The sequence below is a fragment of the Lissotriton helveticus genome, chromosome 5_1 (assembly GCF_964261635.1).
Source record: "Lissotriton helveticus chromosome 5_1, aLisHel1.1, whole genome shotgun sequence".
Classification (NCBI taxonomy): Eukaryota; Metazoa; Chordata; class Amphibia; order Caudata; family Salamandridae; genus Lissotriton; species Lissotriton helveticus.
In genome coordinates, this window is record NC_136065.1 from 742,117,440 (window position 1) to 742,189,528 (window position 72,089).

A 72,089-nucleotide genomic window follows, 5' to 3' on the forward strand; every position below is an offset into this window, starting at 1 on the left:
AAAATGTGCCTGGCTGCTCTTCACTGAAAAGCTTGGTTCTGCATACAGTTTTAGCATATGTTTGTCCTGCTGGGTCAGCCGAGCAGCAAATTTCTACTTAACCACCTGCTATCATGAGAGACATCAGGGCTGCATCTTTTGAGCCCAGTACTGAGCCTGAAAAGCGTTTCCAACCCCACTTACAAGTGAAACTTGCTAAAATGTGCCTGGCTGCTCTTCACTGAAAAGCTTGGTTCTGCATACATTTTTAGCATACGTTTGCTCCTGCTGGGTCAGCCGAGCAGCAAATTTCTACTTAACCACCTGCTATCATGAGAGACATCAGGGCTGCATCTCTTGAGACCAGTACTGAGCCTGAAAAGCGTTTCCAACCCCACTTACAAGTGAAACTTGCTAAAATATGCCTGTCTGCTCTTCACTGAAAAGCTTGTTTCTGCATACATTTTTGGCATACGTTTGCTCCTGCTATGTCAGCTGAGCAGCAAATTTCTACTTAACCACCTGCTATCATGAGAGACATCAGGGCTGCATCTTTTGAGCCCAGTACTGAGCCTGAAAAGCGTTTCCAACCCCACTTACAAGTGAAACTTGCTAAAATGTGCCTCTCTGCTCTTCACTGAAAAGCTCATTCTGCGTACATTTTTGGCATGGGTTTGCTCCTGCTGGGTCAGCCGAGCAGCAAATTTCTACTTAACCACCTGCTATCATGAGAGACATCAGGGCTGCATCTTTTGAGGCCAGTGCTGAGCCTGAAAAGCATTTCCAACCCCACTTACAAGTGAAACTTGCTAAAATATGCCTGGCTGCTCTTCACTGAAAAGCTTGGTTCTGCATACATTTTTAGCATACGTTTGCTCCTGCTGGGTCAGCCGAGCAGCAAATTTCTACTTAACCACCTGCTATCATGAGAGACATCAGGGCTGCATCTTTTGAGCCCATTACTGAGCCTGAAAAGCATTTCCAACCCCACTTACAAGTGAAACTTGCTAAACTGTGCCTCTCTGCTCTTCACTGAAAAGCTTGGTTCTGCAAACATTTTTAGCATACGTTTGCTCCTGCTGGGTCAGCCGAGCAGCAAATTTCTACTTAACCACCTGCTATCATGAGAGACATCAGGGCTGCATCTTTTGAGCCCAGTACTGAGCCTGAAAAGCATTTCTAACCCCACTTACAGGTGAAACTTGCTAAAATGTGCCTCTCTGCTCTTCACTGAAAAGCTTGGTTCTGCATACATTTTTAGCATACGTTTGCACCTGCTGGGTCAGCTGAGCAGCGAATTTCTACTTAACCACCTGCTATCATGAGAGACATCAGGGCTGCATCTTTTGAGCCCAGTACTGAGCCTGAAAAGCGTTTCCAACCCCACTTACAAGTGAAACTTGCAAAAATGTGCCTTGCTGCTCTTCACTGAAATGCTTGGTTCTGCATACATTTTTAGCATACGTTTTCCTGCTGGGTCAGCGGAGCAGCAAATTTCTACTTAACCACCTGCTATCATGAGAGACATCAGGGCTGTATCTTTTGAGCCCAGTACTGAGCCTGAAAAGCATTTCTAACCCCACTTACAAGTGAAACTTGCTAAAATGTGCCTGGCTGCTCTTCACTGAAAAGCTTGGTTCTGCATACAGTTTTAGCATATGTTTGTCCTGCTGGGTCAGCCGAGCAGCAAATTTCTACTTAACCACCTGCTATCATGAGAGACATCAGGGCTGCATCTTTTGAGCCCAGTACTGAGCCTGAAAAGCGTTTCCAACCCCACTTACAAGTGAAACTTGCTAAAATGTGCCTGGCTGCTCTTCACTGAAAAGCTTGGTTCTGCATACATTTTTAGCATACGTTTGCTCCTGCTGGGTCAGCCGAGCAGCAAATTTCTACTTAGCCACCTGCTATCATGAGAGACATCAGGGCTGCATCTCTTGAGACCAGTACTGAGCCTGAAAAGCGTTTCCAACCCCACTTACAAGTGAAACTTGCTAAAATGTGCCTCTCTGCTCTTCACTGAAAAGCTCATTCTGCGTACATTTTTGGCATGGGTTTGCTCCTGCTGGGTCAGCCGAGCAGCAAATTTCTACTTAACCACCTGCTATCATGAGAGACATCAGGGCTGCATCTTTTGAGCCCAGTACTGAGCCTGAAAAGCATTTCCAACCCCACTTACAAGTGAAACTTGATCAAATATGCCTGGCTGCTCTTCACTGAAAAGCTTGTTTCTGCATACATTTTTGGCATACGTTTGCTCCTGCTGGGTCAGCCGAGCAGCGAATTTCTACTTAAACACCTGCATCATGAGAGACATCAGGGCTGCATCTTTTGAGCCCAGTACTGAGCCTGAAAAGCATTTCCAACCCCACTTACAAGTGAAACTTGCTAAAATGTGCCTAGCTGCTCTTCACTGAAAAGCTTGTTTCTGCATACATTTTTGGCATACGTTTGCTCCTGCTGGGTCAGCCGAGCAGCAAATTTCTACTTAACCACCTGCTATCATGAGAGACATCAGGGCTGCATCTTTTGAGCCCAGTACTGAGCCTGAAAAGCATTTCTAACCCCACTTACAAGTGAAACTTGCTAAAATGTGCCTGGCTGCTCTTCACTGAAAAGCTTGGTTCTGCATACATTTTTAGCATACGTTTGCTCCTGCTTGGTCAGCAGAGCAGCGAATTTCTACTTAACCACCTGCTATCATGAGAGACATCAGGGCTGCATCTTTTGAGCCCAGTACTGAGTCTGAAAAGCGTTTCCAACCCCACTTACAAGTGAAACTTGCTAAAATGTGCCTCTCTGCTCTTCACTGAAAAGCTCATTCTGCGTACATTTTTGGCATGGGTTTGCTCCTGCTGGGTCAGCCGAGCAGCAAATTTCTACTTAACCACCTGCTATCATGAGAGACATCAGGGCTGCATCTTTTGAGCCCGGTACTGAGCCTGAAAAGCATTTCCAACCCCACTTACAAGTGAAACTTGATCAAATATGCCTGGCTGCTCTTCACTGAAAAGCTTGTTTCTGCATACATTTTTGGCATACGTTTGCTCCTGCTGGGTCAGCCGAGCAGCGAATTTCTACTTAAACACCTGCATCATGAGAGACATCAGGGCTGCATCTTTTGAGCCCAGTACTGAGCCTGAAAAGCATTTCCAACCCCACTTACAAGTGAAACTTGCTAAAATGTGCCTAGCTGCTCTTCACTGAAAAGCTTGTTTCTGCATACATTTTTGGCATACGTTTGCTCCTGCTGGGTCAGCCGAGCAGCAAATTTCTACTTAACCACCTGCTATCATGAGAGACATCAGGGCTGCATCTTTTGAGCCCAGTACTGAGTCTGAAAAGCGTTTCCAACCCCACTTACAAGTGAAACTTGCTAAAATGTGCCTCTCTGCTCTTCACTGAAAAGCTCATTCTGCGTACATGTTTGGCATGGGTTTGCTCCTGCTGGGTCAGCCGAGCAGCCAATTTCTACTTAACCACTCATGAGAGACATCAGGGCTGCATCTTTTGAGGCCAGTACTAAGCCTGAAAAGCATTTCCAACCCCACTTACAAGTGAAACTTGCTAAAATGTGCCTAGCTGCTCTTCACTGAAAAGCTTGTTTCTGCATACATTTTTGGCATACGTTTTGCTCCTGCTGGGTCAGCCGAGCAGCCAATTTCTACTTAACCACCTGCTATCATGAGAGACATCAGGGCTGCATCTTTAGAGCCCAGTACTGAGCCTGAAAAGCATTTCCAACCCCACTTACAAGTGAAACTTGCTAAAATATGCCTGGCTGCTCTTCACTGAAAAGCTTGGTTCTGCATACATTTTTAGCATACGTTTGCTCCTGCTGGGTCAGCCGAGCAGCAAATTTCTACTTAACCACCTGCTATCATGAGAGACATCAGAGCTGCATCTTTTGAGCCCATTACTGACCCTGAAAAGCATTTCCAACCCCACTTACAAGTGAAACTTGCTAAAATGTGCCTCTCTGCTCTTCACTGCAAAGCTTGGTTCTACATACATTTTTAGCATATGTTTGCTCCTGCTGGCTCACCCGAGCAGCGAATTTCTACTTAACCACCTGCTATCATGAGAGACATCAGGGCTGAATCTTTTGAGCCCAGTACTGAACCTGAAAAGCGTTTCCAACCCCACTTACAAGTGAAACTTGCTAAACTGTGCCTCTTTGCTCTTCACTGAAAAGCTTGGTTCTGCATACATTTTTAGCATACGTTCTCCTGCTGGGTCAGCCGAGCAGCACATTTCTACTTAACCACCTGCTATCATGAGAGACATCAGGGCTGCATCTTTTGAGCCCAGTACTGAGCCTGAAAAGCATTTCCAACCCCATTTACAAGTGAAACTTGCTAAAATATGCCTGTCTGCTCTTCACTGAAAAGCTGATTCTGCGTAAATTTTTGGCATAGGTTTGCTCCTGCTGGGTCAGCCGAGCAGCGAATTTCTACTTAACCACCTGCTATCATGAGAGACATCAGGGCTGCATCTTTTGAGCCCAGTACTGAGCCTGAAAAGCGTTTCCAACCCCATTTACAAGTGAAACTTGCTAAAATGTGCCTCTCTGCTCTTCACTGAAAAGCTGATTCTGCGTACATTTTTGGCATAGGTTTGCTCCTGCTGGGTCAGCCGAGCAGCGAATTTCTACTTAACCACCTGCTATCATGAGAGACATCAGGGCTGCATCTTTTGAGCCCAGTACTGAGCCTGAAAAGCGTTTCCAACCCCACTTACAAGTGAAACTTGCTAAACTGTGCCTCTCTGCTCTTCACTGAAAAGCTTGGTTCTGCATACATTTTTAGCATACGTTCTCCTGCTGGGTCAGCCGAGCAGTACATTTCTACTTAACCACCTGCTATCATGAGAGACATCAGGGCTGCATCTTTTGAGCCCAGTACTGAGCCTGAAAAGCATTTCCAACCCCACTTACAAGTGAAACTTGATCAAATATGCCTGGCTGCTCTTCACTGAAAAGCTTGTTTCTGCATACATTTTTGGCATACGTTTGCTCCTGCTGGGTCAGCCGAGCAGCGAATTTCTACTTAAACACCTGCATCATGAGAGACATCAGGGCTGCATCTTTTGAGCCCAGTACTGAGCCTGAAAAGCATTTCCAACCCCACTTACAAGTGAAACTTGCTAAAATGTGCCTAGCTGCTCTTCACTGAAAAGCTTGTTTCTGCATACATTTTTGGCATACGTTTGCTCCTGCTGGGTCAGCCGAGCAGCAAATTTCTACTTAACCACCTGCTATCATGAGAGACATCAGGGCTGCATCTTTTGAGCCCAGTACTGAGCCTGAAAAGCATTTCTAACCCCACTTACAAGTGAAACTTGCTAAAATGTGCCTGGCTGCTCTTCACTGAAAAGCTTGGTTCTGCATACATTTTTAGCATACGTTTGCTCCTGCTTGGTCAGCAGAGCAGCGAATTTCTACTTAACCACCTGCTATCATGAGAGACATCAGGGCTGCATCTTTTGAGCCCAGTACTGAGTCTGAAAAGCGTTTCCAACCCCACTTACAAGTGAAACTTGCTAAAATGTGCCTCTCTGCTCTTCACTGAAAAGCTCATTCTGCGTACATGTTTGGCATGGGTTTGCTCCTGCTGGGTCAGCCGAGCAGCCAATTTCTACTTAACCACTCATGAGAGACATCAGGGCTGCATCTTTTGAGGCCAGTACTACGCCTGAAAAGCATTTCCAACCCCACTTACAAGTGAAACTTGCTAAAATGTGCCTAGCTGCTCTTCACTGAAAAGCTTGTTTCTGCATACATTTTTGGCATACGTTTTGCTCCTGCTGGGTCAGCCGAGCAGCCAATTTCTACTTAACCACCTGCTATCATGAGAGACATCAGGGCTGCATCTTTAGAGCCCAGTACTGAGCCTGAAAAGCATTTCCAACCCCACTTACAAGTGAAACTTGCTAAAATATGCCTGGCTGCTCTTCACTGAAAAGCTTGGTTCTGCATACATTTTTAGCATACGTTTGCTCCTGCTGGGTCAGCCGAGCAGCAAATTTCTACTTAACCACCTGCTATCATGAGAGACATCAGAGCTGCATCTTTTGAGCCCATTACTGACCCTGAAAAGCATTTCCAACCCCACTTACAAGTGAAACTTGCTAAAATGTGCCTCTCTGCTCTTCACTGCAAAGCTTGGTTCTACATACATTTTTAGCATATGTTTGCTCCTGCTGGGTCAGCCGAGCAGCGAATTTCTACTTAACCACCTGCTATCATGAGAGACATCAGGGCTGCATCTTTTGAGCCCAGTACTGAACCTGAAAAGCGTTTCCAACCCCACTTACAAGTGAAACTTGCTAAACTGTGCCTCTTTGCTCTTCACTGAAAAGCTTGGTTCTGCATACATTTTTAGCATACGTTCTCCTGCTGGGTCAGCCGAGCAGCACATTTCTACTTGACCACCTGCTATCATGAGAGACATCAGGGCTGCATCTTTTGAGCCCAGTACTGAGCCTGAAAAGCATTTCCAACCCCATTTACAAGTGAAACTTGCTAAAATATGCCTGTCTGCTCTTCACTGAAAAGCTTGTTTCTGCATACATTTTTGGCATACGTTTGCTCCTGCTATGTCAGCTGAGCAGCAAATTTCTACTTAACCACCTGCTATCATGAGAGACATCAGGGCTGCATCTTTTGAGCCCAGTACTGAGCCTGAAAAGCGTTTCCAACCCCACTTACAAGTGAAACTTGCTAAAATGTGCCTCTCTGCTCTTCACTGAAAAGCTCATTCTGCGTACATTTTTGGCATGGGTTTGCTCCTGCTGGGTCAGCCGAGCAGCACATTTCTACTTAACCACCTGCTATCATGAGAGACATCAGGGCTGGATCTTTTGAGGCCAGTGCTGAGCCTGAAAAGCATTTCCAACCCCACTTACAAGTGAAACTTGCTAAAATATGCCTGGCTGCTCTTCACTGAAAAGCTTGGTTCTGCATACATTTTTAGCATACGTTTGCTCCTGCTGGGTCAGCCGAGCAGCAAATTTCTACTTAACCACCTGCTATCATGAGAGACATCAGGGCTGCATCTTTTGAGCCCATTACTGAGCCTGAAAAGCATTTCCAACCCCACTTACAAGTGAAACTTGCTAAACTGTGCCTCTCTGCTCTTCACTGAAAAGCTTGGTTCTGCAAACATTTTTAGCATACGTTTGCTCCTGCTGGGTCAGCCGAGCAGCAAATTTCTACTTAACCACCTGCTATCATGAGAGACATCAGGGCTGCATCTTTTGAGCCCAGTACTGAGCCTGAAAAGCATTTCTAACCCCACTTACAGGTGAAACTTGCTAAAATGTGCCTCTCTGCTCTTCACTGAAAAGCTTGGTTCTGCATACATTTTTAGCATACGTTTGCACCTGCTGGGTCAGCTGAGCAGCGAATTTCTACTTAACCACCTGCTATCATGAGAGACATCAGGGCTGCATCTTTTGAGCCCAGTACTGAGCCTGAAAAGCGTTTCCAACCCCACTTACAAGTGAAACTTGCAAAAATGTGCCTTGCTGCTCTTCACTGAAATGCTTGGTTCTGCATACATTTTTAGCATACGTTTTCCTGCTGGGTCAGCGGAGCAGCAAATTTCTACTTAACCACCTGCTATCATGAGAGACATCAGGGCTGTATCTTTTGAGCCCAGTACTGAGCCTGAAAAGCATTTCTAACCCCACTTACAAGTGAAACTTGCTAAAATGTGCCTGGCTGCTCTTCACTGAAAAGCTTGGTTCTGCATACAGTTTTAGCATATGTTTGTCCTGCTGGGTCAGCCGAGCAGCAAATTTCTACTTAACCACCTGCTATCATGAGAGACATCAGGGCTGCATCTTTTGAGCCCAGTACTGAGCCTGAAAAGCGTTTCCAACCCCACTTACAAGTGAAACTTGCTAAAATGTGCCTGGCTGCTCTTCACTGAAAAGCTTGGTTCTGCATACATTTTTAGCATACGTTTGCTCCTGCTGGGTCAGCCGAGCAGCAAATTTCTACTTAACCACCTGCTATCATGAGAGACATCAGGGCTGCATCTCTTGAGACCAGTACTGAGCCTGAAAAGCGTTTCCAACCCCACTTACAAGTGAAACTTGCTAAAATATGCCTGTCTGCTCTTCACTGAAAAGCTTGTTTCTGCATACATTTTTGGCATACGTTTGCTCCTGCTATGTCAGCTGAGCAGCAAATTTCTACTTAACCACCTGCTATCATGAGAGACATCAGGGCTGCATCTTTTGAGCCCAGTACTGAGCCTGAAAAGCGTTTCCAACCCCACTTACAAGTGAAACTTGCTAAAATGTGCCTCTCTGCTCTTCACTGAAAAGCTCATTCTGCGTACATTTTTGGCATGGGTTTGCTCCTGCTGGGTCAGCCGAGCAGCAAATTTCTACTTAACCACCTGCTATCATGAGAGACATCAGGGCTGCATCTTTTGAGGCCAGTGCTGAGCCTGAAAAGCATTTCCAACCCCACTTACAAGTGAAACTTGCTAAAATATGCCTGGCTGCTCTTCACTGAAAAGCTTGGTTCTGCATACATTTTTAGCATACGTTTGCTCCTGCTGGGTCAGCCGAGCAGCACATTTCTACTTAACCACCTGCTATCATGAGAGACATCAGGGCTGCATCTTTTGAGCCCATTACTGAGCCTGAAAAGCATTTCCAACCCTACTTACAAGTGAAACTTGCTAAACTGTGCCTCTCTGCTCTTCACTGAAAAGCTTGGTTCTGCAAACATTTTTAGCATACGTTTGCTCCTGCTGGGTCAGCCGAGCAGCAAATTTCTACTTAACCACCTGCTATCATGAGAGACATCAGGGCTGCATCTTTTGAGCCCAGTACTGAGCCTGAAAAGCATTTCTAACCCCACTTACAGGTGAAACTTGCTAAAATGTGCCTCTCTGCTCTTCACTGAAAAGCTTGGTTCTGCATACATTTTTAGCATACGTTTGCACCTGCTGGGTCAGCTGAGCAGCGAATTTCTACTTAACCACCTGCTATCATGAGAGACATCAGGGCTGCATCTTTTGAGCCCAGTACTGAGCCTGAAAAGCGTTTCCAACCCCACTTACAAGTGAAACTTGCAAAAATGTGCCTTGCTGCTCTTCACTGAAATGCTTGGTTCTGCATACATTTTTAGTATACGTTTTCCTGCTGGGTCAGCGGAGCAGCAAATTTCTACTTAACCACCTGCTATCATGAGAGACATCAGGGCTGTATCTTTTGAGCCCAGTACTGAGCCTGAAAAGCATTTCTAACCCCACTTACAAGTGAAACTTGCTAAAATGTGCCTGGCTGCTCTTCACTGAAAAGCTTGGTTCTGCATACAGTTTTAGCATATGTTTGTCCTGCTGGGTCAGCCGAGCAGCAAATTTCTACTTAACCACCTGCTATCATGAGAGACATCAGGGCTGCATCTTTTGAGCCCAGTACTGAGCCTGAAAAGCGTTTCCAACCCCACTTACAAGTGAAACTTGCTAAAATGTGCCTGGCTGCTCTTCACTGAAAAGCTTGGTTCTGCATACATTTTTAGCATACGTTTGCTCCTGCTGGGTCAGCCGAGCAGCAAATTTCTACTTAACCACCTGCTATCATGAGAGACATCAGGGCTGCATCTCTTGAGACCAGTACTGAGCCTGAAAAGCGTTTCCAACCCCACTTACAAGTGAAACTTGCTAAAATGTGCCTCTCTGCTCTTCACTGAAAAGCTCATTCTGCGTACATTTTTGGCATGGGTTTGCTCCTGCTGGGTCAGCCGAGCAGCAAATTTCTACTTAACAACCTGCTATCATGAGAGACATCAGGGCTGCATCTTTTGAGGCCAGTACTGAGCCTGAAAAGCATTTCCAACCCCACTTACAAGTGAAACTTGCTAAAATGTGCCTCTCTGCTCTTCACTGAAAAGCTGATTCTGCGTACATTTTTGGCATAGGTTTGCTCCTGCTGGGTCAGCCGAGCAGCGAATTTCTACTTAACAACCTGCTATCATGAGAGACATCAGGGCTGCATCTTTTGAGCCCAGTACTGAGCCTGAAAAGCGTTTCCAACCCCATTTACAAGTGAAACTTGCTAAAATGTGCCTCTCTGCTCTTCACTGAAAAGCTGATTCTGCGTACATTTTTGGCATAGGTTTGCTCCTGCTGGGTCAGCCGAGCAGCGAATTTCTACTTAACCACCTGCTATCATGAGAGACATCAGGGCTGCATCTTTTGAGCCCAGTACTGGGCCTGAAAAGCGTTTCCAACCCCACTTACAAGTGAAACTTGCTAAAATGTGCCTGGCTGCTCTTCACTGAAAAGCTTGGTTCTGCATACATTTTTAGCATACGTTTGCTCCTGCTGGGTCAGCCGATCAGCGAATTTCTACTTAACCACCTGCTATCATGAGAGACATCAGGGCTGCATCTTTTGAGCCCAGTACTGAGCCTGAAAAGCGTTTCCAACCCCACTTACAAGTGAAACTTGCTAAACTGTGCCTCTCTGCTCTTCACTGAAAAGCTTGGTTCTGCATACATTTTTAGCATACGTTTTCCTGCTGGGTCAGCCGAGCAGTACATTTCTACTTAACCACCTGCTATCATGAGAGACATCAGGGCTGCATCTTTTGAGCCCAGTACTGAGCCTGAAAAGCATTTCCAACCCCACTTACAAGTGAAACTTGATCAAATATGCCTGGCTGCTCTTCACTGAAAAGCTTGTTTCTGCATACATTTTTGGCATACGTTTGCTCCTGCTGGGTCAGCCGAGCAGCGAATTTCTACTTAACCACCTGCATCATGAGAGACATCAGGGCTGCATCTTTTGAGCCCAGTACTGAGCCTGAAAAGCATTTCCAACCCCACTTACAAGTGAAACTTGCTAAAATGTGCCTAGCTGCTCTTCACTGAAAAGCTTGTTTCTGCATACATTTTTGGCATACGTTTGCTCCTGCTGGGTCAGCCGAGCAGCAAATTTCTACGTAACCGCCTGCTATCATGAGAGACATCAGGGCTGCATCTTTTGAGCCCAGTACTGAGCCTGAAAAGCATTTCTAACCCCACTTACAAGTGAAACTTGCTAAAATGTGCCTGGCTGCTCTTCACTGAAAAGCTTGGTTCTGCATACATTTTTAGCATACGTTTGCTCCTGCTGGGTCAGCCGAGCAGCGAATTTCTACTTAACCACCTGCTATCATGAGAGACATCAGGGCTGCATCTTTTGAGCCCAGTACTGAGTCTGAAAAGCGTTTCCAACCCCACTTACAAGTGAAATTTGCTAAAATGTGCCTCTCTGCTCTTCACTGAAAAGCTCATTCTGCGTACATGTTTGGCATGGGTTTGCTCCTGCTGGGTCAGCCGAGCAGCCAATTTCTACTTAACCACTCATGAGAGACATCAGGGCTGCATCGTTTGAGGCCAGTACTAAGCCTGAAAAGCATTTCCAACCCCACTTACAAGTGAAACTTGCTAAAATGTGCCTAGCTGCTCTTCACTGAAAAGCTTGTTTCTGCATACATTTTTGGCATACGTTTTGCTCCTGCTGGGTCAGCCGAGCAGCCAATTTCTACTTAACCACCTGCTATCATGAGAGACATCAGGGCTGCATCTTTAGAGCCCAGTACTGAGCCTGAAAAGCATTTCCAACCCCACTTACAAGTGAAACTTGCTAAAATATGCCTGGCTGCTCTTCACTGAAAAGCTTGGTTCTGCATACATTTTTAGCATACGTTTGCTCCTGCTGGGTCAGCCGAGCAGCAAATTTCTACTTAACCACCTGCTATCATGAGAGACATCAGAGCTGCATCTTTGAGGCCAGTACTGAGCCTGAAAAGCATTTCCAACCCCACTTACAAGTGAAACTTGCTAAAATGTGCCTCTCTGCTCTTCACTGCAAAGCTTGGTTCTGCATACATTTTTAGCATATGTTTGCTCCTGCTGGGTCAGCCGAGCAGCGAATTTCTACTTAACCACCTGCTATCATGAGAGACATCAGGGCTGCATCTTTTGAGCCCAGTACTGAACCTGAAAAGCGTTTCCAACCCCACTTACAAGTGAAACTTACTAAAATGTGCCTCTCTGCTCTTCACTGAAAAGCTGATTCTGCGTACATTTTTGGCATAGGTTTGCTCCTGCTGGGTCAGCCGAGCAGCAAATTTCTACTTAACCACCTGCTATCATGAGAGACATCAGGGCTGCATCTTTTGAGCCCAGTACTGAGCCTGAAAAGCGTTTCCAACCCCACTTACAAGTGAAACTTGCTAAACTGTGCCTCTTTGATCTTCACTGAAAAGCTTGGTTCTGCATACATTTTTAGCATACGTTCTCCTGCTGGGTCAGCCGAGCAGCACATTTCTACTTAACCACCTGCTATCATGAGAGACATCAGGGCTGCATCTTTTGAGCCCAGTACTGAGCCTGAAAAGCATTTCCAACCCTACTTACAAGTGAAACTTGCTAAACTGTGCCTCTCTGCTCTTCACTGAAAAGCTTGGTTCTGCAAACATTTTTAGCATACGTTTGCTCCTGCTGGGTCAGCCGAGCAGCAAATTTCTACTTAACCACCTGCTATCATGAGAGACATCAGGGCTGCATCTTTTGAGCCCAGTACTGAGCCTGAAAAGCATTTCTAACCCCACTTACAGGTGAAACTTGCTAAAATGTGCCTCTCTGCTCTTCACTGAAAAGCTTGGTTCTGCATACATTTTTAGCATACGTTTGCACCTGCTGGGTCAGCTGAGCAGCGAATTTCTACTTAACCACCTGCTATCATGAGAGACATCAGGGCTGCATCTTTTGAGCCCAGTACTGAGCCTGAAAAGCGTTTCCAACCCCACTTACAAGTGAAACTTGCAAAAATGTGCCTTGCTGCTCTTCACTGAAATGCTTGGTTCTGCATACATTTTTAGTATACGTTTTCCTGCTGGGTCAGCGGAGCAGCAAATTTCTACTTAACCACCTGCTATCATGAGAGACATCAGGGCTGTATCTTTTGAGCCCAGTACTGAGCCTGAAAAGCATTTCTAACCCCACTTACAAGTGAAACTTGCTAAAATGTGCCTGGCTGCTCTTCACTGAAAAGCTTGGTTCTGCATACAGTTTTAGCATATGTTTGTCCTGCTGGGTCAGCCGAGCAGCAAATTTCTACTTAACCACCTGCTATCATGAGAGACATCAGGGCTGCATCTTTTGAGCCCAGTACTGAGCCTGAAAAGCGTTTCCAACCCCACTTACAAGTGAAACTTGCTAAAATGTGCCTGGCTGCTCTTCACTGAAAAGCTTGGTTCTGCATACATTTTTAGCATACGTTTGCTCCTGCTGGGTCAGCCGAGCAGCAAATTTCTACTTAACCACCTGCTATCATGAGAGACATCAGGGCTGCATCTCTTGAGACCAGTACTGAGCCTGAAAAGCGTTTCCAACCCCACTTACAAGTGAAACTTGCTAAAATGTGCCTCTCTGCTCTTCACTGAAAAGCTCATTCTGCGTACATTTTTGGCATGGGTTTGCTCCTGCTGGGTCAGCCGAGCAGCAAATTTCTACTTAACAACCTGCTATCATGAGAGACATCAGGGCTGCATCTTTTGAGGCCAGTACTGAGCCTGAAAAGCATTTCCAACCCCACTTACAAGTGAAACTTGCTAAAATGTGCCTCTCTGCTCTTCACTGAAAAGCTGATTCTGCGTACATTTTTGGCATAGGTTTGCTCCTGCTGGGTCAGCCGAGCAGCGAATTTCTACTTAACAACCTGCTATCATGAGAGACATCAGGGCTGCATCTTTTGAGCCCAGTACTGAGCCTGAAAAGCGTTTCCAACCCCATTTACAAGTGAAACTTGCTAAAATGTGCCTCTCTGCTCTTCACTGAAAAGCTGATTCTGCGTACATTTTTGGCATAGGTTTGCTCCTGCTGGGTCAGCCGAGCAGCGAATTTCTACTTAACCACCTGCTATCATGAGAGACATCAGGGCTGCATCTTTTGAGCCCAGTACTGGGCCTGAAAAGCGTTTCCAACCCCACTTACAAGTGAAACTTGCTAAAATGTGCCTGGCTGCTCTTCACTGAAAAGCTTGGTTCTGCATACATTTTTAGCATACGTTTGCTCCTGCTGGGTCAGCCGATCAGCGAATTTCTACTTAACCACCTGCTATCATGAGAGACATCAGGGCTGCATCTTTTGAGCCCAGTACTGAGCCTGAAAAGCGTTTCCAACCCCACTTACAAGTGAAACTTGCTAAACTGTGCCTCTCTGCTCTTCACTGAAAAGCTTGGTTCTGCATACATTTTTAGCATACGTTTTCCTGCTGGGTCAGCCGAGCAGTACATTTCTACTTAACCACCTGCTATCATGAGAGACATCAGGGCTGCATCTTTTGAGCCCAGTACTGAGCCTGAAAAGCATTTCCAACCCCACTTACAAGTGAAACTTGATCAAATATGCCTGGCTGCTCTTCACTGAAAAGCTTGTTTCTGCATACATTTTTGGCATACGTTTGCTCCTGCTGGGTCAGCCGAGCAGCGAATTTCTACTTAACCACCTGCATCATGAGAGACATCAGGGCTGCATCTTTTGAGCCCAGTACTGAGCCTGAAAAGCATTTCCAACCCCACTTACAAGTGAAACTTGCTAAAATGTGCCTAGCTGCTCTTCACTGAAAAGCTTGTTTCTGCATACATTTTTGGCATACGTTTGCTCCTGCTGGGTCAGCCGAGCAGCAAATTTCTACGTAACCGCCTGCTATCATGAGAGACATCAGGGCTGCATCTTTTGAGCCCAGTACTGAGCCTGAAAAACATTTCTAACCCCACTTACAAGTGAAACTTGCTAAAATGTGCCTGGCTGCTCTTCACTGAAAAGCTTGGTTCTGCATACATTTTTAGCATACGTTTGCTCCTGCTGGGTCAGCCGAGCAGCGAATTTCTACTTAACCACCTGCTATCATGAGAGACATCAGGGCTGCATCTTTTGAGCCCAGTACTGAGTCTGAAAAGCGTTTCCAACCCCACTTACAAGTGAAATTTGCTAAAATGTGCCTCTCTGCTCTTCACTGAAAAGCTCATTCTGCGTACATGTTTGGCATGGGTTTGCTCCTGCTGGGTCAGCCGAGCAGCCAATTTCTACTTAACCACTCATGAGAGACATCAGGGCTGCATCGTTTGAGGCCAGTACTAAGCCTGAAAAGCATTTCCAACCCCACTTACAAGTGAAACTTGCTAAAATGTGCCTAGCTGCTCTTCACTGAAAAGCTTGTTTCTGCATACATTTTTGGCATACGTTTTGCTCCTGCTGGGTCAGCCGAGCAGCCAATTTCTACTTAACCACCTGCTATCATGAGAGACATCAGGGCTGCATCTTTAGAGCCCAGTACTGAGCCTGAAAAGCATTTCCAACCCCACTTACAAGTGAAACTTGCTAAAATATGCCTGGCTGCTCTTCACTGAAAAGCTTGGTTCTGCATACATTTTTAGCATACGTTTGCTCCTGCTGGGTCAGCCGAGCAGCAAATTTCTACTTAACCACCTGCTATCATGAGAGACATCAGAGCTGCATCTTTGAGGCCAGTACTGAGCCTGAAAAGCATTTCCAACCCCACTTACAAGTGAAACTTGCTAAAATGTGCCTCTCTGCTCTTCACTGCAAAGCTTGGTTCTGCATACATTTTTAGCATATGTTTGCTCCTGCTGGGTCAGCCGAGCAGCGAATTTCTACTTAACCACCTGCTATCATGAGAGACATCAGGGCTGCATCTTTTGAGCCCAGTACTGAACCTGAAAAGCGTTTCCAACCCCACTTACAAGTGAAACTTACTAAAATGTGCCTCTCTGCTCTTCACTGAAAAGCTGATTCTGCGTACATTTTTGGCATAGGTTTGCTCCTGCTGGGTCAGCCGAGCAGCAAATTTCTACTTAACCACCTGCTATCATGAGAGACATCAGGGCTGCATCTTTTGAGCCCAGTACTGAGCCTGAAAAGCGTTTCCAACCCCACTTACAAGTGAAACTTGCTAAACTGTGCCTCTTTGATCTTCACTGAAAAGCTTGGTTCTGCATACATTTTTAGCATACGTTCTCCTGCTGGGTCAGCCGAGCAGCACATTTCTACTTAACCACCTGCTATCATGAGAGACATCAGGGCTGCATCTTTTGAGCCCAGTACTGAGCCTAAAAAGCATTTCCAACCCCATTTACAAGTGAAACTTGCTAAAATATGCCTGTCTGCTCTTCACTGAAAAGCTTGGTTCTGCATACATTTTTAGCATACGTTTGCTCCTGCTGGGTCAGCCGAGCAGCAAATTTCTACTTAACCACCTGCTATCATGAGAGACATCAGGGCTGCATCTTTTGAGGCCAGTACTAAGCCTGAAAAGCATTTCCAATCCCACTTACAAGTGAAACTTGCTAAAATGTGCCTAGCTGCTCTTCACTGAAAAGCTTGTTTCTGCATACATTTTTGGCATACGTTTGCTCCTGCTATGTCAGCTGAGCAGCAAATTTCTACTTAACCACCTGCTATCATGAGAGACATCAGGGCTGCATCTTTTGAGCCCAGTACTGAGCCTGAAAAGCATTTCTAACCCCACTTACAAGTGAAACTTGCTAAAATATGCCTGGCTGCTCTTCACTGAAAAGCTTGGTTCTGCATACATTTTTAGCATACGTTTGCTCCTGCTGGGTCAGCCGAGCAGCAAATTTCTACTTAACCACCTGCTATCATGAGAGACATCAGGGCTGCATCTTTTGAGGCCAGTACTACGCCTGAAAAGCATTTCCAATCCCACTTACAAGTGAAACTTGCTAAAATGTGCCTAGCTGCTCTTCACTGAAAAGCTTGTTTCTGCATACATTTTTGGCATACGTTTGCTCCTGCTATGTCAGCTGAGCAGCAAATTGCTACTTAATCACCTGCTATCATGAGAGACATCAGGGCTGCATCTTTTGAACCCAGTACTGTGCCTGAAAAGCGTTTCCAACCCCACTTACAAGTGAAACTTGCTAAAATGTGCCTGGCTGCTCTTCACTGAAAAGCTTGGTTCTGCATACATTTTTAGCATACGCTTGCTCCTGCTGGGTCAGCCGAGCAGCAAATTTCTACTTAACCACCTGCTATCATGAGAGACATCAGGGCTGCATCTCTTGAGACCAGTACTGAGCCTGAAAAGCGTTTCCAACCCCACTTACAAGTGAAACTTGCTAAAATGTGCCTCTCTGCTCTTCACTGAAAAGCTCATTCTGCGTACATTTTTGGCATGGGTTTGCTCCTGCTGTGTCAGCCGAGCAGCAAATTTCTACTTAACCACCTGCTATCATGAGAGACATCAGGGCTGCATCTTTTGAGGCCAGTACTGAGCCTGAAAAGCATTTCCAACCCCACTTACAAGTGAAACTTGCTAAAATGTGCCTCTCTGCTCTTCACTGAAAAGCTGATTCTGCGTACATTTGTGGCATAGGTTTGCTCCTGCTGGGTCAGCCGAGCAGCGAATTTCTACTTAACCACCTGCTATCATGAGAGACATCAGGGCTGCATCTTTTGAGCCCAGTACTGGGCCTGAAAAGCGTTTCCAACCCCACTTACAAGTGAAACTTGCTAAAATGTGCCTGGCTGCTCTTCACTGAAAAGCTTGGTTCTGCATACATTTTTAGCATACGTTTGCTCCTGCTGGGTCAGCCGATCAGCGAATTTCTACTTAACCACCTGCTATCATGAGAGACATCAGGGCTGCATCTTTTGAGCCCAGTACTGAGCCTGAAAAGCGTTTCCAACCCCACTTACAAGTGAAAATTACTAAAATGTGCCTCTCTGCTCTTCACTGAAAAGCTTGGTTCTGCATACATTTTTAGAATACGTTTGCTCCTGCTGGGTCAGCCGAGCAGCAAATTTCTACTTTAACCACCTGCTATCATGAGAGACATCAGGGCTGCATCTTTTGAGACCAGTACTGAGCCTGAAAAGCATTTCCAACCCTACTTACAAGTGAAACTTGCTAAAATATGCCTGGCTGCTCTTCACTGAAAAGCTTGGTTCTGCATACATTTTTAGCATACGTTTGCTCCTGCTGGGTCAGCCGAGCAGCAAATTTCTACTTAACCACCTGCTATCATGAGAGACATCAGGGCTGCATCTTTTGAGCCCAGTACTGAGAGCCTGAAAACCGTTTCCAACCCCATTTACAAGTGAAACTTGCTAAAATGTGCCTCTCTGCTCTTCACTGAAAAGCTGATTCTGCGTACATTTTTGGCATAGGTTTGCTCCTGCTGGGTCAGCCGAGCAGCGAATTTCTACTTAACCACTCATGAGAGACATCAGGGCTGCATCTTTTGAGGCCAGTACTAAGCCTGAAAAGCATTTCCAACCCCACTTACAAGTGAAACTTGCTAAAATTTGCCTAGCTGCTCTTCACTGAAAAGCTTGTTTCTGCATACATTTTTGGCATACGTTTGCTCCTGCTGGGTCAGTCGAGCAGCCAATTTCTACTTATCCACCTGCTATCATGAGAGACATCAGGGCTGCATCTTTTGAGCCCAGTACTGAGCCTGAAAAGCATTTCCAACCCCACTTACAAGTGAAACTTGCTAAAATATGCCTGGCTGCTCTTCACTGAAAAGCTTGGTTCAGCATACATTTTTAGCATACGTTTGCTCCTGCTGGGTCAGCCGAGCAGCAAATTTCTACTTAACCACCTGCTATCATGAGAGACATCAGGGCTGCATCTTTTGAGCCCAGTACTGAGCCTGAAAAGCGTTTCCAACCCCACTTACAAGTGAAACTTGCTAAAATGTGCCTCTCTGCTCTTCACTGAAAAGCTGATTCTGCTTACATTTTTGGCATAGGTTTGCTCCTGCTGGGTCAGCCGAGCAGCAAATTTCTACTTAACCACCTGCTATCATGAGAGACATCAGGGCTGCATCTTTTGAGCCCAGTACTGAGCCTGAAAAGCGTTTCCAACCCCACTTACAAGTGAAACTTGCTAAACTGTGCCTCTCTGCTCTTCACTGAAAAGCTTGGTTATGCATACATTTTTAGCATACGTTCTCCTGCTGGGTCAGCCGAGCAGCACATTTCTACTTAACCACCTGCTATCATGAGAGACATCAGGGCTGCATCTTTTGAGCCCAGTACTGAGCCTGAAAAGCATTTCCAACCCCACTTACAAGTGAAACTTGCTAAAATGTGCCTGGCTGCTCTTCACTGAAAAGCTTGGTTCTGCATACATTTTTAGCATACGTTTGCTCCTGCTGGGTCAGCCGAGCAGCACATTTCTACTTAACCACCTGCTATCATGAGAGACATCAGGGCTGCATCTTTTGAGCCCAGTACTGAGCCTGAAAAGCATTTCCAACCCCACTTACAAGTGAAACTTGCTAAAATATGCCTGGCTGCTCTTCACTGAAAAGCTTGGTTCTGCATACATTTTTAGCATACGTTTGCTCCTGCTGGGTCAGCCGAGCAGCAAATTTCTACTTAACCACCTGCTATCATGAGAGACATCAGGGCTGCATCTTTTGAGGCCAGTACTACGCCTGAAAAGCATTTCCAATCCCACTTACAAGTGAAACTTGCTAAAATGTGCCTAGCTGCTCTTCACTGAAAAGCTTGTTTCTGCATACATTTTTGGCATACGTTTGCTCCTGCTATGTCAGCTGAGCAGCAAATTTCTACTTAACCACCTGCTATCATGAGAGACATCAGGGCTGCATCTTTTGAGCCCAGTACTGAGCCTGAAAAGCGTTTCCAACCCCACTTATAAGTGAAACTTGCTAAAATGTGCCTGGCTGCTCTTCACTGAAAAGCTTGGTTCCGCATACATTTTTAGCATACGTTTGCTCCTGCTGGGTCAGCCGAGCAGCAAATTTCTACTTAACCACCTGCTATCATGAGAGACATCAGGGCTGCATCTCTTGAGACCAGTACTGAGCCTGAAAAGCGTTTCCAACCCCACTTACAAGTGAAACTTGCTAAAATGTGCCTCTCTGCTCTTCACTGAAAAGCTCATTCTGCGTACATTTTTGGCATGGGTTTGCTCCTGCTGGGTCAGCCGAGCAGCAAATTTCTACTTAACCACCTGCTATCATGAGAGACATCAGGGCTGCATCTTTTGAGTCCAGTACTGAGCCTGAAAAGCATTTCCAACCCCACTTACAAGTGAAACTTGCTAAAATGTGCCTCTCTGCTCTTCACTGAAAAGCTGATTCTGCGTACATTTTTGGCATAGGTTTGCTCCTGCTGGGTCAGCCGAGCAGCGAATTTCTACTTAACCACCTGCTATCATGAGAGACATCAGGGCTGCATCTTTTGAGCCCAGTACTGAGCCTGAAAAGCGTTTCCAACCCCATTTACAAGTGAAACTTGCTAAAATGTGCCTCTCTGCTCTTCACTGAAAAGCTGATTCTGCGTACATTTTTGGCATAGGTTTGCTCCTGCTGGGTCAGCCGAGCAGCGAATTTCTACTTAACCACCTGCTATCATGAGAGACATCAGGGCTGCATCTTTTGAGCCCAGTACTGGGCCTGAAAAGCGTTTCCAACACCACTTACAAGTGAAACTTGCTAAAATGTGCCTGGCTGCTCTTCACTGAAAAGCTTGGTTCTGCATACATTTTTAGCATACGTTCTCCTGCTGGGTCAGCCGAGCAGTACATTTCTACTTAACCACCTGCTATCATGAGAGACATCAGGGCTGCATCTTTTGAGCCCAGTACTGAGCCTGAAAGTACTGAGCCTGAAAAGCGTTTCCAACCCCATTTACAAGTGAAACTTGCTAAAATGTGCCTCTCTGCTCTTCACTGAAAAGCTGATTCTGCGTACATTTTTGGCATAGGTTTGCTCCTGCTGGGTCAGCCGAGCAGCGAATTTCTACTTAACCACCTGCTATCATGAGAGACATCAGGGCTGCATCTTTTGAGCCCAGTACTGGGCCTGAAAAGCGTTTCCAACACCACTTACAAGTGAAACTTGCTAAAATGTGCCTCTCTGCTCTTCACTGAAAAGCTTGGTTCTGCATACATTTTTAGCATACGTTCTCCTGCTGGGTCAGCCGAGCAGTACATTTCTACTTAACCACCTGCTATCATGAGAGACATCAGGGCTGCATCTTTTGAGCCCAGTACTGAGCCTGAAAAGCATTTCCAACCCCACTTACAAGTGAAACTTGATCAAATATGCCTGGCTGCTCTTCACTGAAAAGCTTGTTTCTGCATACATTTTTGGCATACGTTTGCTCCTGCTGGGTCAGCCGAGCAGCGAATTTCTACTTAAACACCTGCATCATGAGAGACATCAGGGCTGCATCTTTTGAGCCCAGTACTGAGCCTGAAAAGCATTTCCAACCCCACTTACAAGTGAAACTTGCTAAAATGTGCCTAGCTGCTCTTCACTGAAAAGCTTGTTTCTGCATACATTTTTGGCGTACGTTTGCTCCTGCTGGGTCAGCCGAGCAGCAAATTTCTACTTAACCACCTGCTATCATGAGAGACATCAGGGCTGCATCTTTTGAGCCCAGTACTGAGCCTGAAAAGCATTTCTAACCCCACTTACAAGTGAAACTTGCTAAAATGTGCCTGGCTGCTCTTCACTGAAAAGCTTGGTTCTGCATACATTTTTAGCATACGTTTGCTCCTGCTTGGTCAGCAGAGCAGCGAATTTCTACTTAACCACCTGCTATCATGAGAGACATCAGGGCTGCATCTTTTGAGCCCAGTACTGAGTCTGAAAAGCGTTTCCAACCCCACTTACAAGTGAAACTTGCTAAAATGTGCCTCTCTGCTCTTCACTGAAAAGCTCATTCTGCGTACATGTTTGGCATGGGTTTGCTCCTGCTGGGTCAGCCGAGCAGCCAATTTCTACTTAACCACTCATGAGAGACATCAGGGCTGCATCTTTTGAGGCCAGTACTAAGCCTGAAAAGCATTTCCAACCCCACTTACAAGTGAAACTTGCTAAAATGTGCCTAGCTGCTCTTCACTGAAAAGCTTGTTTCTGCATACATTTTTGGCATACGTTTTGCTCCTGCTGGGTCAGCCGAGCAGCCAATTTCTACTTAACCACCTGCTATCATGAGAGACATCAGGGCTGCATCTTTAGAGCCCAGTACTGAGCCTGAAAAGCATTTCCAACCCCACTTACAAGTGAAACTTGCTAAAATATGCCTGGCTGCTCTTCACTGAAAAGCTTGGTTCTGCATACATTTTTAGCATACGTTTGCTCCTGCTGGGTCAGCCGAGCAGCAAATTTCTACTTAACCACCTGCTATCATGAGAGACATCAGAGCTGCATCTTTTGAGCCCATTACTGACCCTGAAAAGCATTTCCAACGCCACTTACAAGTGAAACTTGCTAAAATGTGCCTCTCTGCTCTTCACTGCAAAGCTTGGTTCTACATACATTTTTAGCATATGTTTGCTCCTGCTGGGTCACCCGAGCAGCGAATTTCTACTTAACCACCTGCTATCATGAGAGACATCAGGGCTGCATCTTTTGAGCCCAGTACTGAACCTGAAAAGCGTTTCCAACCCCACTTACAAGTGAAACTTGCTAAACTGTGCCTCTTTGCTCTTCACTGAAAAGCTTGGTTCTGCATACATTTTTAGCATACGTTCTCCTGCTGGGTCAGCCGAGCAGCACATTTCTACTTAACCACCTGCTATCATGAGAGACATCAGGGCTGCATCTTTTGAGCCCAGTACTGAGCCTGAAAAGCATTTCCAACCCCATTTACAAGTGAAACTTGCTAAAATATGCCTGTCTGCTCTTCACTGAAAAGCTGATTCTGCGTACATTTTTGGCATAGGTTTGCTCCTGCTGGGTCAGCCGAGCAGCGAATTTCTACTTAACCACCTGCTATCATTAGAGACATCAGGGCTGCATCTTTTGAGCCCAGTACTGAGCCTGAAAGCGTTTCCAACCCCATTTACAAGTGAAACTTGCTAAAATGTGCCTCTCTGCTCTTCACTGAAAAGCTGATTCTGCGTACATTTTTGGCATAGGTTTGCTCCTGCTGGGTCAGCCGAGCAGCGAATTTCTACTTAACCACCTGCTATCATGAGAGACATCAGGGCTGCATCTTTTGAGCCCAGTAATGGGCCTGAAAAGCGTTTCCAACACCACTTACAAGTGAAACTTGCTAAAATGTGCCTGGCTGCTCTTCACTGAAAAGATTCGTTCTGCATACATTTTTAGCATACGTTTGCTCCTGCTGGGTCAGCCGATCAGCGAATTTCTACTTAACCACCTGCTATCATGAGAGACATCAGGGCTGATTCTTTTGAGCCCAGTACTGAGCCTGAAAAGCGTTTCCAACCCCACTTACAAGTGAAACTTGCTAAACTGTGCCTCTCTGCTCTTCACTGAAAAGCTTGGTTCTGCATACATTTTTAGCATACGTTCTCCTGCTGGGTCAGTCGAGCAGTACATTTCTACTTAACCACCTGCTATCATGAGAGACATCAGGGCTGCATCTTTTGAGCCCAGTACTGAGCCTGAAAAGCATTTCCAACCCCACTTACAAGTGAAACTTGATCAAATATGCCTGGCTGCTCTTCACTGAAAAGCTTGTTTCTGCATACATTTTTGGCATACGTTTGCTCCTGCTGGGTCAGCCGAGCAGCGAATTTCTACTTAAACACCTGCATCATGAGAGACATCAGGGCTGCATCTTTTGAGCCCAGTACTGAGCCTGAAAAGCATTTCCAACCCCACTTACAAGTGAAACTTGCTAAAATGTGCCTAGCTGCTCTTCACTGAAAAGCTTGTTTCTGCATACATTTTTGGCATACGTTTGCTCCTGCTGGGTCAGCCGAGCAGCAAATTTCTACTTAACCACCTGCTATCATGAGAGACATCAGGGCTGCATCTTTTGAGCCCAGTACTGAGCCTGAAAAGCATTTCTAACCCCACTTACAAGTGAAACTTGCTAAAATGTGCCTGGCTGCTCTTCACTGAAAAGCTTGGTTCTGCATACATTTTTAGCATACGTTTGCTCCTGCTTGGTCAGCAGAGCAGTGAATTTCTACTTAACCACCTGCTATCATGAGAGACATCAGGGCTGCATCTTTTGAGCCCAGTACTGAGTCTGAAAAGCGTTTCCAACCCCACTTACAAGTGAAACTTGCTAAAATGTGCCTCTCTGCTCTTCACTGAAAAGCTCATTCTGCGTACATGTTTGGCATGGGTTTGCTCCTGCTGGGTCAGCCGAGCAGCCAATTTCTACTTAACCACTCATGAGAGACATCAGGGCTGCATCTTTTGCGGCCAGTACTAAGCCTGAAAAGCATTTCCAACCCCACTTACAAGTGAAACTTGCTAAAATGTGCCTAGCTGCTCTTCACTGAAAAGCTTGTTTCTGCATACATTTTTGGCATACGTTTTGCTCCTGCTGGGTCAGCCGAGCAGCCAATTTCTACTTAACCACCTGCTATCATGAGAGACATCAGGGCTGCATCTTTAGAGCCCAGTACTGAGCCTGAAAAGCATTTCCAACCCCACTTACAAGTGAATCTTGCTAAAATATGCCTGGCTGCTCTTCACTGAAAAGCTTGGTTCTGCATACATTTTTAGCATACGTTTGCTCCTGCTGGGTCAGCCGAGCAGCAAATTTCTACTTAACCACCCGCTATCATGAGAGACATCAGAGCTGCATCTTTTGAGCCCATTACTGACCCTGAAAAGCATTTCCAACGCCACTTACAAGTGAAACTTGCTAAAATGTGCCTCTCTGCTCTTCACTGCAAAGCTTGGTTCTACATACATTTTTAGCATATGTTTGCTCCTGCTGGGTCACCCGAGCAGCGAATTTCTACTTAACCACCTGCTATCATGAGAGACATCAGGGCTGCATCTTTTGAGCCCAGTACTGAACCTGAAAAGCGTTTCCAACCCCACTTACAAGTGAAACTTGCTAAACTGTGCCTCTTTGCTCTTCACTGAAAAGCTTGGTTCTGCATACATTTTTAGCATACGTTCTCCTGCTGGGTCAGCCGAGCAGCACATTTCTACTTAACCACCTGCTATCATGAGAGACATCAGGGCTGCATCTTTTGAGCCCAGTACTGAGCCTGAAAAGCATTTCCAACCCCATTTACAAGTGAAACTTGCTAAAATATGCCTGTCTGCTCTTCACTGAAAAGCTGATTCTGCGTACATTTTTGGCATAGGTTTGCTCCTGCTGGGTCAGCCGAGCAGCGAATTTCTACTTAACCACCTGCTATCATGAGAGACATCAGGGCTGCATCTTTTGAGGCCAGTACTAAGCCTGAAAAGCATTTCCAATCCCACTTACAAGTGAAACTTGCTAAAATGTGCCTAGCTGCTCTTCACTGAAAAGCTTGTTTCTGCATACATTTTTGGCATACGTTTGCTCCTGCTATGTCAGCTGAGCAGCAAATTTCTACTTAACCACCTGCTATCATGAGAGACATCAGGGCTGCATCTTTTGAGCCCAGTACTGAGCCTGAAAAGCATTTCTAACCCCACTTACAAGTGAAACTTGCTAAAATATGCCTGGCTGCTCTTCACTGAAAAGCTTGGTTCTGCATACATTTTTAGCATACGTTTGCTCCTGCTGGGTCAGCCGAGCAGCAAATTTCTACTTAACCACCTGCTATCATGAGAGACATCAGGGCTGCATCTTTTGAGGCCAGTACTACGCCTGAAAAGCATTTCCAATCCCACTTACAAGTGAAACTTGCTAAAATGTGCCTAGCTGCTCTTCACTGAAAAGCTTGTTTCTGCATACATTTTTGGCATACGTTTGCTCCTGCTATGTCAGCTGAGCAGCAAATTGCTACTTAATCACCTGCTATCATGAGAGACATCAGGGCTGCATCTTTTGAGCCCAGTACTGTGCCTGAAAAGCGTTTCCAACCCCACTTACAAGTGAAACTTGCTAAAATGTGCCTGGCTGCTCTTCACTGAAAAGCTTGGTTCTGCATACATTTTTAGCATACGCTTGCTCCTGCTGGGTCAGCCGAGCAGCAAATTTCTACTTAACCACCTGCTATCATGAGAGACATCAGGGCTGCATCTCTTGAGACCAGTACTGAGCCTGAAAAGCGTTTCCAACCCCACTTACAAGTGAAACTTGCTAAAATGTGCCTCTCTGCTCTTCACTGAAAAGCTCATTCTGCGTACATTTTTGGCATGGGTTTGCTCCTGCTGTGTCAGCCGAGCAGCAAATTTCAACTTAACCACCTGCTATCATGAGAGACATCAGGGCTGCATCTTTTGAGGCCAGTACTGAGCCTGAAAAGCATTTCCAACCCCACTTACAAGTGAAACTTGCTAAAATGTGCCTCTCTGCTCTTCACTGAAAAGCTGATTCTGCGTACATTTGTGGCATAGGTTTGCTCCTGCTGGGTCAGCCGAGCAGCGAATTTCTACTTAACCACCTGCTATCATGAGAGACATCAGGGCTGCATCTTTTGAGCCCAGTACTGGGCCTGAAAAGCGTTTCCAACCCCACTTACAAGTGAAACTTGCTAAAATGTGCCTGGCTGCTCTTCACTGAAAAGCTTGGTTCTGCATACATTTTTAGCATACGTTTGCTCCTGCTGGGTCAGCCGATCAGCGAATTTCTACTTAACCACCTGCTATCATGAGAGACATCAGGGCTGCATCTTTTGAGCCCAGTACTGAGCCTGAAAAGCGTTTCCAACCCCACTTACAAGTGAAAATTACTAAAATGTGCCTCTCTGCTCTTCACTGAAAAGCTTGGTTCTGCATACATTTTTAGAATACGTTTGCTCCTGCTGGGTCAGCCGAGCAGCAAATTTCTACTTTAACCACCTGCTATCATGAGAGACATCAGGGCTGCATCTTTTGAGACCAGTACTGAGCCTGAAAAGCATTTCCAACCCTACTTACAAGTGAAACTTGCTAAAATATGCCTGGCTGCTCTTCACTGAAAAGCTTGGTTCTGCATACATTTTTAGCATACGTTTGCTCCTGCTGGGTCAGCCGAGCAGCAAATTTCTACTTAACCACCTGCTATCATGAGAGACATCAGGGCTGCATCTTTTGAGCCCAGTACTGAGAGCCTGAAAACCGTTTCCAACCCCATTTACAAGTGAAACTTGCTAAAATGTGCCTCTCTGCTCTTCACTGAAAAGCTGATTCTGCGTACATTTTTGGCATAGGTTTGCTCCTGCTGGGTCAGCCGAGCAGCGAATTTCTACTTAACCACTCATGAGAGACATCAGGGCTGCATCTTTTGAGGCCAGTACTAAGCCTGAAAAGCATTTCCAACCCCACTTACAAGTGAAACTTGCTAAAATTTGCCTAGCTGCTCTTCACTGAAAAGCTTGTTTCTGCATACATTTTTGGCATACGTTTGCTCCTGCTGGGTCAGTCGAGCAGCCAATTTCTACTTATCCACCTGCTATCATGAGAGACATCAGGGCTGCATCTTTTGAGCCCAGTACTGAGCCTGAAAAGCATTTCCAACCCCACTTACAAGTGAAACTTGCTAAAATATGCCTGGCTGCTCTTCACTGAAAAGCTTGGTTCAGCATACATTTTTAGCATACGTTTGCTCCTGCTGGGTCAGCCGAGCAGCAAATTTCTACTTAACCACCTGCTATCATGAGAGACATCAGGGCTGCATCTTTTGAGCCCAGTACTGAGCCTGAAAAGCGTTTCCAACCCCACTTACAAGTGAAACTTGCTAAAATGTGCCTCTCTGCTCTTCACTGAAAAGCTGATTCTGCTTACATTTTTGGCATAGGTTTGCTCCTGCTGGGTCAGCCGAGCAGCAAATTTCTACTTAACCACCTGCTATCATGAGAGACATCAGGGCTGCATCTTTTGAGCACAGTACTGAGCCTGAAAAGCGTTTCCAACCCCACTTACAAGTGAAACTTGCTAAACTGTGCCTCTCTGCTCTTCACTGAAAAGCTTGGTTATGCATACATTTTTAGCATACGTTCTCCTGCTGGGTCAGCCGAGCAGCACATTTCTACTTAACCACCTGCTATCATGAGAGACATCAGGGCTGCATCTTTTGAGCCCAGTACTGAGCCTGAAAAGCATTTCCAACCCCACTTACAAGTGAAACTTGCTAAAATGTGCCTGGCTGCTCTTCACTGAAAAGCTTGGTTCTGCATACATTTTTAGCATACGTTTGCTCCTGCTGGGTCAGCCGAGCAGCACATTTCTACTTAACCACCTGCTATCATGAGAGACATCAGGGCTGCATCTTTTGAGCCCAGTACTGAGCCTGAAAAGCATTTCCAACCCCACTTACAAGTGAAACTTGCTAAAATATGCCTGGCTGCTCTTCACTGAAAAGCTTGGTTCTGCATACATTTTTAGCATACGTTTGCTCCTGCTGGGTCAGCCGAGCAGCAAATTTCTACTTAACCACCTGCTATCATGAGAGACATCAGGGCTGCATCTTTTGAGGCCAGTACTACGCCTGAAAAGCATTTCCAATCCCACTTACAAGTGAAACTTGCTAAAATGTGCCTAGCTGCTCTTCACTGAAAAGCTTGTTTCTGCATACATTTTTGGCATACGTTTGCTCCTGCTATGTCAGCTGAGCAGCAAATTTCTACTTAACCACCTGCTATCATGAGAGACATCAGGGCTGCATCTTTTGAGCCCAGTACTGAGCCTGAAAAGCGTTTCCAACCCCACTTATAAGTGAAACTTGCTAAAATGTGCCTGGCTGCTCTTCACTGAAAAGCTTGGTTCCGCATACATTTTTAGCATACGTTTGCTCCTGCTGGGTCAGCCGAGCAGCAAATTTCTACTTAACCACCTGCTATCATGAGAGACATCAGGGCTGCATCTCTTGAGACCAGTACTGAGCCTGAAAAGCGTTTCCAACCCCACTTACAAGTGAAACTTGCTAAAATGTGCCTCTCTGCTCTTCACTGAAAAGCTCATTCTGCGTACATTTTTGGCATGGGTTTGCTCCTGCTGGGTCAGCCGAGCAGCAAATTTCTACTTAACCACCTGCTATCATGAGAGACATCAGGGCTGCATCTTTTGAGTCCAGTACTGAGCCTGAAAAGCATTTCCAACCCCACTTACAAGTGAAACTTGCTAAAATGTGCCTCTCTGCTCTTCACTGAAAAGCTGATTCTGCGTACATTTTTGGCATAGGTTTGCTCCTGCTGGGTCAGCCGAGCAGCGAATTTCTACTTAACCACCTGCTATCATGAGAGACATCAGGGCTGCATCTTTTGAGCCCAGTACTGAGCCTGAAAAGCGTTTCCAACCCCATTAACAAGTGAAACTTGCTAAAATGTGCCTCTCTGCTCTTCACTGAAAAGCTGATTCTGCGTACATTTTTGGCATAGGTTTGCTCCTGCTGGGTCAGCCGAGCAGCGAATTTCTACTTAACCACCTGCTATCATGAGAGACATCAGGGCTGCATCTTTTGAGCCCAGTACTGGGCCTGAAAAGCGTTTCCAACACCACTTACAAGTGAAACTTGCTAAAATGTGCCTGGCTGCTCTTCACTGAAAAGCTTGGTTCTGCATACATTTTTAGCATACGTTCTCCTGCTGGGTCAGCCGAGCAGTACATTTCTACTTAACCACCTGCTATCATGAGAGACATCAGGGCTGCATCTTTTGAGCCCAGTACTGAGCCTGAAAGTACTGAGCCTGAAAAGCGTTTCCAACCCCATTTACAAGTGAAACTTGCTAAAATGTGCCTCTCTGCTCTTCACTGAAAAGCTGATTCTGCGTACATTTTTGGCATAGGTTTGCTCCTGCTGGGTCAGCCGAGCAGCGAATTTCTACTTAACCACCTGCTATCATGAGAGACATCAGGGCTGCATCTTTTGAGCCCAGTACTGGGCCTGAAAAGCGTTTCCAACACCACTTACAAGTGAAACTTGCTAAAATGTGCCTCTCTGCTCTTCACTGAAAAGCTTGGTTCTGCATACATTTTTAGCATACGTTCTCCTGCTGGGTCAGCCGAGCAGTACATTTCTACTTAACCACCTGCTATCATGAGAGACATCAGGGCTGCATCTTTTGAGCCCAGTACTGAGCCTGAAAAGCATTTCCAACCCCACTTACAAGTGAAACTTGATCAAATATGCCTGGCTGCTCTTCACTGAAAAGCGTGTTTCTGCATACATTTTTGGCATACGTTTGCTCCTGCTGGGTCAGCCGAGCAGCGAATTTCTACTTAAACACCTGCATCATGAGAGACATCAGGGCTGCATCTTTTGAGCCCAGTACTGAGCCTGAAAAGCATTTCCAACCCCACTTACAAGTGAAACTTGCTAAAATGTGCCTAGCTGCTCTTCACTGAAAAGCTTGTTTCTGCATACATTTTTGGCGTACGTTTGCTCCTGCTGGGTCAGCCGAGCAGCAAATTTCTACTTAACCACCTGCTATCATGAGAGACATCAGGGCTGCATCTTTTGAGCCCAGTACTGAGCCTGAAAAGCATTTCTAACCCCACTTACAAGTGAAACTTGCTAAAATGTGCCTGGCTGCTCTTCACTGAAAAGCTTGGTTCTGCATACATTTTTAGCATACGTTTGCTCCTGCTTGGTCAGCAGAGCAGCGAATTTCTACTTAACCACCTGCTATCATGAGAGACATCAGGGCTGCATCTTTTGAGCCCAGTACTGAGTCTGAAAAGCGTTTCCAACCCCACTTACAAGTGAAACTTGCTAAAATGTGCCTCTCTGCTCTTCACTGAAAAGCTCATTCTGCGTACATGTTTGGCATGGGTTTGCTCCTGCTGGGTCAGCCGAGCAGCCAATTTCTACTTAACCACTCATGAGAGACATCAGGGCTGCATCTTTTGAGGCCAGTACTAAGCCTGAAAAGCATTTCCAACCCCACTTACAAGTGAAACTTGCTAAAATGTGCCTAGCTGCTCTTCACTGAAAAGCTTGTTTCTGCATACATTTTTGGCATACGTTTTGCTCCTGCTGGGTCAGCCGAGCAGCCAATTTCTACTTAACCACCTGCTATCATGAGAGACATCAGGGCTGCATCTTTAGAGCCCAGTACTGAGCCTGAAAAGCATTTCCAACCCCACTTACAAGTGAAACTTGCTAAAATATGCCTGGCTGCTCTTCACTGAAAAGCTTGGTTCTGCATACATTTTTAGCATACGTTTGCTCCTGCTGGGTCAGCCGAGCAGCAAATTTCTACTTAACCACCTGCTATCATGAGAGACATCAGAGCTGCATCTTTTGAGCCCATTACTGACCCTGAAAAGCATTTCCAGCGCCACTTACAAGTGAAACTTGCTAAAATGTGCCTCTCTGCTCTTCACTGCAAAGCTTGGTTCTACATACATTTTTAGCATATGTTTGCTCCTGCTGGGTCACCCGAGCAGCGAATTTCTACTTAACCACCTGCTATCATGAGAGACATCAGGGCTGCATCTTTTGAGCCCAGTACTGAACCTGAAAAGCGTTTCCAACCCCACTTACAAGTGAAACTTGCTAAACTGTGCCTCTTTGCTCTTCACTGAAAAGCTTGGTTCTGCATACATTTTTAGCATACGTTCTCCTGCTGGGTCAGCCGAGCAGCACATTTCTACTTAACCACCTGCTATCATGAGAGACATCAGGGCTGCATCTTTTGAGCCCAGTACTGAGCCTGAAAAGCATTTCCAACCCCATTTACAAGTGAAACTTGCTAAAATATGCCTGTCTGCTCTTCACTGAAAAGCTGATTCTGCGTACATTTTTGGCATAGGTTTGCTCCTGCTGGGTCAGCCGAGCAGCGAATTTCTACTTAACCACCTGCTATCATTAGAGACATCAGGGCTGCATCTTTTGAGCCCAGTACTGAGCCTGAAAAGCGTTTCCAACCCCATTTACAAGTGAAACTTGCTAAAATGTGCCTCTCTGCTCTTCACTGAAAAGCTGATTCTGCGTACATTTTTGGCATAGGTTTGCTCCTGCTGGGTCAGCCGAGCAGCGAATTTCTACTTAACCACCTGCTATCATGAGAGACATCAGGGCTGCATCTTTTGAGCCCAGTAATGGGCCTGAAAAGCGTTTCCAACACCACTTACAAGTGAAACTTGCTAAAATGTGCCTGGCTGCTCTTCACTGAAAAGATTCGTTCTGCATACATTTTTAGCATACGTTTGCTCCTGCTGGGTCAGCCGATCAGCGAATTTCTACTTAACCACCTGCTATCATGAGAGACATCAGGGCTGATTCTTTTGAGCCCAGTACTGAGCCTGAAAAGCGTTTCCAACCCCACTTACAAGTGAAACTTGCTAAACTGTGCCTCTCTGCTCTTCACTGAAAAGCTTGGTTCTGCATACATTTTTAGCATACGTTCTCCTGCTGGGTCAGTCGAGCAGTACATTTCTACTTAACCACCTGCTATCATGAGAGACATCAGGGCTGCATCTTTTGAGCCCAGTACTGAGCCTGAAAAGCATTTCCAACCCCACTTACAAGTGAAACTTGATCAAATATGCCTGGCTGCTCTTCACTGAAAAGCTTGTTTCTGCATACATTTTTGGCATACGTTTGCTCCTGCTGGGTCAGCCGAGCAGCGAATTTCTACTTAAACACCTGCATCATGAGAGACATCAGGGCTGCATCTTTTGAGCCCAGTACTGAGCCTGAAAAGCATTTCCAACCCCACTTACAAGTGAAACTTGCTAAAATGTGCCTAGCTGCTCTTCACTGAAAAGCTTGTTTCTGCATACATTTTTGGCATACGTTTGCTCCTGCTGGGTCAGCCGAGCAGCAAATTTCTACTTAACCACCTGCTATCATGAGAGACATCAGGGCTGCATCTTTTGAGCCCAGTACTGAGCCTGAAAAGCATTTCTAACCCCACTTACAAGTGAAACTTGCTAAAATGTGCCTGGCTGCTCTTCACTGAAAAGCTTGGTTCTGCATACATTTTTAGCATACGTTTGCTCCTGCTTGGTCAGCAGAGCAGTGAATTTCTACTTAACCACCTGCTATCATGAGAGACATCAGGGCTGCATCTTTTGAGCCCAGTACTGAGTCTGAAAAGCGTTTCCAACCCCACTTACAAGTGAAACTTGCTAAAATGTGCCTCTCTGCTCTTCACTGAAAAGCTCATTCTGCGTACATGTTTGGCATGGGTTTGCTCCTGCTGGGTCAGCCGAGCAGCCAATTTCTACTTAACCACTCATGAGAGACATCAGGGCTGCATCTTTTGCGGCCAGTACTAAGCCTGAAAAGCATTTCCAACCCCACTTACAAGTGAAACTTGCTAAAATGTGCCTAGCTGCTCTTCACTGAAAAGCTTGTTTCTGCATACATTTTTGGCATACGTTTTGCTCCTGCTGGGTCAGCCGAGCAGCCAATTTCTACTTAACCACCTGCTATCATGAGAGACATCAGGGCTGCATCTTTAGAGCCCAGTACTGAGCCTGAAAAGCATTTCCAACCCCACTTACAAGTGAAACTTGCTAAAATATGCCTGGCTGCTCTTCACTGAAAAGCTTGGTTCTGCATACATTTTTAGCATACGTTTGCTCCTGCTGGGTCAGCCGAGCAGCAAATTTCTACTTAACCACCCGCTATCATGAGAGACATCAGAGCTGCATCTTTTGAGCCCATTACTGACCCTGAAAAGCATTTCCAACGCCACTTACAAGTGAAACTTGCTAAAATGTGCCTCTCTGCTCTTCACTGCAAAGCTTGGTTCTACATACATTTTTAGCATATGTTTGCTCCTGCTGGGTCACCCGAGCAGCGAATTTCTACTTAACCACCTGCTATCATGAGAGACATCAGGGCTGCATCTTTTGAGCCCAGTACTGAACCTGAAAAGCGTTTCCAACCCCACTTACAAGTGAAACTTGCTAAACTGTGCCTCTTTGCTCTTCACTGAAAAGCTTGGTTCTGCATACATTTTTAGCATACGTTCTCCTGCTGGGTCAGCCGAGCAGCACATTTCTACTTAACCACCTGCTATCATGAGAGACATCAGGGCTGCATCTTTTGAGCCCAGTACTGAGCCTGAAAAGCATTTCCAACCCCATTTACAAGTGAAACTTGCTAAAATATGCCTGTCTGCTCTTCACTGAAAAGCTGATTCTGCGTACATTTTTGGCATAGGTTTGCTCCTGCTGGGTCAGCCGAGCAGCGAATTTCTACTTAACCACCTGCTATCATGAGAGACATCAGGGCTGCATCTTTTGAGCCCAGTACTGAGCCTGAAAAGCGTTTCCAACCCCATTTACAAGTGAAACTTGCTAAAATGTGCCTCTCTGCTCTTCACTGAAAAGCTGATTCTGCGTACATTTTTGGCATAGGTTTGCTCCTGCTGGGTCAGCCGAGCAGCGAATTTCTACTTAACCACCTGCTATCATGAGAGACATCAGGGCTGCATCTTTTGAGCCCAGTACTGAGCCTGAAAAGCGTTTCCAACCCCACTTACAAGTGAAACTTGCTAAACTGTGCCTCTCTGCTCTTCACTGAAAAGCTTGGTTCTGCATACATTTTTAGCATACGTTCTCCTGCTGGGTCAGCCGAGCAGTACATTTCTACTTAACCACCTGCTATCATGAGAGACATCAGGGCTGCATCTTTTGGGCCCAGTACTGAGCCTGAAAAGCATTTCCAACCCCACTTACAAGTGAAACTTGATCAAATATGCCTGGCTGCTCTTCACTGAAAAGCTTGTTTCTGCATACATTTTTGGCATACGTTTGCTCCTGCTGGGTCAGCCGAGCAGCGAATTTCTACTTAAACACCTGCATCATGAGAGACATCAGGGCTGCATCTTTTGAGCCCAGTACTGAGCCTGAAAAGCATTTCCAACCCCACTTACAAGTGAAACTTGCTAAAATGTGCCTAGCTGCTCTTCACTGAAAAGCTTGTTTCTACATACATTTTTGGCATACGTTTGCTCCTGCTGGGTCAGCCGAGCAGCAAATTTCTACTTAACCACCTGCTATCATGAGAGACATCAGGGCTGCATCTTTTGAGCCCAGTACTGAGCCTGAAAAGCATTTCTAACCCCACTTACAAGTGAAACTTGCTAAAATGTGCCTGGCTGCTCTTCACTGAAAAGCTTGGTTCTGCATACATTTTTAGCATACGTTTGCTCCTGCTTGGTCAGCAGAGCAGCGAATTTCTACTTAACCACCTGCTATCATGAGAGACATCAGGGCTGCATCTTTTGAGCCCAGTACTGAGTCTGAAAAGCGTTTCCAACCCCACTTACAAGTGAAACTTGCTAAAATGTGCCTCTCTGCTCTTCACTGAAAAGCTCATTCTGCGTACATGTTTGGCATGGGTTTGCTCCTTCTGGGTCAGCCGAGCAGCCAATTTCTACTTAACCACTCATGAGAGACATCAGGGCTGCATCTTTTGAGGCCAGTACTACGCCTGAAAAGCATTTCCAACCCCACTTACAAGTGAAACTTGCTAAAATGTGCCTAGCTGCTCTTCACTGAAAAGCTTGTTTCTGCATACATTTTTGGCATACGTTTTGCTCCTGCTGGGTCAGCCGAGCAGCCAATTTCTACTTAACCACCTGCTATCATGAGAGACATCAGGGCTGCATCTTTAGAGCCCAGTACTGAGCCTGAAAAGCATTTCCAACCCCACTTACAAGTGAAACTTGCTAAAATATGCCTGGCTGCTCTTCACTGAAAAGCTTGGTTCTGCATACATTTTTAGCATACGTTTGCTCCTGCTGGGTCAGCCGAGCAGCAAATTTCTACTTAACCACCTGCTATCATGAGAGACATCAGAGCTGCATCTTTTGAGCCCATTACTGACCCTGAAAAGCATTTCCAACCCCACTTACAAGTGAAACTTGCTAAAATGTGCCTCTCTGCTCTTCACTGCAAAGCTTGGTTCTACATACATTTTTAGCATATGTTTGCTCCTGCTGGGTCAGCCGAGCAGCGAATTTCTACTTAACCACCTGCTATCATGAGAGACATCAGGGCTGCATCTTTTGAGCCCAGTACTGAACCTGAAAAGCGTTTCCAACCCCACTTACAAGTGAAACTTGCTAAACTGTGCCTCTTTGCTCTTCACTGAAAAGCTTGGTTCTGCATACATTTTTAGCATACGTTCTCCTGCTGGGTCAGCCGAGCAGCACATTTCTACTTAACCACCTGCTATCATGAGAGACATCAGGGCTGCATCTTTTGAGCCCAGTACTGAGCCTGAAAAGCATTTCCAACCCCATTTACAAGTGAAACTTGCTAAAATATGCCTGTCTGCTCTTCACTGAAAAGCTTGTTTCTGCATACATTTTTGGCATACGTTTGCTCCTGCTATGTCAGCTGAGCAGCAAATTTCTACTTAACCACCTGCTATCATGAGAGACATCAGGGCTGCATCTTTTGAGCCCAGTACTGAGCCTGAAAAGCGTTTCCAACCCCACTTACAAGTGAAACTTGCTAAAATGTGCCTCTCTGCTCTTCACTGAAAAGCTCATTCTGCGTACATTTTTGGCATGGGTTTGCTCCTGCTGGGTCAGCCGAGCAGCAAATTTCTACTTAACCACCTGCTATCATGAGAGACATCAGGGCTGCATCTTTTGAGGCCAGTGCTGAGCCTGAAAAGCATTTCCAACCCCACTTACAAGTGAAACTTGCTAAAATATGCCTGGCTGCTCTTCACTGAAAAGCTTGGTTCTGCATACATTTTTAGCATACGTTTGCTCCTGCTGGGTCAGCCGAGCAGCAAATTTCTACTTAACCACCTGCTATCATGAGAGACATCAGGGCTGCATCTTTTGAGCCCATTACTGAGCCTGAAAAGCATTTCCAACCCCACTTACAAGTGAAACTTGCTAAACTGTGCCTCTCTGCTCTTCACTGAAAAGCTTGGTTCTGCAAACATTTTTAGCATACGTTTGCTCCTGCTGGGTCAGCCGAGCAGCAAATTTCTACTTAACCACCTGCTATCATGAGAGACATCAGGGCTGCATCTTTTGAGCCCAGTACTGAGCCTGAAAAGCCTTTCTAACCCCACTTACAGGTGAAACTTGCTAAAATGTGCCTCTCTGCTCTTCACTGAAAAGCTTGGTTCTGCATACATTTTTAGCATACGTTTGCACCTGCTGGGTCAGCTGAGCAGCGAATTTCTACTTAACCACCTGCTATCATGAGAGACATCAGGGCTGCATCTTTTGAGCCCAGTACTGAGCCTGAAAAGCGTTTCCAACCCCACTTACAAGTGAAATTTGCTAAAATGTGCCTCTCTGCTCTTCACTGAAAAGCTCATTCTGCGTACATGTTTGGCATGGGTTTGCTCCTGCTGGGTCAGCCGAGCAGCCAATTTCTACTTAACCACTCATGAGAGACATCAGGGCTGCATCTTTTGAGGCCAGTACTAAGCCTGAAAAGCATTTCCAACCCCACTTACAAGTGAAACTTGCTAAAATGTGCCTAGCTGCTCTTCACTGAAAAGCTTGTTTCTGCATACATTTTTGGCATACGTTTTGCTCCTGCTGGGTCAGCCGAGCAGCCAATTTCTACTTAACCACCTGCTATCATGAGAGACATCAGGGCTGCATCTTTAGAGCCCAGTACTGAGCCTGAAAAGCATTTCCAACCCCACTTACAAGTGAAACTTGCTAAAATATGCCTGGCTGCTCTTCACTGAAAAGCTTGGTTCTGCATACATTTTTAGCATACGTTTGCTCCTGCTGGGTCAGCCGAGCAGCAAATTTCTACTTAACCACCTGCTATCATGAGAGACATCAGAGCTGCATCTTTTGAGGCCAGTACTGAGCCTGAAAAGCATTTCCAACCCCACTTACAAGTGAAACTTGCTAAAATGTGCCTCTCTGCTCTTCACTGCAAAGCTTGGTTCTGCATACATTTTTAGCATATGTTTGCTCCTGCTGGGTCAGCCGAGCAGCGAATTTCTACTTAACCACCTGCTATCATGAGAGACATCAGGGCTGCATCTTTTGAGCCCAGTACTGAACCTGAAAAGCGTTTCCAACCCCACTTACAATTGAAACTTACTAAAATGTGCCTCTCTGCTCTTCACTGAAAAGCTGATTCTGCGTACATTTTTGGCATAGGTTTGCTCCTGCTGGGTCAGCCGAGCAGCAAATTTCTACTTAACCACCTGCTATCATGAGAGACATCAGGGCTGCATCTTTTGAGCCCAGTACTGAGCCTGAAAAGAGTTTCCAACCCCACGTACAAGTGAAACTTGCTAAACTGTGCCTCTTTGCTCTTCACTGAAAAGCTTGGTTCTGCATACATTTTTAGCATACGTTCTCCTGCTGGGTCAGCCGAGCAGCACATTTCTACTTAACCACCTGCTATCATGAGAGACATCAGGGCTGCATCTTTTGAGCCCAGTACTGAGCCTAAAAAGCATTTCCAACCCCATTTACAAGTGAAACTTGCTAAAATTTGCCTAGCTGCTCTTCACTGAAAAGCTTGTTTCTGCATACATTTTTGGCATACGTTTGCTCCTGCTATGTCAGCTGAGCAGCAAATTTCTACTTAACCACCTGCTATCATGAGAGACATCAGGGCTGCATCTTTTGAGCCCAGTACTGAGCCTGAAAAGCATTTCTAACCCCACTTACAAGTGAAACTTGCTAAAATATGCCTGGCTGCTCTTCACTGAAAAGCTTGGCTCTGCATACATTTTTAGCATACGTTTGCTCCTGCTGGGTCAGCCGAGCAGCAAATTTCTACTTAACCACCTGCTATCATGAGAGACATCAGGGCTGCATCTTTTGAGGCCAGTACTACGCCTGAAAAGCATTTCCAATCCCACTTACAAGTGAAACTTGCTAAAATGTGCCTAGCTGCTCTTCACTGAAAAGCTTGTTTCTGCATACATTTTTGGCATACGTTTGCTCCTGCTATGTCAGCTGAGCAGCAAATTGCTACTTAACCACCTGCTATCATGAGAGACATCAGGGCTGCATCTTTTGAGCCCAGTACTGTGCCTGAAAAGCGTTTCCAACCCCACTTACAAGTGAAACTTGCTAAAATGTGCCTGGCTGCTCTTCACTGAAAAGCTTGGTTCTGCATACATTTTTAGCATACGCTTGCTCCTGCTGGGTCAGCCGAGCAGCAAATTTCTACTTAACCCCCTGCTATCATGAGAGACATCAGGGCTGCATCTCTTGAGACCAGTACTGAGCCTGAAAAGCGTTTCCAACCCCACTTACAAGTGAAACTTGCTAAAATGTGCCTCTCTGCTCTTCACTGAAAAGCTCATTCTGCGTACATTTTTGGCATGGGTTTGCTCTTGCTGGGTCAGCCGAGCAGCAAATTTCTACTTAACCACCTGCTATCATGAGAGACATCAGGGCTGCATCTTTTGAGGCCAGTACTGAGCCTGAAAAGCATTTCCAACCCCACTTACAAGTGAAACTTGCTAAAATGTGCCTCTCTGCTCTTCACTGAAAAGCTGATTCTGCGTACATTTGTGGCATAGGTTTGCTCCTGCTGGGTCAGCCGAGCAGCGAATTTCTACTTAACCACCTGCTATCATGAGAGACATCAGGGCTGCATCTTTTGAGCCCAGTACTGGGCCTGAAAAGCGTTTCCAACCCCACTTACAAGTGAAACTTGCTAAAATATGCCTGGCTGCTCTTCACTGAAAAGCTTGGTTCTGCATACATTTTTAGCATACGTTTGCTCCTGCTGGGTCAGCCGATCAGCGAATTTCTACTTAACCACCTGCTATCATGAGAGACATCAGGGCTGCATCTTTTGAGCCCAGTACTGAGCCTGAAAAGCGTTTCCAACCCCACTTACAAGTGAAAATTACTAAAATGTGCCTCTCTGCTCTTCACTGAAAAGCTTGGTTCTGCATACATTTTTAGAATACGTTTGCTCCTGCTGGGTCAGCCGAGCAGCAAATTTCTACTTTAACCACCTGCTATCATGAGAGACATCAGGGCTGCATCTTTTGAGACCAGTACTGAGCCTGAAAAGCATTTCCAACCCTACTTACAAGTGAAACTTGCTAAAATATGCCTGGCTGCTCTTCACTGAAAAGCTTGGTTCTGCATACATTTTTAGCATACGTTTGCTCCTGCTGGGTCAGCCGAGCAGCAAATTTCTACTTAACCACCTGCTATCATGAGAGACATCAGGGCTGCATCTTTTGAGCCCAGTACTGAGAGCCTGAAAACCGTTTCCAACCCCATTTACAAGTGAAACTTGCTAAAATGTGCCTCTCTGCTCTTCACTGAAAAGCTGATTCTGCGTACATTTTTGGCATAGGTTTGCTCCTGCTGGGTCAGCCGAGCAGCGAATTTCTACTTAACCACTCATGAGAGACATCAGGGCTGCATCTTTTGAGGCCAGTACTAAGCCTGAAAAGCATTTCCAAGCCCACTTACAAGTGAAACTTGCTAAAATGTGCCTAGCTGCTCTTCACTGAAAAGCTTGTTTCTGCATCCATTTTTGGCATACGTTTCCTCCTGCTGGGTCAGTCGAGCAGCCAATTTCTACTTATCCACCTGCTATCATGAGAGACATCAGGGCTGCATCTTTTGAGCCCAGTACTGAGCCTGAAAAGCATTTCCAACCCCACTTACAAGTGAAACTTGCTAAAATATGCCTGGCTGCTCTTCACTGAAAAGCTTGGTTCAGCATACATTTTTAGCATACGTTTGCTCCTGCTGGGTCAGCCGAGCAGCAAATTTCTACTTAACCACCTGCTATCATGAGAGACATCAGGGCTGCATCTTTTGAGCCCAGTACTGAGCCTGAAAAGCGTTTCCAACCCCACTTACAAGTGAAACTTGCTAAAATGTGCCTCTCTGCTTTTCACTGAAAAGCTGATTCTGCTTACATTTTTGGCATAGGTTTGCTCCTGCTGGGTCAGCCGAGCAGCAAATTTCTACTTAACCACCTGCTATCATGAGAGACATCAGGGCTGCATCTTTTGAGCCCAGTACTGAGCCTGAAAAGCGTTTCCAACCCCACTTACAAGTGAAACTTGCTAAACTGTGCCTCTCTGCTCTACACTGAAAAGCTTGGTTATGCATACATTTTTAGCATACGTTCTCCTGCTGGGTCAGCCGAGCAGCACATTTCTACTTAACCACCTGCTATCATGAGAGACATCAGGGCTGCATCTTTTGAGCCCAGTACTGAGCCTGAAAAGCATTTCCAACCCCACTTACAAGTGAAACTTGCTAAAATATGCCTGGCTGCTCTTCACTGAAAAGCTTGGTTCTGCATACATTTTTAGCATACGTTTGCTCCTGCTGGGTCAGCCGAGCAGCAAATTTCTACTTAACCACCTGCTATCATGAGAGACATCAGGGCTGCATCTTTTGAGGCCAGTACTACGCCTGAAAAGCATTTCCAATCCCACTTACAAGTGAAACTTGCTAAAATGTGCCTAGCTGCTCTTCACTGAAAAGCTTGTTTCTGCATACATTTTTGGCATACGTTTGCTCCTGCTATGTCAGCTGAGCAGCAAATTTCTACTTAACCACCTGCTATCATGAGAGACATCAGGGCTGCATCTTTTGAGCCCAGTACTGAGCCTGAAAAGCGTTTCCAACCCCACTTACAAGTGAAACTTGCTAAAATGTGCCTGGCTGCTCTTCACTTAAAAGCTTGGTTCTGCATACATTTTTAGCATACGTTTGCTCCTGCTGGGTCAGCCGAGCAGCACATTTCTACTTAACCATCTGCTATCATGAGAGACATCAGGGCTGCATCTTTTGAGCCCAGTACTGAGCCTGAAAAGCATTTCCAACCCCACTTACAAGTGAAACTTGCTAAAATATGCCTGGCTGCTCTTCACTGAAAAGCTTGGTTCTGCATACATTTTTAGCATACGTTTGCTCCTGCTGGGTCAGCCGAGCAGCAAATTTCTACTTAACCACCTGCTATCATGAGAGACATCAGGGCTGCATCTTTTGAGGCCAGTACTACGCCTGAAAAGCATTTCCAATCCCACTTACAAGTGAAACTTGCTAAAATGTGCCTAGCTGCTCTTCACTGAAAAGCTTGTTTCTGCATACATTTTTGGCATACGTTTGCTCCTGCTATGTCAGCTGAGCAGCAAATTTCTACTTAACCACCTGCTATCATGAGAGACATCAGGGCTGCATCTTTTGAGCCCAGTACTGAGCCTGAAAAGCGTTTCCAACCCCACTTACAAGTGAAACTTGCTAAAATGTGCCTGGATGCTCTTCACTGAAAAGCTTGGTTCTGCATACATTTTTAGCATACGTTTGCTCCTGCTGGGTCAGCCGAGCAGCAAATTTCTACTTAACCACCTGCTATCATGAGAGACATCAGGGCTGCATCTCTTGAGACCAGTACTGAGCCTGAAAAGCGTTTCCAACCCCACTTACAAGTGAAACTTGCTAAAATGTGCCTCTCTGCTCTTCACTGAAAAGCTCATTCTGCGTACATTTTTGGCATGGGTTTGCTCCTGCTGGGTCAGCCGAGCAGCAAATTTCTACTTAACCACCTGCTATCATGAGAGACATCAGGGCTGCATCTTTTGAGGCCAGTACTGAGCCTGAAAAGCATTTCCAACCCCACTTACAAGTGAAACTTGCTAAAATGTGCCTCTCTGCTCTTCACTGAAAAGCTGATTCTGCGTACATTTTTGGCATAGGTTTGCTCCTGCTGGGTCAGCCGAGCAGCGAATTTCTACTTAACCACCTGCTATCATGAGACACATCAGGGCTGCATCTTTTGAGCCCAGTACTGAGCCTGAAAAGCGTTTCCAACCCCATTTACAAGTGAAACTTGCTAAAATGTGCCTCTCTGCTCTTCACTGAAAAGCTGATTCTGCGTACATTTTTGGCATAGGTTTGCTCCTGCTGGGTCAGCCGAGCAGCGAATTTCTACTTAACCACCTGCTATCATGAGAGACATCAGGGCTGCATCTTTTGAGCCCAGTACTGGGCCTGAAAAGCGTTTCCAACCCCACTTACAAGTGAAACTTGCTAAAATGTGCCTGGCTGCTCTTCACTGAAAAGCTTGGTTCTGCATACATTTTTAGCATACGTTTGCTCCTGCTGGGTCAGCCGATCAGCGAATTTCTACTTAACCACCTGCTATCATGAGAGACATCAGGGCTGATTCTTTTGAGCCCAGTACTGAGCCTGAAAAGCGTTTCCAACCCCACTTACAAGTGAAACTTGCTAAACTGTGCCTCTCTGCTCTTCACTGAAAAGCTTGGTTCTGCATACATTTTTAGCATACGTTCTCCTGCTGGGTCAGCCGAGCAGTACATTTCTACTTAACCACCTGCTATCATGAGAGACATCAGGGCTGCATCTTTTGAGCCCAGTACTGAGCCTGAAAAGCATTTCCAACCCCACTTACAAGTGAAACTTGATCAAATATACCTGGCTGCTCTTCACTGAAAAGCTTGTTTCTGCATACATTTTTGGCATACGTTTGCTCCTGCTGGGTCAGCCGAGCAGCGAATTTCTACTTAAACACCTGCATCATGAGAGACATCAGGGCTGCATCTTTTGAGCCCAGTACTGAGCCTGAAAAGCATTTCCAACCCCACTTACAAGTGAAACTTGCTAAAATGTGCCTAGCTGCTCTTCACTGAAAAGCTTGTTTCTGCATACATTTTTGGCATACGTTTGCTCCTGCTGGGTCAGCCGAGCAGCAAATTTCTACTTAACCACCTGCTATCATGAGAGACATCAGGGCTGCATCTTTTGAGCCCAGTACTGAGTCTGAAAAGCGTTTCCAACCCCACTTACAAGTGAAACTTGCTAAAATGTGCCTCTCTGCTCTTCACTGAAAAGCTCATTCTGCGTACATGTTTGGCATGGGTTTGCTCCTGCTGGGTCAGCCGAGCAGCCAATTTCTACTAACCACTCATGAGAGACAGCATGGCTGCATCTTTTGAGGCCAGTACTAAGCCTGAAAAGCATTTCCAACCCCACTTACAAGTGAAACTTGCTAAACTGTGCCTCTCTGCTCTTCACTGAAAAGCTTGGTTCTGCATACATTTTTAGCATACGTTCTCCTGCTGGGTCAGCCGAGCAGTACATTTCTACTTAACCACCTGCTATCATGAGAGACATCAGGGCTGCATCTTTTGAGCCCAGTACTGAGCCTGAAAAGCATTTCCAACCCCACTTACAAGTGAAACTTGATCAAATATACCTGGCTGCTCTTCACTGAAAAGCTTGTTTCTGCATACATTTTTGGCATACGTTTGCTCCTGCTGGGTCAGCCGAGCAGCGAATTTCTACTTAAACACCTGCATCATGAGAGACATCAGGGCTGCATCTTTTGAGCCCAGTACTGAGCCTGAAAAGCATTTCCAACCCCACTTACAAGTGAAACTTGCTAAAATGTGCCTAGCTGCTCTTCACTGAAAAGCTTGTTTCTGCATACATTTTTGGCATACGTTTGCTCCTGCTGGGTCAGCCGAGCAGCAAATTTCTACTTAACCACCTGCTATCATGAGAGACATCAGGGCTGCATCTTTTGAGCCCAGTACTGAGCCTGAAAAGCATTTCTAACCCCACTTACAAGTGAAACTTGCTAAAATGTGCCTGGCTGCTCTTCACTGAAAAGCTTGGTTCTGCATACATTTTTAGCATACGTTTGCTCCTGCTTGGTCAGCAGAGCAGCGAATTTCTACTTAACCACCTGCTATCATGAGAGACATCAGGGCTGCATCTTTTGAGCCCAGTACTGAGTCTGAAAAGCGTTTCCAACCCCACTTACAAGTGAAACTTGCTAAAATGTGCGTCTCTGCTCTTCACTGAAAAGCTCATTCTGCGTACATGTTTGGCATGGGTTTGCTCCTGCTGGGTCAGCCGAGCAGCCAATTTCTACTTAACCACTCATGAGAGACATCATGGCTGCATCTTTTGAGGCCAGTACTAAGCCTGAAAAGCATTTCCAACCCCACTTACAAGTGAAACTTGCTAAAATGTGCCTAGCTGCTCTTCACTGAAAAGCTTGTTTCTGCATACATTTTTGGCATACGTTTTGCTCCTGCTGGGTCAGCCGAGCAGCCAATTTCTACTTAACCACCTGCTATCATGAGAGACATCAGGGTTGCATCTTTAGAGCCCAGTTCTGAGCCTGAAAAGCATTTCTAACCCCACTTACAAGTGAAACTTGCTAAAATATGCCTGGCTGCTCTTCACTGAAAAGCTTGGTTCTGCATACATTTTTAGCATACGTTTGCTCCTGCTGGGTCAGCCGAGCAGCCAATTTCTACTTAACCACCTGCTATCATGAGAGACATCAGGGCTGCATCTTTAGAGCCCAGTACTGAGCCTGAAAAGCATTTCCAACCCCACTTACAAGTGAAACTTGCTAAAATATGCCTGGCTGCTCTTCACTGAAAAGCTTGGTTCTGCATACATTTTTAGCATACGTTTGCTCCTGCTGGGTCAGCCGAGCAGCAAATTTCTACTTAACCACCTGCTATCATGAGAGACATCAGAGCTGCATCTTTTGAGCCCATTACTGACCCTGAAAAGCATTTCCAACCCCACTTACAAGTGAAACTTGCTAAAATGTGCCTCTCTGCTCTTCACTGCAAAGCTTGGTTCTACATACATTTTTAGCATATGTTTGCTCCTGCTGGGTCAGCCGAGCAGCGAATTTCTACTTAACCACCTGCTATCATGAGAGACATCAGGGCTGCATCTTTTGAGCCCAGTACTGAACCTGAAAAGCGTTTCCAACCCCACTTACAAGTGAAACTTGCTAAACTGTGCCTCTTTGCTCTTCACTGAAAAGCTTGGTTCTGCATACATTTTTAGCATACGTTCTCCTGCTGGGTCAGCCGAGCAGCACATTTCTACTTAACCACCTGCTATCATGAGAGACATCAGGGCTGCATCTTTTGAGCCCAGTACTGAGCCTGAAAAGCATTTCCAACCCCATTTACAAGTGAAACTTGCTAAAATATGCCTGTCTGCTCTTCACTGAAAAGCTTGTTTCTGCATACATTTTTGGCATACGTTTGCTCCTGCTATGTCAGCTGAGCAGCAAATTTCTACTTAACCACCTGCTATCATGAGAGACATCAGGGCTGCATCTTTTGAGCCCAGTACTGAGCCTGAAAAGCGTTTCCAACCCCACTTACAAGTGAAACTTGCTAAAATGTGCCTCTCTGCTCTTCACTGAAAAGCTCATTCTGCGTACATTTTTGGCATGGGTTTGCTCCTGCTTGGTCAGCCGAGCAGCAAATTTCTACTTAACCACCTGCTATCATGAGAGACATCAGGGCTGCATCTTTTGAGGCCAGTGCTGAGCCTGAAAAGCATTTCCAACCCCACTTACAAGTGAAACTTGCTAAAATATGCCTGGCTGCTCTTCACTGAAAAGCTTGGTTCTGCATACATTTTTAGCATACGTTTGCTCCTGCTGGGTCAGCCGAGCAGCAAATTTCTACTTAACCACCTGCTATCATGAGAGACATCAGGGCTGCATCTTTTGAGCCCATTACTGAGCCTGAAAAGCATTTCCAACCCCACTTACAAGTGAAACTTGCTAAACTGTGTCTCTCTGCTCTTCACTGAAAAGCTTGGTTCTGCAAACATTTTTAGCATACGTTTGCTCCTGCTGGGTCAGCCGAGCAGCAAATTTCTACTTAACCACCTGCTATCATGAGAGACATCAGGGCTGCATCTTTTGAGCCCAGTACTGAGCCTGAAAAGCATTTCTAACCCCGCTTACAGGTGAAACTTGCTAAAATGTGCCTCTCTGCTCTTCACTGAAAAGCTTGGTTCTGCATACATTTTTAGCATACGTTTGCACCTGCTGGGTCAGCTGAGCAGCGAATTTCTACTTAACCACCTGCTATCATGAGAGACATCAGGGCTGCATCTTTTGAGCCCAGTACTGAGCCTGAAAAGCGTTTCCAACCCCACTTACAAGTGAAATTTGCTAAAATGTGCCTCTCTGCTCTTCACTGAAAAGCTCATTCTGCGTACATGTTTGGCATGGGTTTGCTCCTGCTGGGTCAGCCGAGCAGCCAATTTCTACTTAACCACTCATGAGAGACATCAGGGCTGCATCTTTTGAGGCCAGTACTAAGCCTGAAAAGCATTTCCAACCCCACTTACAAGTGAAACTTGCTAAAATGTGCCTAGCTGCTCTTCACTGAAAAGCTTGTTTCTGCATACATTTTTGGCATACGTTTTGCTCCTGCTGGGTCAGCCGAGCAGCCAATTTCTACTTAACCACCTGCTATCATGAGAGACATCAGGGCTGCATCTTTAGAGCCCAGTACTGAGCCTGAAAAGCATTTCCAACCCCACTTACAAGTGAAACTTGCTAAAATATGCCTGGCTGCTCTTCACTGAAAAGCTTGGTTCTGCATACATTTTTAGCATACGTTTGCTCCTGCTGGGTCAGCCGAGCAGCAAATTTCTACTTAACCACCTGCTATCATGAGAGACATCAGAGCTGCATCTTTTGAGGCCAGTACTGAGCCTGAAAAGCATTTCCAACCCCACTTACAAGTGAAACTTGCTAAAATGTGCCTCTCTGCTCTTCACTGCAAAGCTTGGTTCTGCATACATTTTTAGCATATGTTTGCTCCTGCTGGGTCAGCCGAGCAGCGAATTTCTACTTAACCACCTGCTATCATGAGAGACATCAGGGCTGCATCTTTTGAGCCCAGTACTGAACCTGAAAAGCGTTTCCAACCCCACTTACAAGTGAAACTTACTAAAATGTGCCTCTCTGCTCTTCACTGAAAAGCTGATTCTGCGTACATTTTTGGCATAGGTTTGCTCCTGCTGGGTCAGCCGAGCAGCCAATTTCTACTTAACCACCTGCTATCATGAGAGACATCAGGGCTGCATCTTTAGAGCCCAGTACTGAGCCTGAAAAGCATTTCCAACCCCACTTACAAGTGAAACTTGCTAAAATATGCCTGGCTGCTCTTCACTGAAAAGCTTGGTTCTGCATACATTTTTAGCATACGTTTGCTCCTGCTGGGTCAGCCGAGCAGCAAATTTCTACTTAACCACCTGCTATCATGAGAGACATCAGAGCTGCATCTTTTGAGCCCATTACTGACCCTGAAAAGCATTTCCAACCCCACTTACAAGTGAAACTTGCTAAAATGTGCCTCTCTGCTCTTCACTGCAAAGCTTGGTTCTACATACATTTTTAGCATATGTTTGCTCCTGCTGGGTCAGCCGAGCAGCGAATTTCTACTTAACCACCTGCTATCATGAGAGACATCAGGGCTGCATCTTTTGAGCCCAGTACTGAACCTGAAAAGCGTTTCCAACCCCACTTACAAGTGAAACTTGCTAAACTGTGCCTCTTTGCTCTTCACTGAAAAGCTTGGTTCTGCATACATTTTTAGCATACGTTCTCCTGCTGGGTCAGCCGAGCAGCACATTTCTACTTAACCACCTGCTATCATGAGAGACATCAGGGCTGCATCTTTTGAGCCCAGTACTGAGCCTGAAAAGCATTTCCAACCCCATTTACAAGTGAAACTTGCTAAAATATGCCTGTCTGCTCTTCACTGAAAAGCTTGTTTCTGCATACATTTTTGGCATACGTTTGCTCCTGCTATGTCAGCTGAGCAGCAAATTTCTACTTAACCACCTGCTATCATGAGAGACATCAGGGCTGCATCTTTTGAGCCCAGTACTGAGCCTGAAAAGCGTTTCCAACCCCACTTACAAGTGAAACTTGCTAAAATGTGCCTCTCTGCTCTTCACTGAAAAGCTCATTCTGCGTACATTTTTGGCATGGGTTTCCTCCTGCTGGGTCAGCCGAGCAGCAAATTTCTACTTAACCACCTGCTATCATGAGAGACATCAGGGCTGCATCTTTTGAGGCCAGTGCTGAGCCTGAAAAGCATTTCCAACCCCACTTACAAGTGAAACTTGCTAAAATATGCCTGGCTGCTCTTCACTGAAAAGCTTGGTTCTGCATACATTTTTAGCATACGTTTGCTCCTGCTGGGTCAGCCGAGCAGCAAATTTCTACTTAACCACCTGCTATCATGAGAGACATCAGGGCTGCATCTTTTGAGCCCATTACTGAGCCTGAAAAGCATTTCCAACCCCACTTACAAGTGAAACTTGCTAAACTGTGTCTCTCTGCTCTTCACTGAAAAGCTTGGTTCTGCAAACATTTTTAGCATACAATTGCTCCTGCTGGGTCAGCCGAGCAGCAAATTTCTACTTAACCACCTGCTATCATGAGAGACATCAGGGCTGCATCTTTTGAGCCCAGTACTGAGCCTGAAAAGCATTTCTAACCCCGCTTACAGGTGAAACTTGCTAAAATGTGCCTCTCTGCTCTTCACTGAAAAGCTTGGTTCTGCATACATTTTTAGCATACGTTTGCACCTGCTGGGTCAGCTGAGCAGCGAATTTCTACTTAACCACCTGCTATCATGAGAGACATCAGGGCTGCATCTTTTGAGCCCAGTACTGAGCCTGAAAAGCGTTTCCAACCCCACTTACAAGTGAAATTTGCTAAAATGTGCCTCTCTGCTCTTCACTGAAAAGCTCATTCTCCGTACATGTTTGGCATGGGTTTGCTCCTGCTGGGTCAGCCGAGCAGCCAATTTCTACTTAACCACTCATGAGAGACATCAGGGCTGCATCTTTTGAGGCCAGTACTAAGCCTGAAAAGCATTTCCAACCCCACTTACAAGTGAAACTTGCTAAAATGTGCCTAGCTGCTCTTCACTGAAAAGCTTGTTTCTGCATACATTTTTGGCATACGTTTTGCTCCTGCTGGGTCAGCCGAGCAGCCAATTTCTACTTAACCACCTGCTATCATGAGAGACATCAGGGCTGCATCTTTAGAGCCCAGTACTGAGCCTGAAAAGCATTTCCAACCCCACTTACAAGTGAAACTTGCTAAAATATGCCTGGCTGCTCTTCACTGAAAAGCTTGGTTCTGCATACATTTTTAGCATACGTTTGCTCCTGCTGGGTCAGCCGAGCAGCAAATTTCTACTTAACCACCTGCTATCATGAGAGACATCAGAGCTGCATCTTTTGAGGCCAGTACTGAGCCTGAAAAGCATTTCCAACCCCACTTACAAGTGAAACTTGCTAAAATGTGCCTCTCTGCTCTTCACTGCAAAGCTTGGTTCTGCATACATTTTTAGCATATGTTTGCTCCTGCTGGGTCAGCCGAGCAGCGAATTTCTACTTAACCACCTGCTATCATGAGAGACATCAGGGCTGCATCTTTTGAGCCCAGTACTGAACCTGAAAAGCGTTTCCAACCCCACTTACAAGTGAAACTTACTAAAATGTGCCTCTCTGCTCTTCACTGAAAAGCTGATTCTGCGTACATTTTTGGCATAGGTTTGCTCCTGCTGGGTCAGCCGAGCAGCAAATTTCTACTTAACCACCTGCTATCATGAGAGACATCAGGGCTGCATCTTTTGAGCCCAGTACTGAGCCTGAAAAGAGTTTCCAACCCCACTTACAAGTGAAACTTGCTAAACTGTGCCTCTTTGCTCTTCACTGAAAAGCTTGGTTCTGCATACATTTTTAGCATACGTTCTCCTGCTGGGTCAGCCGAGCAGCACATTTCTACTTAACCACCTGCTATCATGAGAGACATCAGGGCTGCATCTTTTGAGCCCAGTACTGAGCCTAAAAAGCATTTCCAACCCCATTTACAAGTGAAACTTGCTAAAATATGCCTGTCTGCTCTTCACAGAAAAGCTTGGTTCTGCATACATTTTTAGCATACGTTTGCTCCTGCTGGGTCAGCCGAGCAGCAAATTTCTACTTAACCACCTGCTATCATGAGAGACATCAGGGCTGCATCTTTTGAGGCCAGTACTAAGCCTGAAAAGCATTTCCAATCCCACTTACAAGTGAAACTTGCTAAAATTTGCCTAGCTGCTCTTCACTGAAAAGCTTGTTTCTGCATACATTTTTGGCATACGTTTGATCCTGCTATGTCAGCTGAGCAGCAAATTTCTACTTAACCACCTGCTATCATGAGAGACATCAGGGCTGCATCTTTTGAGCCCAGTACTGAGCCTGAAAAGCATTTCTAACCCCACTTACAAGTGAAACTTGCTAAAATATGCCTGGCTGCTCTTCACTGAAAAGCTTGGTTCTGCATACATTTTTAGCATACGTTTGCTCCTGCTGGGTCAGCCGAGCAGCAAATTTCTACTTAACCACCTGCTATCATGAGAGACATCAGGGCTGCATCTTTTGAGGCCAGTACTACGCCTGAAAAGCATTTCCAATCCCACTTACAAGTGAAACTTGCTAAAATGTGCCTAGCTGCTCTTCACTGAAAAGCTTGTTTCTGCATACATTTTTGGCATACGTTTGCTCCTGCTATGTCAGCTGAGCAGCAAATTGCTACTTAACCACCTGCTATCATGAGAGACATCAGGGCTGCATCTTTTGAGCCCAGTACTGTGCCTGAAAAGCGTTTCCAACCCCACTTACAAGTGAAACTTGCTAAAATGTGCCTGGCTGCTCTTCACTGAAAAGCTTGGTTCTGCATACATTTTTAGCATACGCTTGCTCCTGCTGGGTCAGCCGAGCAGCAAATTTCTACTTAACCACCTGCTATCATGAGAGACATCAGGGCTGCATCTCTTGAGACCAGTACTGAGCCTGAAAAGCGTTTCCAACCCCACTTACAAGTGAAACTTGCTAAAATGTGCCTCTCTGCTCTTCACTGAAAAGCTCATTCTGCGTACATTTTTGGCATGGGTTTGCTCTTGCTGGGTCAGCCGAGCAGCAAATTTCTACTTAACCACCTGCTATCATGAGAGACATCAGGGCTGCATCTTTTGAGGCCAGTACTGAGCCTGAAAAGCATTTCCAACCCCACTTACAAGTGAAACTTGCTAAAATGTGCCTCTCTGCTCTTCACTGAAAAGCTGATTCTGCGTACATTTGTGGCATAGGTTTGCTCCTGCTGGGTCAGCCGAGCAGCGAATTTCTACTTAACCACCTGCTATCATGAGAGACATCAGGGCTGCATCTTTTGAGCCCAGTACTGGGCCTGAAAAGCGTTTCCAACCCCACTTACAAGTGAAACTTGCTAAAATATGCCTGGCTGCTCTTCACTGAAAAGCTTGGTTCTGCATACATTTTTAGCATACGTTTGCTCCTGCTGGGTCAGCCAAGCAGCAAATTTCTACTTAACCACCTGCTATCATGAGAGACATCAGGGCTGCATCTTTTGAGCCCAGTACTGAGAGCCTGAAAACCGTTTCCAACCCCATTTACAAGTGAAACTTGCTAAAATGTGCCTCTCTGCTCTTCACTGAAAAGCTGATTCTGCGTACATTTTTGGCATAGGTTTGCTCCTGCTGGGTCAGCCGAGCAGCGAATTTCTACTTAACCACTCATGAGAGACATCAGGGCTGCATCTTTTGAGGCCAGTACTAAGCCTGAAAAGCATTTCCAACCCCACTTACAAGTGAAACTTGCTAAAATGTGCCTAGCTGCTCTTCACTGAAAAGCTTGTTTCTGCATCCATTTTTGGCATACGTTTGCTCCTGCTGGGTCAGTCGAGCAGCCAATTTCTACTTATCCACCTGCTATCATGAGAGACATCAGGGCTGCATCTTTTGAGCCCAGTACTGAGCCTGAAAAGCATTTCCAACCCCACTTACAAGTGAAACTTGCTAAAATATGCCTGGCTGCTCTTCACTGAAAAGCTTGGTTCAGCATACATTTTTAGCATACGTTTGCTCCTGCTGGGTCAGCCGAGCAGCAAATTTCTACTTAACCACCTGCTATCATGAGAGACATCAGGGCTGCATCTTTTGAGCCCAGTACTGAGCCTGAAAAGCGTTTCCAACCCCACTTACAAGTGAAACTTGCTAAAATGTGCCTCTCTGCTTTTCACTGAAAAGCTGATTCTGCTTACATTTTTGGCATAGGTTTGCTCCTGCTGGGTCAGCCGAGCAGCAAATTTCTACTTAACCACCTGCTATCATGAGAGACATCAGGGCTGCATCTTTTGAGCCCAGTACTGAGCCTGAAAAGCGTTTCCAACCCCACTTACAAGTGAAACTTGCTAAACTGTGCCTCTCTGCTCTTCACTGAAAAGCTTGGTTATGCATACATTTTTAGCATACGTTCTCCTGCTGGGTCAGCCGAGCAGCACATTTCTACTTAACCACCTGCTATCATGAGAGACATCAGGGCTGCATCTTTTGAGCCCAGTACTGAGCCTGAAAAGCATTTCCAACCCCACTTACAAGTGAAACTTGCTTAAATATGCCTGGCTGCTCTTCACTGAAAAGCTTGGTTCTGCATACATTTTTAGCATACGTTTGCTCCTGCTGGGTCAGCCGAGCAGCAAATTTCTACTTAACCACCTGCTATCATGAGAGACATCAGGGCTGCATCTTTTGAGGCCAGTACTACGCCTGAAAAGCATTTCCAATCCCACTTACAAGTGAAACTTGCTAAAATGTGCCTAGCTGCTCTTCACTGAAAAGCTTGTTTCTGCATACATTTTTGGCATACGTTTGCTCCTGCTATGTCAGCTGAGCAGCAAATTTCTACTTAACCACCTGCTATCATGAGAGACATCAGGGCTGCATCTTTTGAGCCCAGTACTGAGCCTGAAAAGCGTTTCCAACCCCACTTACAAGTGAAACTTGCTAAAATGTGCCTGGCTGCTCTTCACTGAAAAGCTTGGTTCTGCATACATTTTTAGCATACGTTTGCTCCTGCTGGGTCAGCCGAGCAGCACATTTCTACATAACCACCTGCTATCATGAGAGACATCAGGGCTGCATCTTTTGAGCCCAGTACTGAGCCTGAAAAGCATTTCCAACCCCACTTACAAGTGAAACTTGCTAAAATATGCCTGGCTGCTCTTCACTGAAAAGCTTGCTTCTGCATACATTTTTAGCATACGTTTGCTCCTGCTGGGTCAGCCGAGCAGCAAATTTCTACTTAACCACCTGCTATCATGAGAGACATCAGGGCTGCATCTTTTGAAGCCAGTACTACGCCTGAAAAGCATTTCCAATCCCACTTACAAGTGAAACTTGCTAAAATGTGCCTAGCTGCTCTTCACTGAAAAGCTTGTTTCTGCATACATTTTTGGCATACGTTTGCTCCTGCTATGTCAGCTGAGCAGCAAATTTCTACTTAACCACCTGCTATCATGAGAGACATCAGGGCTGCATCTCTTGAGACCAGTACTGAGCCTGAAAAGCGTTTCCAACCCCACTTACAAGTGAAACTTGCTAAAATGTGCCTCTCTGCTCTTCACTGAAAAGCTCATTCTGCGTACATTTTTGGCATGGGTTTGCTCCTGCTGGGTCAGCCGAGCAGCAAATTTCTACTTAACCACCTGCTATCATGAGAGACATCAGGGCTGCATCTTTTGAGGCCAGTACTGAGCCTGAAAAGCATTTCCAACCCCACTTACAAGTGAAACTTGCTAAAATGTGCCTCTCTGCTCTTCACTGAAAAGCTGATTCTGCGTACATTTTTGGCATAGGTTTGCTCCTGCTGGGTCAGCCGAGCAGCGAATTTCTACTTAACCACCTGCTATCATGAGAGACATCAGGGCTGCATCTTTTGAGCCCAGTACTGAGCCTGAAAAGCGTTTCCAACCCCATTTACAAGTGAAACTTGCTAAAATGTGCCTCTCTGCTCTTCACTGAAAAGCTGATTCTGCGTACATTTTTGGCATAGGTTTGCTCCTGCTGGGTCAGCCGAGCAGCGAATTTCTACTTAACCACCTGCTATCATGAGAGACATCAGGGCTGCATCTTTTGAGCCCAGTACTGGGCCTGAAAAGCGTTTCCAACCCCACTTACAAGTGAAACTTGCTAAAATGTGCCTGGCTGCTCTTCACTGAAAAGCTTGGTTCTGCATACATTTTTAGCATACGTTTGCTCCTGCTGGGTCAGCCGATCAGCGAATTTCTACTTAACCACCTGCTATCATGAGAGACATCAGGGCTGATTCTTTTGAGCCCAGTACTGAGCCTGAAAAGCGTTTCCAACCCCACTTACAAGTGAAACTTGCTAAACTGTGCCTCTCTGCTCTTCACTGAAAAGCTTGGTTCTGCATACATTTTTAGCATACGTTCTCCTGCTGGGTCAGCCGAGCAGTACATTTCTACTTAACCACCTGCTATCATGAGAGACATCAGGGCTGCATCTTTTGAGCCCAGTACTGAGCCTGAAAAGCATTTCCAACCCCACTTACAAGTGAAACTTGATCAAATATACCTGGCTGCTCTTCACTGAAAAGCTTGTTTCTGCATACATTTTTGGCATACGTTTGCTCCTGCTGGGTCAGCCGAGCAGCGAATTTCTACTTAAACACCTGCATCATGAGAGACATCAGGGCTGCATCTTTTGAGCCCAGTACTGAGCCTGAAAAGCATTTCCAACCCCACTTACAAGTGAAACTTGCTAAAATGTGCCTAGCTGCCCTTCACTGAAAAGCTTGTTTCTGCATACATTTTTGGCATACGTTTGCTCCTGCTGGGTCAGCCGAGCAGCAAATTTCTACTTAACCTCCTGCTATCATGAGAGACATCAGGGCTGCATCTTTTGAGCCCAGTACTGAGCCTGAAAAGCATTTCTAACCCCACTTACAAGTGAAACTTGCTAAAATGTGCCTGGCTGCTCTTCACTGAAAAGCTTGGTTCTGCATACATTTTTAGCATACGTTTGCTCCTGCTTGGTCAGCAGAGCAGCGAATTTCTACTTAACCACCTGCTATCATGAGAGACATCAGGGCTGCATCTTTTGAGCCCAGTACTGAGTCTGAAAAGCGTTTCCAACCCCACTTACAAGTGAAACTTGCTAAAATGTGCCTCTCTGCTCTTCACTGAAAAGCTCATTCTGCGTACATGTTTGGCATGGGTTTGCTCCTGCTGGGTCAGCCGAGCAGCCAATTTCTACTTAACCACTCATGAGAGACATCATGGCTGCATCTTTTGAGGCCAGTACTAAGCCTGAAAAGCATTTCCAACCCCACTTACAAGTGAAACTTGCTAAAATATGCCTGGCTGCTCTTCACTGAAAAGCTTGGTTCTGCATACATTTTTAGCATACGTTTGCTCCTGCTGGGTCAGCCGAGCAGCAAATTTCTACTTAACCACCTGCTATCATGAGAGACATCAGAGCTGCATCTTTTGAGCCCATTACTGACCCTGAAAAGCATTTCCAACCCCACTTACAAGTGAAACTTGCTAAAATGTGCCTCTCTGCTCTTCACTGCAAAGCTTGGTTCTACATACATTTTTAGCATATGTTTGCTCCTGCTGGGTCAGCCGAGCAGCGAATTTCTACTTAACCACCTGCTATCATGAGAGACATCAGGGCTGCATCTTTTGAGCCCAGTACTGAACCTGAAAAGCGTTTCCAACCCCACTTACAAGTGAAACTTGCTAAACTGTGCCTCTTTGCTCTTCACTGAAAAGCTTGGTTCTGCATACATTTTTAGCATACGTTCTCCTGCTGGGTCAGCCGAGCAGCACATTTCTACTTAACCACCTGCTATCATGAGAGACATCAGGGCTGCATCTTTTGAGCCCAGTACTGACCCTGAAAAGCATTTCCAACCCCATTTACAAGTGAAACTTGCTAAAATATGCCTGTCTGCTCTTCACTGAAAAGCTTGTTTCTGCATACATTTTTGGCATACGTTTGCTCCTGCTATGTCAGCTGAGCAGCAAATTTCTACTTAACCACCTGCTATCATGAGAGACATCAGGGCTGCATCTTTTGAGCCCAGTACTGAGCCTGAAAAGCGTTTCCAACCCCACTTACAAGTGAAACTTGCTAAAATGTGCCTCTCTGCTCTTCACTGAAAAGCTCATTCTGCGTACATTTTTGGCATGGGTTTGCTCCTGCTGGGTCAGCCGAGCAGCAAATTTCTACTTAACCACCTGCTATCATGAGAGACATCAGGGCTGCATCTTTTGAGGCCAGTGCTGAGCCTGAAAAGCATTTCCAACCCCACTTACAAGTGAAACTTGCTAAAATATGCCTGGCTGCTCTTCACTGAAAAGCTTGGTTCTGCATACATTTTTAGCATACGTTTGCTCCTGCTGGGTCAGCCGAGCAGCAAATTTCTACTTAACCACCTGCTATCATGAGAGACATCAGGGCTGCATCTTTTGAGCCCATTACTGAGCCTGAAAAGCATTTCCAACCCCACTTACAAGTGAAACTTGCTAAACTGTGTCTCTCTGCTCTTCACTGAAAAGCTTGGTTCTGCAAACATTTTTAGCATACGTTTGCTCCTGCTGGGTCAGCCGAGCAGCAAATTTCTACTTAACCACCTGCTATCATGAGAGACATCAGGGCTGCATCTTTTGAGCCCAGTACTGAGCCTGAAAAGCATTTCTAACCCCGCTTACAGGTGAAACTTGCTAAAATGTGCCTCTCTGCTCTTCACTGAAAAGCTTGGTTCTGCATACATTTTTAGCATACGTTTGCACCTGCTGGGTCAGCTGAGCAGCGAATTTCTACTTAACCACCTGCTATCATGAGAGACATCAGGGCTGCATCTTTTGAGCCCAGTACTGAGCCTGAAAAGCGTTTCCAACCCCACTTACAAGTGAAATTTGCTAAAATGTGCCTCTCTGCTCTTCACTGAAAAGCTCATTCTGCGTACATGTTTGGCATGGGTTTGCTCCTGCTGGGTCAGCCGAGCAGCCAATTTCTACTTAACCACTCATGAGAGACATCAGGGCTGCATCTTTTGAGGCCAGTACTAAGCCTGAAAAGCATTTCCAACCCCACTTACAAGTGAAACTTGCTAAAATGTGCCTAGCTGCTCTTCACTGAAAAGCTTGTTTCTGCATACATTTTTGGCATACGTTTTGCTCCTGCTGGGTCAGCCGAGCAGCCAATTTCTACTTAACCACCTGCTATCATGAGAGACATCAGGGCTGCATCTTTAGAGCCCAGTACTGAGCCTGAAAAGCATTTCCAACCCCACTTACAAGTGAAACTTGCTAAAATATGCCTGGCTGCTCTTCACTGAAAAGCTTGGTTCTGCATACATTTTTAGCATACGTTTGCTCCTGCTGGGTCAGCCGAGCAGCAAATTTCTACTTAACCACCTGCTATCATGAGAGACATCAGAGCTGCATCTTTTGAGGCCAGTACTGAGCCTGAAAAGCATTTCCAACCCCACTTACAAGTGAAACTTGCTAAAATGTGCCTCTCTGCTCTTCACTGCAAAGCTTGGTTCTGCATACATTTTTAGCATATGTTTGCTCCTGCTGGGTCAGCCGAGCAGCAAATTTCTACTTAACCACCTGCTATCATGAGAGACATCAGGGCTGCATCTTTTGAGCCCAGTACTGAACCTGAAAAGCGTTTCCAACCCCACTTACAAGTGAAACTTACTAAAATGTGCCTCTCTGCTCTTCACTGAAAAGCTGATTCTGCGTACATTTTTGGCATAGGTTTGCTCCTGCTGGGTCAGCCGAGCAGCAAATTTCTACTTAACCACCTGCTATCATGAGAGACATCAGGGCTGCATCTTTTGAGCCCAGTACTGAGCCTGAAAAGAGTTTCCAACCCCACTTACAAGTGAAACTTGCTAAACTGTGCCTCTTTGCTCTTCACTGAAAAGCTTGGTTCTGCATACATTTTTAGCATACGTTCTCCTGCTGGGTCAGCCGAGCAGCACATTTCTACTTAACCACCTGCTATCATGAGAGACATCAGGGCTGCATCTTTTGAGCCCAGTACTGAGCCTAAAAAGCATTTCCAACCCCATTTACAAGTGAAACTTGCTAAAATATGCCTGTCTGCTCTTCACAGAAAAGCTTGGTTCTGCATACATTTTTAGCATACGTTTGCTCCTGCTGGGTCAGCCGAGCAGCAAATTTCTACTTAACCACCTGCTATCATGAGAGACATCAGGGCTGCATCTTTTGAGGCCAGTACTAAGCCTGAAAAGCATTTCCAATCCCACTTACAAGTGAAACTTGCTAAAATTTGCCTAGCTGCTCTTCACTGAAAAGCTTGTTTCTGCATACATTTTTGGCATACGTTTGATCCTGCTATGTCAGCTGAGCAGCAAATTTCTACTTAACCACCTGCTATCATGAGAGACATCAGGGCTGCATCTTTTGAGCCCAGTACTGAGCCTGAAAAGCATTTCTAACCCCACTTACAAGTGAAACTTGCTAAAATATGCCTGGCTGCTCTTCACTGAAAAGCTTGGTTCTGCATACATTTTTAGCATACGTTTGCTCCTGCTGGGTCAGCCGAGCAGCACATTTCTACTTAACCACCTGCTATCATGAGAGACATCAGGGCTGCATCTTTTGAGGTCAGTACTACGCCTGAAAAGCATTTCCAATCCCACTTACAAGTGAAACTTGCTAAAATGTGCCTAGCTGCTCTTCACTGAAAAGCTTGTTTCTGCATACATTTTTGGCATACGTTTGCTCCTGCTATGTCAGCTGAGCAGCAAATTGCTACTTAACCACCTGCTATCATGAGAGACATCAGGGCTGCATCTTTTGAGCCCAGTACTGTGCCTGAAAAGCGTTTCCAACCCCACTTACAAGTGAAACTTGCTAAAATGTGCCTGGCTGCTCTTCACTGAAAAGCTTGGTTCTGCATACATTTTTAGCATACGCTTGCTCCTGCTGGGTCAGCCGAGCAGCAAATTTCTACTTAACCACCTGCTATCATGAGAGACATCAGGGCTGCATCTCTTGAGACCAGTACTGAGCCTGAAAAGCGTTTCCAACCCCACTTACAAGTGAAACTTGCTAAAATGTGCCTCTCTGCTCTTCACTGAAAAGCTCATTCTGCGTACATTTTTGGCATGGGTTTGCTCTTGCTGGGTCAGCCGAGCAGCAAATTTCTACTTAACCACCTGCTATCATGAGAGACATCAGGGCTGCATCTTTTGAGGCCAGTACTGAGCCTGAAAAGCATTTCCAACCCCACTTACAAGTGAAACTTGCTAAAATGTGCCTCTCTGCTCTTCACTGAAAAGCTGATTCTGCGTACATTTGTGGCATAGGTTTGCTCCTGCTGGGTCAGCCGAGCAGCGAATTTCTACTTAACCACCTGCTATCATGAGAGACATCAGGGCTGCATCTTTTGAGCCCAGTACTGGGCCTGAAAAGCGTTTCCAACCCCACTTACAAGTGAAACTTGCTAAAATATGCCTGGCTGCTCTTCACTGAAAAGCTTGGTTCTGCATACATTTTTAGCATACGTTTGCTCCTGCTGGGTCAGCCAAGCAGCAAATTTCTACTTAACCACCTGCTATCATGAGAGACATCAGGGCTGCATCTTTTGAGCCCAGTACTGAGAGCCTGAAAACCGTTTCCAACCCCATTTACAAGTGAAACTTGCTAAAATGTGCCTCTCTGCTCTTCACTGAAAAGCTGATTCTGCGTACATTTTTGGCATAGGTTTGCTCCTGCTGGGTCAGCCGAGCAGCGAATTTCTACTTAACCACTCATGAGAGACATCAGGGCTGCATCTTTTGAGGCCAGTACTAAGCCTGAAAAGCATTTCCAACCCCACTTACAAGTGAAACTTGCTAAAATGTGCCTAGCTGCTCTTCACTGAAAAGCTTGTTTCTGCATCCATTTTTGGCATACGTTTGCTCCTGCTGGGTCAGTCGAGCAGCCAATTTCTACTTATCCACCTGCTATCATGAGAGACATCAGGGCTGCATCTTTTGAGCCCAGTACTGAGCCTGAAAAGCATTTCCAACCCCACTTACAAGTGAAACTTGCTAAAATATGCCTGGCTGCTCTTCACTGAAAAGCTTGGTTCAGCATACATTTTTAGCATACGTTTGCTCCTGCTGGGTCAGCCGAGCAGCAAATTTCTACTTAACCACCTGCTATCATGAGAGACATCAGGGCTGCATCTTTTGAGCCCAGTACTGAGCCTGAAAAGCGTTTCCAACCCCACTTACAAGTGAAACTTGCTAAAATGTGCCTCTCTGCTTTTCACTGAAAAGCTGATTCTGCTTACATTTTTGGCATAGGTTTGCTCCTGCTGGGTCAGCCGAGCAGCAAATTTCTACTTAACCACCTGCTATCATGAGAGACATCAGGGCTGCATCTTTTGAGCCCAGTACTGAGCCTGAAAAGCGTTTCCAACCCCACTTACAAGTGAAACTTGCTAAACTGTGCCTCTCTGCTCTTCACTGAAAAGCTTGGTTATGCATACATTTTTAGCATACGTTCTCCTGCTGGGTCAGCCGAGCAGCACATTTCTACTTAACCACCTGCTATCATGAGAGACATCAGGGCTGCATCTTTTGAGCCCAGTACTGAGCCTGAAAAGCATTTCCAACCCCACTTACAAGTGAAACTTGCTAAAATATGCCTGGCTGCTCTTCACTGAAAAGCTTGGTTCTGCATACATTTTTAGCATACGTTTGCTCCTGCTGGGTCAGCCGAGCAGCAAATTTCTACTTAACCACCTGCTATCATGAGAGACATCAGGGCTGCATCTTTTGAGGCCAGTACTACGCCTGAAAAGCATTTCCAATCCCACTTACAAGTGAAACTTGCTAAAATGTGCCTAGCTGCTCTTCACTGAAAAGCTTGTTTCTGCATACATTTTTGGCATACGTTTGCTCCTGCTATGTCAGCTGAGCAGCAAATTTCTACTTAACCACCTGCTATCATGAGAGACATCAGGGCTGCATCTTTTGAGCCCAGTACTGAGCCTGAAAAGCGTTTCCAACCCCACTTACAAGTGAAACTTGCTAAAATGTGCCTGGCTGCTCTTCACTGAAAAGCTTGGTTCTGCATACATTTTTAGCATACGTTTGCTCCTGCTGGGTCAGCCGAGCAGCAAATTTCTACTTAACCACCTGCTATCATGAGAGACATCAGGGCTGCATCTCTTGAGACCAGTACTGAGCCTGAAAAGCGTTTCCAACCCCACTTACAAGTGAAACTTGCTAAAATGTGCCTCTCTGCTCTTCACTGAAAAGCTCATTCTGCGTACATTTTTGGCATGGGTTTGCTCCTGCTGGGTCAGCCGAGCAGCAAATTTCTACTTAACCACCTGCTATCATGAGAGACATCAGGGCTGCATCTTTTGAGGCCAGTACTGAGCCTGAAAAGCATTTCCAACCCCACTTACAAGTGAAACTTGCTAAAATGTGCCTCTCTGCTCTTCACTGAAAAGCTGATTCTGCGTACATTTTTGGCATAGGTTTGCTCCTGCTGGGTCAGCCGAGCAGCGAATTTCTACTTAACCACCTGCTATCATGAGAGACATCAGGGCTGCATCTTTTGAGCCCAGTACTGAGCCTGAAAAGCGTTTCCAACCCCATTTACAAGTGAAACTTGCTAAAATGTGCCTCTCTGCTCTTCACTGAAAAGCTGATTCTGCGTACATTTTTGGCATAGGTTTGCTCCTGCTGGGTCAGCCGAGCAGCGAATTTCTACTTAACCACCTGCTATCATGAGAGACATCAGGGCTGCATCTTTTGAGCCCAGTACTGGGCCTGAAAAGCGTTTCCAACCCCACTTACAAGTGAAACTTGCTAAAATGTGCCTGGCTGCTCTTCACTGAAAAGCTTGGTTCTGCATACATTTTTAGCATACGTTTGCTCCTGCTGGGTCAGCCGATCAGCGAATTTCTACTTAACCACCTGCTATCATGGGAGACATCAGGGCTGATTCTTTTGAGCCCAGTACTGAGCCTGAAAAGCGTTTCCAACCCCACTTACAAGTGAAACTTGCTAAACTGTGCCTCTCTGCTCTTCACTGAAAAGCTTGGTTCTGCATACATTTTTAGCATACGTTCTCCTGCTGGGTCAGCCGAGCAGTACATTTCTACTTAACCACCTGCTATCATGAGAGACATCAGGGCTGCATCTTTTGAGCCCAGTACTGAGCCTGAAAAGCATTTCCAACCCCACTTACAAGTGAAACTTGATCAAATATACCTGGCTGCTCTTCACTGAAAAGCTTGTTTCTGCATACATTTTTGGCATACGTTTGCTCCTGCTGGGTCAGCCGAGCAGCGAATTTCTACTTAAACACCTGCATCATGAGAGACATCAGGGCTGCATCTTTTGAGCCCAGTACTGAGCCTGAAAAGCATTTCCAACCCCACTTACAAGTGAAACTTGCTAAAATGTGCCTAGCTGCTCTTCACTGAAAAGCTTGTTTCTGCATACATTTTTGGCATACGTTTGCTCCTGCTGGGTCAGCCGAGCAGCAAATTTCTACTTAACCACCTGCTATCATGAGAGACATCAGGGCTGCATCTTTTGAGCCCAGTACTGAGCCTGAAAAGCATTTCTAACCCCACTTACAAGTGAAACTTGCTAAAATGTGCCTGGCTGCTCTTCACTGAAAAGCTTGGTTCTGCATACATTTTTAGCATACGTTTGCTCCTGCTTGGTCAGCAGAGCAGCGAATTTCTACTTAACCACCTGCTATCATGAGAGACATCAGGGCTGCATCTTTTGAGCCCAGTACTGAGTCTGAAAAGCGTTTCCAACCCCACTTACAAGTGAAACTTGCTAAAATGTGCCTCTCTGCTCTTCACTGAAAAGCTCATTCTGCGTACATGTTTGGCATGGGTTTGCTCCTGCTGGGTCAGCCGAGCAGCCAATTTCTACTTAACCACTCATGAGAGACATCATGGCTGCATCTTTTGAGGCCAGTACTAAGCCTGAAAAGCATTTCCAACCCCACTTACAAGTGAAACTTGCTAAAATGTGCCTAGCTGCTCTTCACTGAAAAGCTTGTTTCTGCATACATTTTTGGCATACGTTTTGCTCCTGCTGGGTCAGCCGAGCAGCCAATTTCTACTTAACCACCTGCTATCATGAGAGACATCAGGGTTGCATCTTTAGAGCCCAGTACTGAGCCTGAAAAGCATTTCCAACCCCACTTACAAGTGAAACTTGCTAAAATATGCCTGGCTGCTCTTCACTGAAAAGCTTGGTTCTGCATACATTTTTAGCATACGTTTGCTCCTGCTGGGTCAGCCGAGCAGCAAATTTCTACTTAACCACCTGCTATCATGAGAGACATCAGAGCTGCAGCTTTTGAGCCCATTACTGACCCTGAAAAGCATTTCCAACCCCACTTACAAGTGAAACTTGCTAAAATGTGCCTCTCTGCTCTTCACTGCAAAGCTTGGTTCTGCATACATTTTTAGCATACGTTCTCCTGCTGGGTCAGCCGAGCAGCACATTTCTACTTAACCACCTGCTATCATGAGAGACATCAGGGCTGCATCTTTTGAGCCCAGTACTGAGCCTGAAAAGCATTTCCAACCCCATTTACAAGTGAAACTTGCTAAAATATGCCTGTCTGCTCTTCACTGAAAAGCTGATTCTGCGTACATTTTTGGCATAGGTTTGCTCCTGCTGGGTCAGCCGAGCAGCGAATTTCTACTTAACCACCTGCTATCATGAGAGACATCAGGGCTGCATCTTTTGAGCCCAGTACTGAGCCTGAAAAGCGTTTCCAACCCCATTTACAAGTGAAAATTGCTAAAATGTGCCTCTCTGCTCTTCACTGAAAAGCTGATTCTGCGTACATTTTTGGCATAGGTTTGCTCCTGCTGGGTCAGCCGAGCAGCGAATTTCTACTTAACCACCTGCTATCATGAGAGACATCAGGGCTGCATCTTTTGAGCCCAGTACTGAGCCTGAAAAGCGTTTCCAACCCCACTTACAAGTGAAACTTGCTAAACTGTGCCTCTCTGCTCTTCACTGAAAAGCTTGGTTCTGCATACATTTTTAGCATACGTTCTCCTGCTGGGTCAGCCGAGCAGTACATTTCTACTTAACCACCTGCTATCATGAGAGACATCAGGGCTGCATCTTTTGAGCCCAGTACTGAGCCTGAAAAGCATTTCCAACCCCACTTACAAGTGAAACTTGATCAAATATGCCTGGCTGCTCTTCACTGAAAAGCTTGTTTCTGCATACATTTTTGGCATACGTTTGCTCCTGCTGGGTCAGCCGAGCAGCGAATTTCTACTTAAACACCTGCATCATGAGAGACATCAGGGCTGCATCTTTTGAGCCCAGTACTGAGCCTGAAAAGCATTTCCAACCCCACTTACAAGTGAAACTTGCTAAAATGTGCCTGGCTGCTCTTCACTGAAAAGCTTGGTTCTGCATACATTTTTAGCATACGTTTGCTCCTGCTTGGTCAGCAGAGCAGCGAATTTCTACTTAACCACCTGCTATCATGAGAGACATCAGGGCTGCATCTTTTGAGCCCAGTACTGAGTCTGAAAAGCGTTTCCAACCCCACTTACAAGTGAAACTTGCTAAAATGTGCCTCTCTGCTCTTCACTGAAAAGCTCATTCTGCGTACATGTTTGGCATGGGTTTGCTCCTTCTGGGTCAGCCGAGCAGCCAATTTCTACTTAACCACTCATGAGAGACATCAGGGCTGCATCTTTTGAGGCCAGTACTACGCCTGAAAAGCATTTCCAACCCCACTTACAAGTGAAACTTGCTAAAATGTGCCTAGCTGCTCTTCACTGAAAAGCTTGTTTCTGCATACATTTTTGGCATACGTTTTGCTCCTGCTGGGTCAGCCGAGCAGCCAATTTCTACTTAACCACCTGCTATCATGAGAGACATCAGGGCTGCATCTTTAGAGCCCAGTACTGAGCCTGAAAAGCATTTCCAACCCCACTTACAAGTGAAACTTGCTAAAATATGCCTGGCTGCTCTTCACTGAAAAGCTTGGTTCTGCATACATTTTTAGCATACGTTTGCTCCTGCTGGGTCAGCCGAGCAGCAAATTTCTACTTAACCACCTGCTATCATGAGAGACATCAGAGCTGCATCTTTTGAGCCCATTACTGACCCTGAAAAGCATTTCCAACCCCACTTACAAGTGAAACTTGCTAAAATGTGCCTCTCTGCTCTTCACTGCAAAGCTTGGTTCTACATACATTTTTAGCATATGTTTGCTCCTGCTGGGTCAGCCGAGCAGCGAATTTCTACTTAACCACCTGCTATCATGAGAGACATCAGGGCTGCATCTTTTGAGCCCAGTACTGAACCTGAAAAGCGTTTCCAACCCCACTTACAAGTGAAACTTGCTAAACTGTGCCTCTTTGCTCTTCACTGAAAAGCTTGGTTCTGCATACATTTTTAGCATACGTTCTCCTGCTGGGTCAGCCAAGCAGCACATTTCTACTTAACCACCTGCTATCATGAGAGACATCAGGGCTGCATCTTTTGAGCCCAGTACTGAGCCTGAAAAGCATTTCCAACCCCATTTACAAGTGAAACTTGCTAGAATATGCCTGTCTGCTCTTCACTGAAAAGCTTGTTTCTGCATACATTTTTGGCATACGTTTGCTCCTGCTATGTCAGCTGAGCAGCAAATTTCTACTTAACCACCTGCTATCATGAGAGACATCAGGGCTGCATCTTTTGAGCCCAGTACTGAGCCTGAAAAGCGTTTCCAACCCCACTTACAAGTGAAACTTGCTAAAATGTGCCTCTCTGCTCTTCACTGAAAAGCTCATTCTGCGTACATTTTTGGCATGGGTTTGCTCCTGCTGGGTCAGCCGAGCAGCAAATTTCTACTTAACCACCTGCTATCATGAGAGACATCAGGGCTGCATCTTTTGAGGCCAGTGCTGAGACTGAAAAGCATTTCCAACCCCACTTACAAGTGAAACTTGCTAAAATATGCCTGGCTGCTCTTCACTGAAAAGCTTGGTTCTGCATACATTTTTAGCATACATTTGCTCCTGCTGGGTCAGCCGAGCAGCAAATTTCTACTTAACCACCTGCTATCATGAGAGACATCAGGGCTGCATCTTTTGAGCCCATTACTGAGCCTGAAAAGCATTTCCAACCCCACTTACAAGTGAAACTTGCTAAACTGTGCCTCTCTGCTCTTCACTGAAAAGCTTGGTTCTGCAAACATTTTTAGCATACGTTTGCTCCTGCTGGGTCAGCCGAGCAGCAAATTTCTACTTAACCACCTGCTATCATGAGAGACATCAGGGCTGCATCTTTTGAGCCCAGTACTGAGCCTGAAAAGCATTTCTAACCCCACTTACAGGTGAAACTTGCTAAAATGTGCCTCTCTGCTCTTCACTGAAAAGCTTGGTTCTGCATACATTTTTAGCATACGTTTGCACCTGCTGGGTCAGCTGAGCAGCGAATTTCTACTTAACCACCTGCTATCATGAGAGACATCAGGGCTGCATCTTTTGAGCCCAGTACTGAGCCTGAAAAGCGTTTCCAACCCCACTTACAAGTGAAACTTGCAAAAATGTGCCTTGCTGCTCTTCACTGAAATGCTTGGTTCTGCATACATTTTTAGCATACGTTTTCCTGCTGGGTCAGCGGAGCAGCAAATTTCTACTTAACCACCTGCTATCATGAGAGACATCAGGGCTGTATCTTTTGAGCCCAGTACTGAGCCTGAAAAGCATTTCTAACCCCACTTACAAGTGAAACTTGCTAAAATGTGCCTGGCTGCTCTTCACTGAAAAGCTTGGTTCTGCATACAGTTTTAGCATATGTTTGTCCTGCTGGGTCAGCCGAGCAGCAAATTTCTACTTAACCACCTGCTATCATGAGAGACATCAGGGCTGCATCTTTTGAGCCCAGTACTGAGCCTGAAAAGCGTTTCCAACCCCACTTACAAGTGAAACTTGCTAAAATGTGCCTGGCTGCTCTTCACTGAAAAGCTTGGTTCTGCATACATTTTTAGCATACGTTTGCTCCTGCTGGGTCAGCCGAGCAGCAAATTTCTACTTAACCACCTGCTATCATGAGAGACATCAGGGCTGCATCTCTTGAGACCAGTACTGAGCCTGAAAAGCGTTTCCAACCCCACTTACAAGTGAAACTTGCTAAAATATGCCTGTCTGCTCTTCACTGAAAAGCTTGTTTCTGCATACATTTTTGGCATACGTTTGCTCCTGCTATGTCAGCTGAGCAGCAAATTTCTACTTAACCACCTGCTATCATGAGAGACATCAGGGCTGCATCTTTTGAGCCCAGTACTGAGCCTGAAAAGCGTTTCCAACCCCACTTACAAGTGAAACTTGCTAAAATGTGCCTCTCTGCTCTTCACTGAAAAGCTCATTCTGCGTACATTTTTGGCATGGGTTTGCTCCTGCTGGGTCAGCCGAGCAGCAAATTTCTACTTAACCACCTGCTATCATGAGAGACATCAGGGCTGCATCTTTTGAGGCCAGTGCTGAGCCTGAAAAGCATTTCCAACCCCACTTACAAGTGAAACTTGCTAAAATATGCCTGGCTGCTCTTCACTGAAAAGCTTGGTTCTGCATACATTTTTAGCATACGTTTGCTCCTGCTGGGTCAGCCGAGCAGCAAATTTCTACTTAACCACCTGCTATCATGAGAGACATCAGGGCTGCATCTTTTGAGCCCATTACTGAGCCTGAAAAGCATTTCCAACCCCACTTACAAGTGAAACTTGCTAAACTGTGCCTCTCTGCTCTTCACTGAAAAGCTTGGTTCTGCAAACATTTTTAGCATACGTTTGCTCCTGCTGGGTCAGCCGAGCAGCAAATTTCTACTTAACCACCTGCTATCATGAGAGACATCAGGGCTGCATCTTTTGAGCCCAGTACTGAGCCTGAAAAGCATTTCTAACCCCACTTACAGGTGAAACTTGCTAAAATGTGCATCTCTGCTCTTCACTGAAAAGCTTGGTTCTGCATACATTTATAGCATACGTTTGCACCTGCTGGGTCAGCTGAGCAGCGAATTTCTACTTAACCACCTGCTATCATGAGAGACATCAGGGCTGCATCTTTTGAGCCCAGTACTGAGCCTGAAAAGCGTTTCCAACCCCACTTACAAGTGAAACTTGCAAAAATGTGCCTTGCTGCTCTTCACTGAAATGCTTGGTTCTGCATACATTTTTAGCATACGTTTTCCTGCTGGGTCAGCGGAGCAGCAAATTTCTACTTAACCACCTGCTATCATGAGAGACATCAGGGCTGTATCTTTTGAGCCCAGTACTGAGCCTGAAAAGCATTTCTAACCCCACTTACAAGTGAAACTTGCTAAAATGTGCCTGGCTGCTCTTCACTGAAAAGCTTGGTTCTGCATACAGTTTTAGCATATGTTTGTCCTGCTGGGTCAGCCGAGCAGCAAATTTCTACTTAACCACCTGCTATCATGAGAGACATCAGGGCTGCATCTTTTGAGCCCAGTACTGAGCCTGAAAAGCGTTTCCAACCCCACTTACAAGTGAAACTTGCTAAAATGTGCCTGGCTGCTCTTCACTGAAAAGCTTGGTTCTGCATACATTTTTAGCATACGTTTGCTCCTGCTGGGTCAGCCGAGCAGCAAATTTCTACTTAACCACCTGCTATCATGAGAGACATCAGGGCTGCATCTCTTGAGACCAGTACTGAGCCTGAAAAGCGTTTCCAACCCCACTTACAAGTGAAACTTGCTAAAATGTGCCTCTCTGCTCTTCACTGAAAAGCTCATTCTGCGTACATTTTTGGCATGGGTTTGCTCCTGCTGGGTCAGCCGAGCAGCAAATTTCTACTTAACAACCTGCTATCATGAGAGACATCAGGGCTGCATCTTTTGAGGCCAGTACTGAGCCTGAAAAGCATTTCCAACCCCACTTACAAGTGAAACTTGCTAAAATGTGCCTCTCTGCTCTTCACTGAAAAGCTGATTCTGCGTTCATTTTTGGCATAGGTTTGCTCCTGCTGGGTCAGCCAAGCAGCGAATTTCTACTTAACCACCTGCTATCATGAGAGACATCAGGGCTGCATCTTTTGAGCCCAGTACTGAGCCTGAAAAGCGTTTCCAACCCCATTTACAAGTGAAACTTGCTAAAATGTGCCTCTCTGCTCTTCACTGAAAAGCTGATTCTGCGTACATTTTTGGCATAGGTTTGCTCCTGCTGGGTCAGCCGAGCAGCGAATTTCTACTTAACCACCTGCTATCATGAGAGACATCAGGGCTGCATCTTTTGAGCCCAGTACTGGGCCTGAAAAGCGTTTCCAACCCCACTTACAAGTGAAACTTGCTAAAATGTGCCTGGCTGCTCTTCACTGAAAAGCTTGGTTCTGCATACATTTTTAGCATACGTTTGCTCCTGCTGGGTCAGCCGATCAGCGAATTTCTACTTAACCACCTGCTATCATGAGAGACATAAGGGCTGCATCTTTTGAGCCCAGTACTGAGCCTGAAAAGCGTTTCCAACCCCACTTACAAGTGAAACTTGCTAAACTGTGCCTCTCTGCTCTTCACTGAAAAGCTTGGTTCTGCATACAGTTTTAGCATATGTTTGTCCTGCTGGGTCAGCCGAGCAGCAAATTTCTACTTAACCACCTGCTATCATGAGAGACATCAGGGCTGCATCTTTTGAGCCCAGTACTGAGCCTGAAAAGCGTTTCCAACCCCACTTACAAGTGAAACTTGCTAAAATGTGCCTGGCTGCTCTTCACTGAAAAGCTTGGTTCTGCATACATTTTTAGCATACGTTTGCTCCTGCTGGGTCAGCCGAGCAGCAAATTTCTACTTAACCACCTGCTATCATGAGAGACATCAGGGCTGCATCTCTTGAGACCAGTACTGAGCCTGAAAAGCGTTTCCAACCCCACTTACAAGTGAAACTTGCTAAAATATGCCTGTCTGCTCTTCACTGAAAAGCTTGTTTCTGCATACATTTTTGGCATACGTTTGCTCCTGCTATGTCAGCTGAGCAGCAAATTTCTACTTAACCACCTGCTATCATGAGAGACATCAGGGCTGCATCTTTTGAGCCCAGTACTGAGCCTGAAAAGCGTTTCCAACCCCACTTACAAGTAAAACTTGCTAAAATGTGCCTCTCTGCTCTTCACTGAAAAGCTCATTCTGCGTACATTTTTGGCATGGGTTTGCTCCTGCTGGGTCAGCCGAGCAGCAAATTTCTACTTAACCACCTGCTATCATGAGAGACATCAGGGCTGCATCTTTTGAGGCCAGTGCTGAGCCTGAAAAGCATTTCCAACCCCACTTACAAGTGAAACTTGCTAAAATATGCCTGGCTGCTCTTCACTGAAAAGCTTGGTTCTGCATACATTTTTAGCATACGTTTGCTCCTGCTGGGTCAGCCGAGCAGCAAATTTCTACTTAACCACCTGCTATCATGAGAGACATCAGGGCTGCATCTTTTGAGCCCATTACTGAGCCTGAAAAGCATTTCCAACCCCACTTACAAGTGAAACTTGCTAAACTGTGCCTCTCTGCTCTTCACTGAAAAGCTTGGTTCTGCAAACATTTTTAGCATACGTTTGCTCCTGCTGGGTCAGCCGAGCAGCAAATTTCTACTTAACCACCTGCTATCATGAGAGACATCAGGGCTGCATCTTTTGAGCCCAGTACTGAGCCTGAAAAGCATTTCTAACCCCACTTACAGGTGAAACTTGCTAAAATGTGCATCTCTGCTCTTCACTGAAAAGCTTGGTTCTGCATACATTTATAGCATACGTTTGCACCTGCTGGGTCAGCTGAGCAGCGAATTTCTACTTAACCACCTGCTATCATGAGAGACATCAGGGCTGCATCTTTTGAGCCCAGTACTGAGCCTGAAAAGCGTTTCCAACCCCACTTACAAGTGAAACTTGCAAAAATGTGCCTTGCTGCTCTTCACTGAAATGCTTGGTTCTGCATACATTTTTAGCATACGTTTTCCTGCTGGGTCAGGGGAGCAGCAAATTTCTACTTAACCACCTGCTATCATGAGAGACATCAGGGCTGTATCTTTTGAGCCCAGTACTGAGCCTGAAAAGCATTTCTAACCCCACTTACAAGTGAAACTTGCTAAAATGTGCCTGGCTGCTCTTCACTGAAAAGCTTGGTTCTGCATACAGTTTTAGCATATGTTTGTCCTGCTGGGTCAGCCGAGCAGCAAATTTCTACTTAACCACCTGCTATCATGAGAGACATCAGGGCTGCATCTTTTGAGCCCAGTACTGAGCCTGAAAAGCGTTTCCAACCCCACTTACAAGTGAAACTTGCTAAAATGTGCCTGGCTGCTCTTCACTGAAAAGCTTGGTTCTGCATACATTTTTAGCATACGTTTGCTCCTGCTGGGTCAGCCGAGCAGCAAATTTCTACTTAACCACCTGCTATCATGAGAGACATCAGGGCTGCATCTCTTGAGACCAGTACTGAGCCTGAAAAGCGTTTCCAACCCCACTTACAAGTGAAACTTGCTAAAATGTGCCTCTCTGCTCTTCACTGAAAAGCTCATTCTGCGTACATTTTTGGCATGGGTTTGCTCCTGCTGGGTCAGCCGAGCAGCAAATTTCTACTTAACAACCT